Source organism: Diadema setosum, chromosome 21, assembly GCF_964275005.1.
Source record: "Diadema setosum chromosome 21, eeDiaSeto1, whole genome shotgun sequence".
Classification (NCBI taxonomy): Eukaryota; Metazoa; Echinodermata; class Echinoidea; order Diadematoida; family Diadematidae; genus Diadema; species Diadema setosum.
In genome coordinates this window covers 22,850,054-22,922,142 of record NC_092705.1, presented here as the reverse complement: position 1 = coordinate 22,922,142, position 72,089 = coordinate 22,850,054, and the positions used below count along the sequence as shown (strand labels likewise).

The following is a 72,089-nucleotide window of genomic DNA, read 5'->3' as shown; positions in this document are numbered from 1 at the left end:
ACTGTATATGATCCACCTGTTCTTCTCATTGCGATAGGGACAGTGTGGTAGCCCACAAAACCTCCAGTGGTAAGGGTGACCGAAGGAGGCCTGCTTTTGCAAAAACAACAAAGAAACAAATACATGTGAATGAAAAGTTCGAAGTTCAAAGATCAAAATAACATTCATCTAATTCGTTAGCGAATCATTACAATGAAAATTCATATACAATGACAATGTATGTATATTGAAGGAGGCGTGGCCCAAAAAAGTACAGCTTGTATATCGAGCACGCATTTCAATATTTGACACACGTACAAAATGTATACATCAACGACAAAACAGTGCAGGATTGCAGCGTGCACTGTATAGGGAAAATCACAAGCATACTAGTTACAAACTGGATCTATTGTGTAGAGTTATCAAAATTATCGACTGCAGTAAACAACTTTCATTATGAGAAAAGAAAATTTGATTGTAAGCAATTTCAATGACAGCATATTCTTTCTCTAGAAACTTGCGCAAGGATCCAGACAAGTAAATTTTACTTGTGAAATATTACGCGAAGTTGTCTCTGTTGACAGTGAGGCACTTCAGAGTGATTTGTAGCTCATTAGCACTGAGCATTGTTTCAAAAGTTGGTAAACTCTAACTGACTTTGAGTGACTAGAGACCCCCTTTTATGATATGCACCTGTTTTATCGTTCCCACTGAAAGGTAACAGAAAAGGGGGACACGCTTTTTGACTAGCTCCAATTTCTCCAACTCCCTGCCCCCCCCCCTTCGTCTCTCTTTCCATCTTTCTTCTCTGTCATTTTTTAGTAAGACTCACATGAATTAGAACCCGCTCTTGAACCCTATCCAAAAGTTAGGATAATGATGATGATGATGATGATGACGGCGATAATAATGATAATGATAATACATGATGATAATAATAATAATAATAATAATGATAACAATTATAATAATAATGATAATAATAATAATAATAATAATAATAATAATAATAATAATAATAATAATAATAATAATAATAATAATAATAGTAATAACAATGACCCTTAATACAATTTAATCTCTGATCTTGTTGACGCATTTTGGTAATTTAATAAAAACTCTTGCCAGCTCTTTATCGGTGATGATTGTTCTGCTCACAATGTGCTGTGGATGAATTGGTGAATAAGATGCAATTAAGTTATAAATGTCTTGGAAAAAGTTGTTGGACATGGAGGGGACTGCTAAAATGCCTGTCTTGTAGAATGCAGTCCACTCTTGAGCAGTAATAGTAGTAATGGGCAAACGACATGATATAGAAACAGAGGGAGCATAAAACAAATCATGCGCATACAACCACAGTCACAGACAAAAACAAAGCAGCTCTCTTGCATACGCATTGAAAGAATAAACGGGAGGTCAAAGTTCAACTCAATTCAATTCAATTCAATTCAATTCAATTCAATTCAATTCAATTCAATTCAATTCAATTCAATTCAATTCAATTCAATTCGTTCATTCATCTCATTTTCCGATAAAACAATACAACAGTATTGAATTTTACAATAAGGTACAAAGAAAAAGATAATCAATCATTTACATATTATATCTGAAAATGTAAAAAATACGACAAAATAATTGATTTAACTACAAAGTGTAGATATCGACAGAAAACAAACAAACACAACAAAACATAACGAAACAAAACAAAACCTAAGACTGATAGACTACAGTGTATGTGTGATTTGCTAAAAGGCATGTTTTCAAAAATCTCGTAAATGAAGACAGGCTATCACTGCGTGAACAAATATCTCTAGGAATCGAATACCAGATTAATAGTAAGTGGTGACGTACGGACTTTTGAACCATATTTGTTTTTACTACCCACATGTGGAATCTATCGCAATTTCGTGTGGTTTATATATGAAATTTCATTATTAGTGCAAAACATGATGAAATTTCATTAGGTATTATATCTTTGAAGCAATAAAATCCAAGAACAGCCATAAGTATACATATAAAAATATTCAAAGTATTAAATTTACGGAAAAGATGAGCCGAATGAGCAAGGTAATGACTACCAGTACATACCTAATGCTTTTTTCTGCAATTCATTTAAAACATCTAATTTTGTTTTATAATAATTACCTCATACAGTTATACAGTAATTAAAGGTTTTTATGACATACAAAATAATGCATGTTGATATGTGTTGATTCATGATACCCTCAACATCACTTTTGCGTTGAAACGAATATCTAGAAACAATCCATATATTATTGTTCTTCTATTTCTCTTCAGATTACTTGGATACGCCCACAAAAAAAAAAAACAACAACAACAACTTTCAAACCAAGATTCTGGTTGTGACCTCATCTGTCAGTCATTGCTAAAGTACTGAAATGGTTAATAAAAGACATTGGAATGTACTTTCCCCTCGACGCAGCATAACTTGCATGTTTCTGTGATTATGACTAACAAAAGACATGGTGAGGCAACATGCAAGTTATGCTTGGTCTCGGGGAGGGTGCATTCTTTTGCTAATCCTGTAGTAGTACTATTGATAGCAATGATTGATAGATGAGGTAAAACCAGAATCTTGGATTGGAAGGTTTTTCTTTTTGTGGACGTATCCAAGTAATCTGAAGAAAAATAGAAAAAAAAAATCGTTAGAAATAATATATGGAATGCTTCTAGATATTCGTTTTACCGCAAAAGTGATGATGAGGGTATCATGAATCAATATAAATCAATACTCATTTGTATGTCATAAAAACCTTTAAGATTAAGTTGACAGGAGGAAGAGGACAAGGAAAGGGGCAAAGGAGGAAGAGTTCAAAGGTTAAAGCCAAAGCACATGAGACCAGGCTTACCGAGATATACACTGTATGAAAAAGAACTATCTCGTATTAAATGAGTCAGGCAAAATTAATAACAATAAAACAATGAAATATATTTACGGCCTTCAAAAATGATAATATTCATTCATATCAAACACGTACCCGCAACAACATTCATTTCACAAACCCAAGAATCTTATTGGCTCACAAATCCTTAGAACCTTTTTGTAAAGAAAAAATAAAAAGAAACGATTATAGATAATCATTCTCTTTGAAACAAAAAGAAACACAAGCCCACAAATGATAATGAAATGGAGTGTATTACTGACAACAACTACAATAAAAACTCACAGCTCTTTCAGTTCATTATCACTTGAAGCATAACCACACTAATCATTAATTACTTTTCAAAGTAAAATCAAACAAGGTCATTCTCTAGTAAGTATTCTCTAGACCCCCAACCCTTCACTTGCACTTCTTCTTTTTTAATCTTTGTGTTCAAATTCTATAGCGAACAGTATTTGTTGTCGTTTTTTCATTCATTCATTCATTCTTTCATGCATTCATTCATTCATTCATTCATTTTTCCTTTTCCAACAGAAGCATAAAAATACAGAAGCTGAAAGCATGAATTACATCACATTACATTACATTACTGTAGCTCCATGAATAAACGAAATGTATCAATTTTCCAAGTATTAGTAAATACGTAATGAGGGAAAACGGTTGTCATCTCATCAAGCATCACGTGATGTTTATTGTGACTATGCCCACGGTTATTCTTAAAAGACGTAGGCCGTGATACATATTGATAAGTTACTGCTTTTATTGTTTTTGGCTTATCTTATCTTCGACTGACGTCAAGTAAAAGAAATTCAATCTTTATCTTAATGTCTGCTTGTCTGCTTACCCCATGTTGTATCCACGTAACTGATATTCACAGCAACATGTTTAAAAAAAGCTGTGAGAGACTCTTCATACGGATGTTCAAAGAAAGATAAGACAAAGACAGAGAAAGAGAGATAACATAACATAACATATCATTCTCTTTTTTCGTTTTGTTGTTCATTTGTTTTGCTTAGGTGGTGATTCGCTTTTAAACTGACCAAAGCGGCGGCTCAACTTAAAGGGAATGGCTAGTAACTGATTAGTGGGAATCAGTGGGAATGCAGGGGGATAATTTTTCCAATTCTTGTGGGGTTCATTAAAGAGTACATTATATATCTATCGTTGTGTGAAAATTATTTGCTTCAGAACGGTCTCATATTCAAGTAATGTGCAGTTTAATGCCCCGTCACTGCTACATGCATTCTAACCTGGAAACATTAAACTGCACATTACTTGAATATGAGACCATTCTGAAGCAAATGATTTCCACAGAACAATAGATATATAATGTAGGCTTACTCTTAAATGAATCCCACAAGGATGGGAACAATCATCCCCCAGCATTCCCACTGATTCCCACTGATCAGTTACTAGTAATCCCCTTTAAGATAGTTTGATTGAAGTTACCATCTTGACCTGAAATATGGCTACAAAAAATAAGCAGAGTAACTAATTATTGATCCTAAAATGACATAAAAATGTCTTTAGAAAATCAGTGAATAGATATTTCAACGACACATGATGATCGTAGAGCGTTTGTGGAAAAGCAAAGATTCGATGTGTGAACAGAGCGGTCTTGAAGCGAGAATAATTCGTCTGTCGTCATAGATCTCCCATATCACACATCCTACATGTGCGGGTGTCAAGGTATCACCATTGGCTTGTCAAACTCTTTCCGTTTACTGTTAGTTGTGAGGCAAAAAATCATACGCGTCGCGGCACAATTCATAATACAATGTACAGTCGCAAAGTCAAGTATCTTTCTTGGGTAAAATGGTAACTTATGTGAGAACTTTGACGGAGTGAGCTGATTATATTATTCCTGTAAAACTGTAGCATTCCAGGTGCAGGGAAGGGTCTGGTATGATCATGTTTGAAATTCAAGCACGCTGTTTGATAGAATATTCCGTTGAGGACGAGTCCCCATATTCTAGGGCAGGGGTCTATGGGAAATGCGTGTTGTAGCAAAATCAGCCCGTCCTCATCAGGTTAACATACACACACACGCAAACATATTATACACACTCATCATGTCTTTTTTCTTTTAAGTCACATTTTGATAATACATGAATAATCATTACAAACACATACATTGATAATATATTTGTCATGCACGCCGACACGGGATTCGTCTAAATCACAAAGGGTAGCCTCTACAGCACTTTGTTCAAATCAAACAGATGCTGTATGAATAATTCACTGAAGACAGCTTAAAGATAACATGTGCAGTTACTTCGTTAATCAATGTCCACTCATCAATTAAGGATTTTATCACTAGCACATTCCGTTTCTGATTAACAATGCACTGTGAAACAACTTGAAATATTCCTTCTGTTAATTCGTTCTGTGCCAGAGTCTTTGGACAGTGCATACAACGCTATAGATTCTTTATTTCCGCAAATCGGCACTAAAGCACACAAAAGGTTAAAAAGAAGGCCCCCATCTCCATCACCCGCCCCATCCCTCACTCACCCCCTCCCCCTGCCCCCAGGAAAACGGGAAAGAAAATAGGAAAATTCCCACATCACCGGACGGAACTTTCAAATGAACACTTAAAGAGTTGACATTTAACGCAATCTTTTATGCAAGTGATATCAATCGGAAGATGACGCAGATAATGGTGAGTTACGAGCAATCACCAGTGTTCGCTTGTACCAGTGTACGGGGCCGCCGCCGCACTATCAAAATGTCAGCGGCCTGTTTGCGGATATAGCGAGTAGCAGGCACGAAATTAAATGTTTCCAGAAATATCTATTCTGAGTGTCATAGGGTATAGCAGAAGATACTAATAGTTCGCTCGACAAATTACTTTGTTGCTTCAGAACCTGATATGGAAATAGCGACATTATTAGACTGTTGAATTTTATTTGAATGTTTCATACCCTGAAGTGGGTTCCGGTCAGGTATAAATGGCCATTAAATTCACGGAAAATGTCTTTGTTCCGTTTCCAACACACGGCATGCTTTAGCGAATCCCCAAAATATATATCGAGAAAAAGACAAAAAAGATTAGAAAGTGGTAAATCTTCAAGTATGGCTTCTAGCTTATTAAGCATTCTAGGGCTGCTTAAAGTTGATAGGAAATCCACATCCATTATGCGTGAAGACAAACGAACAAAATCATAATGTAAAACTTGAATTAATTTTAAAGATAGGATGAAAACATCGTGCAATCCTATAAATTAAGTATCTTTTAATAAAACAGATGTGTGTCAAACACGGTGCAGATTAGACAATTAAAGCTCCTCACAACCCTCCCACATTATTCATAACATACATTTTTAACCAAATGTATGTAAAATGTATGTAAACGAATCTATGATCATGAAGCCTTTCCCATTTAATCAACAAAATCATCAGTGCTAAAGCGCTACAACTTGATACTTGATATACAATAAAAGCATTAATGATTTTCTTCTTCAAAAATTTGTCTAAAACCCAACCCTTTGCATTTCTTTCAACCTTGCATAGTGATATAACATGAGATTTTGCGTGTCTTTCAGTTATGTCAAAGATTTATGCAATGAAGAATATTAATAAACACCAAACTTATTAAAATGATAAGATAACCTTGTGGCATTTTATTCGTGTGAAACAAATAGGCATGCTTTGTGATCGATTTGGTCTGAGTGTTCATATATCTATTTATTTTTCTTTTTATCGAATCTGTATTTCAGGCAGTAAGGGTGTCAAAGCGTAAACATGCATCATAATACGAGTCAACACCATTCTCTCGTACCATGGATTTGCTGACAGCACTGTACCAAAAAGGTTAGATTTGCGCCGGTAGCTTCTCATTTGCTGTCAATTAGTCGACTCGTAATACTTAAAATATCTTGTCCGCCCCGTGTTGCTATTTTCCCGCGCAATTTGACCCGATTTTTCCAAGCCGTCCCAAAGATGTTGTCTGATTACTGAGGCTCCCAGGGATAATCTACTTATGCAAAACATCACACCCAAACACACCAACGATACATCTCTGATGGACGCGTATCCCATAATGGATTATGACAAAATAGGCGATCAAACTTGGTGGGCGTTTTATTTTAGATTTCCTCGCAGATGGTGAGGCGGTAAGAGGGATCACAACACTTCTTTGTAAAACACCCAACAAAACACAGGGAGCTCACCTAAACATAATAGGATCAAAGCATGCATTTCACAGAGTTTGTTGATGCATATGCATCGGTCATGCATCCAAAATATCTATGAGATTGCCAACGCTATACGGCGGATTTTATTTAGAGACCTGTGCAGTCTTGACCACTGCCAGCATTCAACTTCATTAAACAGGATATGATTACATAAAGCTTCACAAGCCTAATTTGTCCGAAAGAGGCATGAAATTATTGTTTGATGTATTCAAGACGAATCATGATACCGTCAGCAGGTGTTTAGTGTGAGGTCCTACTAGAAATGTGAAAAGAATGAATGTTTAGTTTGATTTTTTTTTTCATTTGTTTCTTCTCAGTAGTGTTATTTTGGACAACAGGGTTAAATGTATGGGCCATTAGGAAAGTTAAGTCAGTTTCATGTACCGTACATAATAATACACTAATACTAAAAAACACTGGCGTTAGGCTACAACCAACACTGTCAAGTCAAGGTTGCTCATGAGTGCCCGACATCATTAATTCCCCCAAGACGAAGACGAAGCGGCTTGCTTCTTTTTCAATTCGTCTACGATCAGTAATCGTCACACTTCGTCATGGAGATTGAATTGTGACAATAGCAGTAAGTGTCAGCATCTACATCGTACAGCTGCAAGTGGTTTAGCAATTATTATAATGAAGGTGTTGTTCATGGGGTCTATATAAGGAAGAATGCTGGTGAGGGTTCCCCACAGCCTGAAGATGACAACAAAAGGTATGTTTGTTGTTGTGAAACAAGTAATACATGTCTGTCTCATCGACCCTTATTCTTCCTATTCGTATGCAGCAAGTTAACGGGATTGGATGGAAAACCGTGTAAATCGTAAATATGCTTATAGGGCACGTCTATTAGAAAATCAGATGTGAATTGCCCTTGCGTGAAACATGCAACGATCGTTAACGTTGAGGGCTCCCTGACAGTAATGTACGATGGCGGGCACGCGCACCAACGTGGAACTAGTCTCGTGTGTTTAAAAGTGAGGAAACAAATGTGATTAACACTCAGTCACCCATGTAAATTACATGTTTACAATATATAGATTCAACATTTACCGCGAACATCAAGCCCGCATGTTTCACTGGAATCTCCGCCGACGTTAAGGGTTCATAATATTTTTCTGTATGAGCTCCACACAGGCAGTTTAAAGGCAGCCGGTCGTCGCAGGCGATTCGCAGCTCAGTAGAAAAGCACGACAAGCTGCTCCTCCCGTTATTGTACCCCCGTACGTACCGAATGCCGAACACGACGCTACGCAGCGCACCAGCGAAAACCTGATGGGGCACGAGCGCCGTGCGAGCTGTCCACTGTAATTTCAACATGGACGCCCGAATACCTACCGAATGGGGCCGAATGGGTGCATGCACAAAACCGCACAACAGCCATGCGCATGAAAATCTCTCCCGGTCCGCGACACAAGAAGTAGTGAGAGCTGTCGGGTGTATGTACGTACGTATCTGGCTCCAGTCTCTGTTTGGATTTGCACTATGGTGCCAATTTCAGCAATCTAAGCAATAATATTTCAAAATGTCTGAAAATATTATATAACAATATCATAAATTATTCATATATTACGTTGTTTAATATTTGGTATTCATAGATATGCTTTGATGAAGAAATATTAAAACTCTAAGCTTCATGTATAGCAAGTTGCAATGCATATGGCCATATGGCAGGTTGTTATGATCTCATCGTGCAATGTTGTCTGCTGCGTCAGCTGCATGTGTTATACGTAACAGCTTACAGTACGTTGGGCCGGATCGTAACATATCGAAAGTCGTCGGTACCGGTATGTCAATTGCGTGTGGTATGCGTGTACTGTTTGCAATAAAAAGTGCTGTACTGTTTCGGCTTAGCCTTGGCTTTGGTTTAGTAATGAAACCTCACAATGGAGATCAAACAGCCGTCCAACTCGAGGCAACGTATCTACTTGTTTGACGCTATCGACGAGTGGAGAACGCAGAGAGACGTGTTCTTAGCTAGAGGACAAGTAAGAGACCAGAGGGGGAGGCTTCAGCGTCAGCGTGCCGATGAAAAATTTGCTTTCCACTTGCTGGAGTTGCATGAACAGTTTTGCAGGAATTTTTATTTAGAATGTGCAAATTCGTGTTACGACATGCACGGTGGAATTGTGTTGCCACGGCTTACGCCAATCAAGCAACCCCAGCTGGCCAAGTCAACAACTTCAAGGAATCCAGATCCAGATGATGTGTAAGTAGAAGTCTACACATGAATCAATGATTGAAGAGGAACGACTTTTTCTAATCTAGTATCAGTAACTTTAGGGCATTTGCGTTTGATCGACAAGTAGGCCTATTTTTCTATGTATAATTCCGCGAAAAACTTCTCTAAGTTCTCATTTATGTCAAATTATGATAATGCCGTAATTGAAATGACATTTGCTGGGTCAGTTTAATGTCATTAGTCCCATTAAATGAGAAGTTTTTCATATCAATCATGTTATGCAAATTCCCCAAGAATATGATTTAGGATTTGCAAATAAATTTTTAAAAAATGAATAGATCTATCGCAAGCTCCATCATGTGGTAGTCTAACCCAGTAGATCTGGTAGAACTCTAACGTTTAAACAGGGGAACTATAGGTTCAAAGATAATAGATCTAACAATAATAGATTCTAGTTTAGGCCCTACTTCGACTTGAAGGTATGTCGGTTGGTGCACGGCCCCCTTCTACCACGGCCACAGGTACACTGTGCAGTGCAACTGTGGCCGTTGGCCCTGCACGGGCACAGTCCCTTCCCCGTCCTGAATTTACACACGCCAGGGCAAGTATGGTTGGACCTACTACTAATCGACCGCCTAATGTTTATCTGCTTGATAAGAATATTTAACACTGAAATTCACGTAAAAAAACTTGACCTACGTGATTGAGAAAATCCAGCTCTATCAAATGCCGTTGTTCCGTTTTCGATTCGAAGTTTCAGTGCAAAAATATCGCCGACGAACTTGCGTGGCCTCGTTTCAGCTCCCCGCGGTAAATCGCGTTATTAGGATCGACCGCTGTTTTTGCATTGACAATGCACGCAAACCGAGTTGTATTGAACACCGTGTTGTACGAAGCTTTTTAGAAGCCTTTTAGAAACTTCCATAGACATTACATTGTGCTGTCATTACGATTCGGTGAAAATATTCATTCGAAATTTTGTCCTTGATTAAAACCATTAATGAACAATGAATTATCGCGTTTTCCCACACCATCCTCATCTACATTCAAAGCCAATCCATTTTTATGTGCTTTGCGCGCAGAGAAGTGCGTACTAAGTGTTCAGTGCGCGAATTATACGCGGTCGGTTTCAATAAGGGTAGGCCTAGTCGATATTGTAGTAGGGCTACCATACAAGACACAGGGTCTCCGACCCAATCGTCCGCGTTCAGAATGGACAACTCGGCGGTAATATCCGCTACCCATGACGATGTGTCATCGTCCATGATGGCCACCCTACCTATATATATAAATCTGATCTGCACGATCGACGGTGCGATGAAGAGAAGGCGTACACTGTAGTCGTATGAAGTATAGGCAGCTAGCTACTATAACTCATGCGAACATTAGCATCACACAGTATAGTAAGGGTACTAGGTCTCGCGCAGGGACCTAATGATCGCGCATAGCGTAACTGCGTATAGCAAGCGATATTACGCGTAGGACTAAGCGCAAAATTTGCCGATACGCCCATGGAATAAACATACCTGACTTACCGCTCAACATGAGAAGGAAGCAGGTAAGAAATTTTGATTTCCAACAAATTTTCCACTAAATTTCCAATTTTTTACCTTGTACAAACCTACCTTCCCTTAAAATCTGTTCTAAGGATGTTGTAGCCTAGACGTGTCGTCTCGCTTGTCTCGTTCGGAGTCGACAGAATTCGTAATTTGTTCGATCGATCGTTTACCACGTGACGTCATCATACACAAGAACAATGTATGCTGCCAGCTACGCTGAAATACTGTTAATAAATGGTGTTTTAAGTCAAATTTTAACACAACGATTATAATATTACAAAGGAATAAATATTTCAGTCTATCGAAGTTGAAGTGTGATTTCAATTTGAATTTGCTTGTGATTTCTTGCGCTAACTTGTGATATATTTGTGACAGGGGAGGGCCATAATGATACTGAAGAAAACAAATTAGATGAGAGTGTATGGGTGACGAAAATGAGAGGGTGACGAATGGGTAAGCACACACACAAACACACACACACACACACACAAAGTATATGTTCATATTTTACTTTTTTCCATTTTATATTACGTGTATATTATTGGTTAAAGTGATTAGAAATATTGTAAGAAAACTTTATAAATGAAAATTATTAACGATTATGAAAATATCAATGATAAAAATAATGATAATAAGAATGATAAAATGATGATGGTGGTGGAAGTGATAATAATGAAAATGATAATGATTATGATGATTATGATGATCGATGATGGTGGTGGTGATAATAGTAATAATGATGATAATAATAATAACAATAATAATAATAATAATAATGATAATAATAATAACACATAAAATAATAATAATAACAATAATATACACAAGTTAGGTAAAACTGCTGTTGCTTATAACAGGGACAAATTTAATATCAAGTGAAAAAATATTCTACGAAAGCCGGAGCACGTTACAGCCGCAGAGGGGCAGACACTTTCACGCATGAAACTACAGAGGGCAGCTGCGCGATCTTTACATACCCCGAGAAATTGAACGCATAAAAAAAAGTCCGACATACAAACGGCGACAGCGCACTACTCCGTCATCGTATCATCAGGAGATTCTGGGAGGTGATTTTTCTGCTTTTTCGTGATATTCATTGAAAAATTCAGGTACGATTATAGAATAACTTCTATTATAAGAGCATTTCAAATTTACGTGCGCGATATCTAGACCCCTCAACCATACATACAGTATACCATACATTCAATTCACATTACACAAAACGTACTCCCCGCGCTCAGATCAATCAAGCGAGCAAACGAGATACTATAGCGCGATACATTGCTTTAGGGATGTCTTGCGCACACACACATTTCGCTTCGTAGCAACTTCGGAAGCGAGTTTACGTGCTGCCGCCCGCGGCTGAAATATGTCCATGTATCCTCGCGACTGGGTGTCTTTAAGATTGGGACATAAAAGACAGGTAAAAGACCTCATGTCGGCGTCTTGGGGTAGGTAGGTCTGTTATGAAGAAGTTTGGAAAAATATGATTTTTCCCCCATCCTTGATACAGATCGGAGGATATCAAGGAGAATTCATTGGTAATTCAATAAATAACGTTGATCGTGTCTATGGCATATCGTAATGACGAGTTTTGATATCGAATGTAATTACAGTTGATATCGAGGATGACTAGACTAGGGTGTATCACAGCAAAGAAAAAAATTACAGCGCTAAAGTCTTAACGTGCAAGATTATATTGGAATATATATGAAGATTAGAAGAACTCACCCCTTATGTTTTCTGTCGCCATGGTAACAGTGGTTACGACCTAATTAATGTCCCACCTCATCCTGCCACGACTTACCCCGACCAAACGATCTGGGAGCTGCAAACTTCCGACCAATCATGGACCGAGATATTGCGGCTTCCTTTGCACACATCCCCCTCACCCAAATAAAATGAAACCAACCAAACAAAGCACACACACACACACACACACACACACAAACACACGTGCAAACAATAGAACAATTTGTCGTAGATGAAAAAAAGTGGGAGTATAGCTTGAATGATAGATTATGTATTACATGTACTTTAATAGGCCTAGGTAGGACGGCAACAAAAAGCAAACAAGTAAACAAACATGAGTAAAAAAAAAAATAAAAAAAATGAGGGAATCTACTTCTTCCAGCAATAACACTGACGTGGGTTACTATAATTATGTGATTTGATGACGTCATCGCCCGACAAGATAGTCTCTAGACCTCTTAAAATGCACACAAACTCCATCAAATTTCCGTTAACTGAGCCATGGGAATGGTTACAGGATCTTCACTGAGCGACGCAGCAGAAGTAAGAATAAAGATGTATTCATGGTAATTCTTTCAGCCTCACCTTTTATTTGTTTTCATTTTTTTTGATCAAGCTGTTATTGATCTTCAGCTCTGATCTTATCAATTTTATTAAAAATCCATAGGCTCCTTGAATGCGAATTCTCCATTTACGGTCTTTTTATGTCTGTGTGCATAATGTGCTATGATAGGGATTTACATAAAGAAGAAAAACATCACAGTAGCTTGGGTGAAATATAAAAATTTATACCCGCGTAAATACATCAATATCATTTTGTAGAAGGTCCATGGTCCTATTGGCCTTAATTGACTAGTTGTCTGAGGTACAAAGACCCGGAATATCTGAAAGCAGATCTTCATTATCATGATTATACTTGAATGATAGAATAGCTCAGACAAACTTATGTTTTACTTGTGTAATAGGTATAATTATATTAAGGAAGAAGAGCTGACAGAGAGGATAGAGAGAGAGAGAGAGAGAGAGAGAGAGAGCTTGCTTACTTGCAAACCAGGAATGATATGCATTTAAGCGTTCGATGTGCCTTCAATAGAGGCCGCAAACCTGAAAATAAAATGAGCCATCCTTACATACATGTAGCCCCATCACTTTCTTGTTCTATAAGACAGGGAGCTTCCTTGTTAGCTGATGAAACCCGGAAGTGGCACCAGAAGTTGCGCTGAAGGACTTTTTTGTTTGTTTGTTTGTTTCTTGCTTGTCAGCTGATTAAACCCGGAAGTGGCACCAAAAGTATAAAATGCCCCCCCCCCCCCCCCCACACACACACTTTGAAAACGTGGCGCCGGCATGATACTAAAAGAAGGCGGGCATTATAGATGGATTTAGTAAAACATTGAAAATAGCAACCTGCTAACTCATTACATTTGGTTGATTCTTTTTCTTAAATAAATCTAACTTTGAGGCGGGGCAGACTGTCTTTTAAATTTACTTTTTTTTTCAATTTACGTCAAAACTTAGCCATAATAAGACGGTTTATGTTCTGCCGCAGTTTGAGACATAGAGAGAGACTTGAGAGAAAAGAAGAAGAAGAAGAAGATAGAAGAAAACACTTGCTATTTTTCAGAGTTGAAATCGTAGTATCCCTTTAAAGGAATGGTAGAGTATTGGTTAAGGTGAGGATTCAGCTTTTGAATTTTTGCAAGATACATGTACTTAGAAACCAATTTATGAAATGTTTAAGAGCATGCAATACTAAGAGAAGTTCAAAGTTCATTTGTTGAAAATCGGTTCTTTCATGTATTGCTTCATATTTGATAAAAAGGTTTCTCATTATCTCAAAAAATTATCATCAAAATATGTTGAAAACCTGAAGTCCCATCCCAACAGAAACAGTCTACTGTACCATCCCTTTAAAGACCTTTGAGAGGTGTTTTGAGCAGGTGTTATGAAAGGAAAGAAATACTTGAAAATACTAAGGACTGATGGTGTGAACAAAAAAAAAAAAAACAAAGCAAAAAAACAAACAAACAACCAGCCATTAAATCTTAACACGTGTGTCTATGGAAAGTTGCTTGTTTGTTCAACTGTTGTTTTTTTTTTTTTAACATAATTAATTGACGTGCGAGACCCAGACTTTCCCAGTGAAGTGTAAAGCGCCCTCTAGAAGGAAAGTATACTCCATACAAAGAGTGTCCGTGAGCATTCAAGACATGACACCTGGAAAAGTGGCCCAGCCCGAGCTCACCACTTGTCGGTATACATCAATTAAAGACACTAGAATAAATCCGGAAAGAAATATATTAATAAAACCAGAAAATATCCCACTGCAGGTTGTTACAAAGTAATTTATGATTATTGGAGCTTAATCAATTAATACAAAACACATGGGACTACAGTTTGTTTCAGCGTAATACGTGAAATTTATGTGTGAAGAAACCGCTCTCTGTCTTCCTTTTTAAGGACCTCTGGGCGGAGTTTGAGCAACCAAATTTCAGGACTGTCGTGAAATAACTTGATCTATTAGAATAATGATACAGCAACTTTTGTGTGCATTTTATTTGATTCATTTTAACTTTTTGATACTTAACACGCGTGTTACAATGAAGAACATTATACATATTATTTTAGTCCTCTAATTCTAAGACTTGTTAGCATACCCCTCCACGAGCAGAGGGGCCATCCTGAGAAGCCCCGATCCTCTTTCCGGAGTTCACCCGTCTTGGGTGAACCACCTGTCTGTCGAGGGAGAAACGCGGCTCGCTAAACAACTGACGGCGGAACCAAGCCGAAGACATCTGCTGAGATGATGACTTGCCCACCGATCTTAAAGGTGCCATTAGCCTCCTTTTGTTAATACTATTGCTTTAGGCATTTTGCATTGTAGAGTTCTGATTGATTAATATCTTTGGATGGTTGCTGAATGATATGCGTTCGACAGGATATTAATGTTGGTCTATTAGTAATACTTGTTTTTTGTGATGATTGTTAACTGTTATTAGGCCCCATCCATTTCAAGCTTAATCACTCACGATGGCGGTCCCCTGCATATTATTATTATTATCTCTGTTATTTACTGAAAATACTATATCATTGTATGTTTCTGTTTATCATTATGTATTCTGCTCGATACACTTATGTGTATAATGTTATAATTATCGTTTTAAATCACTGCACTTGTCATTTTTGTCTTTGTGCTTTTAAAATTTGTATTCAATTCGTAATTGATTGAATCCAGAAATAAATCAAATCAAATCAAATCAAATCAAAATCAAAATCAAATCAAAACTCCCACCCACACTTACATGATTTGATCAACATACAGATTGATGGATTGATTACGTGATTTGATGTCGTTTCTGTACTTTCCTCGGAGTCAGTATCCAGTATGATAGCCTGTGCCATTATTATCAAAGGAAATCAAAACCCAAATACAATAATAGATGTTGATTGAGTTAAAGCAGCAATATCACTCAAATACATCTGCGAAAATATAGTTTTAAACTGCACGCTACTGTATAATCACCTCTGAAATGTAAGCAATAAAATAGGTTATATAAGTTGATCTCCCTATCTCTCTCTCTCTCTCTCTCTCCCTCTCCTTCCCTTTCCCTTCTCTAATGATATATATATCTCTCTCTCTCTAGATCTCTCCCTGTCCCTAATTTTCATTAAGTATATTCGGAAGGTTATCTTCTGTTCCATTCATATGCACACTGTAAACACTTTGTACATAAACCTGTACTTTGTAACATTACATGACTTATTGTACATCCATAGCACGGTTATCATTGTGCCCTTGTAAATAATGTATGGTGTTTTCGTTATTCCACTTCGCCTTATCTTTGATATTATTGTGTCTATATTCTGTAGGGGGACTACATCTAACAAGCAGTGCTTCTAGGTAGTCCCCTCCACTTTGTACATGATGTAATTTTATCTAAGAATATAACGATATTTGTATATATCATATTCTGTATAGTTATGATACAATGTTCACTATGTGTTATACCCTGTATATTTATGAAATAATGTCCACTATGTGGAATATGAATAAATTTCATTTCATTTCCCTCCCTCTGTTCCTTTCGCTCTCTCCCTCTCATAACAATAGCATTTTTCTGTCTATTTTATTTCTTTTTCAAAAGTACTAACTTTTTTTGTCAGTCTGTCTATTATATCCCCTTCTCCTTTTCCTTATCAACCGATTTTCTTGTCTCCGTCGAAGGTGAAAGCACAGATTATGATAAGCTGCTTATTTTCAAAAGACCCTTTATCATTTTGAAGGCTGCATTGCCGAATTCGCTGTCCGATTTACTTGACTAATCTTAACAGAAAGAGGGATGATTCTCCTTTTAAAATGATAAAATGGCGTCTACACCCAAACCTTGATTTCGGTCTATCGAATGAAGCGTCAAACAGGCGAGATAACTCTACTCGTGTATATGTGTGCGTGTGTGTGTGTGAGTGTGTGTGTGTAAGTGTGTATGTGTGTGTGTGTTTTGCTCTCTTCACGTAATGTCATTTCGATGTTTATTTTGTCAAAAGTGTACGACCTCGTAGCCACGCACTACAAAGGGAGGAGTTTATTACTTTTTACCATTGTTTTCTTTTCCACTTTAAGTATACATGTCGCAGGTTTGATACTGAAAATAACACACAGGTAAAGCGTTACAGTGATCTTCAACGCAGCTAGCTAATGTTACAACTTTGTTTTTGTTTTTTAATGTTGTGATACCAAGTAAAACATTATCTTTACTTTGTTCACACTGAAGAGAAGTGTTCGTACTGTCCGTACAAACACACTCGCTTGCAGTGTTACTAGTGTGTCGGAGCATTCTTTTTACCAATTATTATATTATTAGTTAACACTAACTCAATGAAATATAAAAAGATATTCGAACCAGATGTGTGCGTTGTTATACCATTATATTATTAACTATAACACTAACTACACTGTAAAAAATGCGACATGCGACATGTTTATGAACTAAACACAGTGTTGAAAATCTAAACACTTTGTTTAACATCTAAACACCCGGTGTGTATAGCACGTGTAAAGTATTGAGAGTTAAAGTGTTTAGCTTGGAGTGTTTAGTTGGAGTGCTTATTCCGGCTATGTCCATATATATGAAGAAGTGTTGGAAATGGTGTGTAAATTGCAATTTCTAGTTTCCTTTTATCACGAGAAAGTGTAAACTGTTACGACATCAAGATGCACTATGAAATAATTCATGTTTTAGGCCTTTCATGGAAATGCCTAATCAATAAGGAAAAAGGATAACCTAAAAATATGTAATACAACTGTGATAAATTTATACTGTATTTTGGTTTCGCATGTACAGTTCTATATTTTAACTGCTAGAAAAAAATGGGAGTTGCCTTTGTTAATAATTTCGTTCATGGTTTAGGGCATTACCCAAATGTTTGTTGGTTAGGCCTAAACACTTCTACTGTCAGGGTAAACAGACGCGTTTACATTTAGAACACCTCGTAAACACGTTCTAAACAACGCACGTGTTTAACATAAACACTGTGCTACTCAGTACTCTACAAGTCAGCAGCGCATGTGACATGACGGCCGCGGCCACAACGCACGCAGTAATGCCCTGTGCGTGCGCTTCTAGCGCACACTCGTGCTATGCATAATTATGACCATAATCAATGCACAATAATTGGCGGGAAAGGAGATGTGCGCGTACGTCCTGGCTGACGCTGCCCTAGTAGCAGCGTGATGTGCGTAGGCCTACAGTACGTGCGCATTCGTTCGAGGCTGGCTTGGTATCGTCCACTACACTGTCCTTACGACTCGATCGCCAATACCGACTGCGCTGCAGCACTGACTGTAGGCCTAACTGTCGTACCTATACTGCACTACTAGAGCGGATCCAGCTACAATGTAAGATGGCGTCGAAGCGATAAAGTTCTAGCCTGGCCGGCCTGCATGAAAGCGGTAAGTCTGCTAAGTCTGCTAAGTTGGTGAATAACAAGATTTATTGCAAAATTGCCCTCGTTTAATGTAAAACTGTAGTAGGCGTAGAAATAGGCTACGCCCTGAAAGATTTTGCTCGTTTGTTTTAGTTTTCTATTTCTAAATCTAACGTTAGAACGGGGAACGCTCTAACGGTTAACTGTAACGTGTTAGTGTTGTTAACGTTACAATATTCCTACACTCTACAGATTACCGGTACCGTTGATGGGTAAACTCGGCCTAGCGGGTAAACTCACTGTATCTTTATTGACTTTAATTTTACGAAGTTATGAAGTATCTTTCATGTGAATGACGATGGGTTAGTGACTATATTTTTAGTGAAATTCAGTTTTATTCCCTGTAAATTCTTCATAACTCAACAGGTGGTGAAAATTGAATGTAAAGCCCATTAGGATGTCTTGGAAAGGGATGCCGATGGCACCAAAGTGGGTGACGCTGATGTCCTGACGACTGTTTAAATTCTGCAAGACATTACCTCTGCTGGCAGAGAACGAGGAATGGTGCAGTCAGCAGAGTAAATCAACTGGGGATAGTACATCACTGTATACTACCCATGTGGAAAGTGGAAATCAAGTAAGTACATGTACTCAAAATTGCAGAGCCAAATCAATGAATATTATATACTTAAAGGGCATGTAAATGAGTTTCTATAAAATGCAGATTTTAGATGCTTTAAGTTCTTTTGTTTGTTTGTTTGTTTGGTTGGTTGTTGTTGTTTTTTTTTTTTTTTTTTTTTTTTTTTGGGGGGGGGGGGGGAATTACCTACTCCAGACTCCCGAATCCAATCCATTAGCTAAAATAAATATGAAAAATTGATTTATTGCAAATATTGTTGAAAGTGTAAATTACAGATGTGAAAATCTTCACCCAAGAGACAAAGGATACAGTAATGGTCGTAACTCTGCTTGATAATGATGATGAATAAGAAAGAAGCAACAACAACAACAAAAAAGACTTGAATTATTTCCAGAAAATTCATCAAAGTAAGTAAAAACTGACGCAAGACACTAAGTGCTAATGTGATGAAGGAATTCTGTCATTCCTTTTAATTTGAACTTGCTTATGGATTCAGTCAACTTCTTTGCTATCCATTCATTTTCAGAATCTATGGGAGCAGTTAAGTCCATTGTATTGGAAAGCCAACTGATTTGTTTTCCTTGTGTAATCATTTCTTTTTACCAGCACCAGTACGTCACGGAAGAATTGATCAGGGATCACGCCAAACCTGTCTGGATTAGAATGAAAGATGCATGCGCTTACTTCTATACAACCCGTCTGAAAGTGCAAACATCTGAGGATTACAAGGACATCGCAAGATATACTGATATACTAGTACAGTATATCTATAGGCCTACATGCCATATGAAGGAAATGAACCATGGATAATAATTTTGAATGTTACTAATCTTTTTCCCGCTAGCCATGTGATGTCTCACATCGTCATGATGCACTACAGACCTATTAGGAGGCATCCCACCTGTTAGAGCAACCTTTCTATTGCTTTTTTTTTGTTTGTTTTTTTGTCTTCACTGACAGTGTGCATCTAAACTTGTATACTAGAATAAAGTAAATCATATGGGGAATGATAGGGTTTTGTATGCCATGTATGCGATGGGGCTTCAGTTCTCCGTGTGTGTGTATGCGTGTGTGTATTATATAATGACGAACCTCTAAAGAAATATGAAGGTAGGGGGCCTGGATATAATTCGAAGAGGAATTCAATGCTTATTTGATGAAAATTGGTTTTGAAATGGCAGGGATATCCAAAACAAAGCGATTCTATTGTCCTCTGTGCTTACGACAATGGTCACCTGCATTCTTATTGCTCATGTGTAATTGTCTTTTTTAACAGCTGGTACGTAAAATTGTAATTTTATCTAACATGTAAAGACACTTGCTCGAAATCGTTTTGCACTATTAAGAAAAACAATTTTATTCACTTCATTTTATTCATCGACCAATGTCCTTGTAATTCACTGTTAAGGTATTCCTCAAGAACTTTGTTCGATTGGCTTTCTGTTATATTCTAGTGCAAAAAGGAATATAGAAATCAAATCAAATCAAAATAACAGCCATTTCATTTTTTTCCCTCAAGTGCTTCCAACCAATCAGCAGATATTGGACGCAAATAAGAGGCCAGTAGTTGCATTTGTTTGGAATTCTTTGCAATTTTCTTGTAGACCTGATAGGAAATGCAGTATTCGGTAGTTAATATTTTCTTTCTGAGATATTCTTGAAATCGGTCACATTGAGAGAGGTATTAGAAATGTATTACAACATGTATGGAAAATAGGGAGGAGTCTTCCAACTGAATGACAAATTGACAAGGGAGGAGTCTTGCTGATCACATCGCGTGTTCATGACAGCCTTGCATACCCTCCCGCCTCCAGTAGCAATGCATTATTTTTTCTTTGTTCATATCCTCTTGTCTTTACCAAAAACTCTGCTGTGTCGAGATTGAAAGTAGCCCTCCATACCATGATTATGTGGAGTATGATGAGACTGATTAGACTCTAATAGACTATTCATGTATACCCATTGGGTTTGACTTCTTTCTCCAAGGTTCTAGCAAGGTAGACGTCTTTTCTCACTCACCCCTTGAAATCCGCTAACATTCTGATATTTCTCTCAAAATAGCAAAAGTGAAAAATCCATACAGTACTGTTAGCATACATGTATGCTTTCAGTGATCGTCGCAGTGAAAAGAACAATATCATGTATGTATTTAAGTTCCATTATTGGTAGTGATCAGGGAGTGCAGATGTTCACCACAGGCTAAATACAGTGAAAACATTTTTTTTTTTTTTTTTTTTTTGGTCTCCTTATGATGGAGTGCATCATCTACACTCCCTGATCAGTACCAATACGACCATAGTGTTGTGCATGGTATAATTTGCCTTGAGCTAATCTGGTTCGGGTACACCCCAAAGCACTTTGCCAATAATTGATGCAATCTTCAAGGTCGGCATGGATTTGTTCACAGACTGCAGTTATGTTCCTGGAGGTGTTACATACATGTCAAGCTTCCGAAGCGTTGAGTTGCAATTCACAATCAGCAAGTTTATTAGTTTGTTTTACAATACTATTAAGAATTAGTTCTGAATATAGTAGAAAGACGGCAATTCTTGAAAGTAGGCCAAGAATTACATGTGACTGAAAATTAATTGTTAAATGCAATATTTTTTTTTCTCCAAAATGAGTTGTGTGCCATTTCCTGCATATACAAACTTTATTGTGTGTATAGGAGAGAATTTCATTTACGTCTTCGTGTACAGGCCAGTGACTCCCAGGTATCTTGCATTTAACTCAGTATTGTGTCGTATAGCAAAACATGGCAATATTTAAAGGGGAAATCCAGTCCAAATACAAGTTAGTCTGATAAGAAAGAGTAAAATATTAAGAGTTCATTTTGATCGAAATCGGATGTAAAATAACGAAGTTATGACATTTTGAAGTTTCGCTAATTTTTGAGGAAACAGTTCTTGAATGGTTGATATGAATATGCAAATGGCAACGTGGGCATGTCATTCCCTCACAACTTACTTAATTTCAAGTTTTTCATTCAAACGCAATTATTCCCGAGGCTCAAGTCCTGATATATCTAACTGATCACTTTTCTGAAGTTATTCAACCAGCAATACCATAATGTTTCACATTTCATTAACATAAACATTGCATTTCATCATTTTTTGTACACGATCAACGGAAAATTGTGAGGTTATGGCATGGTCAACCCACTCATTTGCATATTCATATCCACTTTTAACTGCTTTGCAGAAATTAACAAAACTTCAAAATTTTATAACTTCCTTATTTTTCATCCAATTTCATTAAAAATTTTTACTGTTAAACTTGTAAGATTTTGCTCTTTTTTATCAGACTATCTTATTTATTGGACTCGATTTCCCCTTTAAAGGATTTTAACTTATTATTCATCAGATATTGCCCAAGCTTTGACTGATGTTTTGATAACTTGCATTCAGAGAATTGCCTTTGACTCTTGTAGCCAAAATGTTTGTGAAAGCTAACCCAGGTCTTCCCTGGTATTATGCGATGTAAGTGTGCTGATGATTTGGTACATACTGGGTAAATTTAATTCTATATAATGTTATGCGTTTATCTCATTCCATGCATAAAAAGTGGAAACAATTCACTTTACATTAATAAATACATGGGAATTAACATGCATGATAATATGTCTCATTTAAACACGTAGAAATTAGCATGTATGAATGTATGATGTGTAAACATGTCTCATATAAACACGTGGAAATTACCATGTATGATGTGTAAACATGTCTCATATAAACACTCAGCATGTATAAGGTGTAAACATGTATCATATAAACACTGAGAAATTGCGATGTTTAATATGTAAACATCGCATGTTTACATATTATGATGTTCACATATTATGATGTGTAAACATGTCTCATATAAACATGTCTCATATAAACACGTGGAAATTACCATGTATGATGTGTAAACATGTCTCATATAAACACTCAGCATGTATAAGGTGTAAACATGTATCATATAAACACTGAGAAATTGCGATGTTTAACATGTCACATGTTTAGTGTATGCAATTTTGTGATCGATCTAAAAATCAGACATGTGTTCTGAGAATAAACACTAAAATGGCAAATAAACATGTCGCAGTGTTTTTAATCTGTCACAGCGAATAAACATGTCGCAGTGTTTACATTGTAAACAGTGCGTCATGTTTATTTTTTGGTTCAGTGTTTAGATCTTAAACATTGTGGGTGATTATGTGACTGTGCGGTGTTTAGTATTTAAACACTGTGAGTGATTATGGTGTAAACGTTTGGTGTTTAGGCTATAAACAGAGCAGGTGTTTAGTTTTTAAACATCAGAACCGTTTAAAACATAAACATGTGTGTGTGATAAACACCTCGGGTGTGCTGAAAATAAACACAGCATGTGTTTAGTTCCTAAACATGTTTAATAAATAAACGCGTCGCAGTGTTTTTAAACTGTCACAGAAAAGTGTTTAGTTAGGTGTTTAGAAACTAAACAATTTTTTTACAGTGTAAATGAAATAAAAAAATATATTCGTTTTATACTCTCTTATTTAGTAGAAAATGGAATAAATCACAAGAGGGTACGATAAAACGGGACTAACTGCACTAAAAAAAAAAAGAAGAACAGAAATATTATTAACACTCACAAAAATACATATAACCAACTATGCTCAATTAAACTCTCTTATCTAGTAGAAAATCGAATAAAATCAAAAGAAGGTACGATACCGAGACTAACTGCACTAAATGAAGGAGAAGAAGAAGAAGAAGAAGAAGAAGAAGATCAAAGAAGAAGAAGAAGAAGAAGAAGAAGAAGAAGAAGAAGAAGAAGAAGAAGAAGAAGAAGTAGAAAAGAAAGCACTAACGGCAGTTTTCGGACTTACATGAAAGATATTGCTGTAGCACAGCAGCAGCTTTTGAGAGGGGATCCTTTGAGAGAATAATACATGTATTATTGCCTGTGGAATCATTGAACGTGGAGGGCAGCATACTATACACAATAAAGTTTGTTGACCCATCGATTGAGTACTCCAGTACATACGGAAACATGGCTGCGATGATTGTGAGCGAGAACTGAGAATCACGACCACAACATCCTACTTCACATTTCCTTTGATAGCATCAAAAAGGTAAGATCGATGCTCATTATTTTGGCAGAAGCAAGGTAGGCTACACTGGGATGGTTTTAAATGATCTTGCATGGGTGTTGAGGGATATTTTCAGGCATTCAGTAGCAGGCGATTATTACAGCCCTGTGCAGAGTGCTGCAGCTGCCGAGTCGAGGGAACACAGTACACAGTTCAGTACATGTTAGATTGTACAGTACAGTTGTACAATGTATGTTCGGTGAATGATTGTTTAAATGCCACGGACCCATGCCATGGCCAGGGTTGAGTTGGGCGCTCAGCTGGGTCCACTCTATACACCTGATACAGACGACACGCAATGACTCTACGTTGTAAATTTAGTCTACTAGTAGGCCGTAGGCCTGAGCTATTCTATTTACATAACAATCGACAATTGGAGAGGTCTATGTAGGGTCTACAAGTAACGTTAGATCTAGAGTCTACACACTAACACTAACATGTTACACAGTGCCAATAAAAACAGTCCTGGGACCACTGCCTTCCGTCGGTCCATGGCGGAATGAAAGCCTCCTTCCAGGGATGGTGCAGTTACACAGTGCTCAGTGGGAGGATGTTCCATGTTCAATCTTTGATTTTTAGTGTTCTGACTTCTGAGGAAGAAAAATATTTTGTGGTGTTCTGTTTTGGAGCGTGGTATGACACATCCTTGTGCATGGAATTTATTGGAAAGCAGTCTTACAGTACTTGCGGCAACCTTCTTCCTCTTATTCTGGCTACGGCAAACAAGACTCCACAGCTGGGATTTTATTCAGTTGCAGGCGCAAGGTGGCTAGCAGTGCATTAAAATGGGCCCCTGGAATGAGAGTTGAAATATCCACATCACCTAAACCTTGCCATACTGTTGTAAATACACTGTACATCAACAGTCGGGGTGTCCCTAACATTTGTTGGTAGCTAAGATTCCACTCTGCCATTGTCTTCTGGAGGGCAGAATATCTGTAACAGTCCGTCTTAGTCAGCAGGTAAAGGAAGGAAATCGAAGAAGATTTCCTACACTGTAGCTTGGATTCCATCAGAAGATACTTTTGATTGATACCGGTCAATGTCTACAGCGGCAATATGTAATAAATAGATTCATACAGAAGTGTAAGTCTGGAAGTAGCCCGGCAGTCTTCAAGGTGTTTTCACCCCAGTTCTGCTAAGCATGGAAGATAAACTGCAGGGGTGTGTTTAGGGCTGTTTATACAGTGATGGTCTGTTGCTACATTGTATCTTGTATTCTTGCATCTTCTGCAGTGTCACTTGTAGCTGGATCAACATGTACATTGTAGATCTAGTACTTAGTAGAATTGTGTGTGTACTACAGTACAGTACACTATCAGTGTAGGCCTATTCTACTTGTAAATTGTATAGGTCTACACATTGTACTACTGAAGCCTACTACAGCTGCAGTGTACAGCATGTACATGTACATTGTAGGTCCTAGTGTCATTTTTAATACATGTCATGGTGGGCCAATTTGTAGGTGTAATATTACAGATTACACACAACACCATACAAAACAACAGTTCACAAGAAGAATCTGGCTAGACAAGATTGCTTGTACACTTAATGTACAACTACAAGGTGTAGGTTGCCTATAAGTTAGAACATGTCTAGCATTTGTTAGAGAGAAGCTGATAACAGTAGTCTTCCATCTCAACCTTTTTTTAACCTGAGGCCCGCTGTAGCTCATGACTACAATGTAATTTTTTTTTTCAAGGCCCTGTTTAAGATTTGTACATGTAGATCAAATGCATATTCTTGTTTATTATTATTATTATTATTATTATTGATCAACATCGCTGCCCACCTGTGAGAGCTTTGCAGCCCACTGGTTGAGAAGCATGTGCAGAGACACATCACAGTAACCTTACATCTGACACTACATAGTAACACAGTAGTAGCAGGGTCCAATGATGTGCAAGGGGAGGAAAAACATTGGACAGACTGTCCATATCTGCCTGCCTGTGTGCCTATGAAGGCGTCTTTGTTCTCTTACAGTTGTATTTTGAGTGAAACATCAATCAAGGCCTATTTCACTATTTTAAAGCAACTTGTTTTATGTTGCAGAATCTGCTGAAAGTACAACTTCATCTCAGGATCTGTAAAGTTTCAAGAAAAGTAGCTCCATGTGTGCCCTGCACTAAATCTGACCTACAAATGTACATGTACATTGTACATGTACATGTACACGTAGAACTACATGTGTAGTGTGTCTTTTGTGACCTTCTCTAAAACTAGTATTTTAGGGTGACTTTTTTGATACAAGGGTAGAGTAAAGTATGGAACCTGGAATTTATTGATTAGATCTAATGTTTTTTTTTTTTTTTTTGGGGGGGGGGGGGCAATTCTAAAAGAAGTAAAGAAATATGAAAATGATGATGAAACTTTCTTACTCTATTCCCTAACCCCTAAAGTACTACTGTGAAAAGACTCTGTGTACCCTGAATAGTCCCTCGTATTATTATTATTATTATACAATTACAGGGTTTCAAAATTATAGGTGTTAGGTGTCATACTGTACATGTGTACATACTGCTACATGAAATGGAATATTCCCACCAGGACTTCTTTAAAAGAAATGCCCATGTATGGTGTACTAAGTACTATAAAAGTGCACATTGTCTTGAAACTGCATAACAATCAACTTTGGCTCAATGAACAAACTACACATTAGATGTGCAGACAAATTGGTTCATACCAAGTGCCACCTTCTACCTTCCAGTCATTTACTTGCTTTTCCAATTTGCTTCCCAGTAGACCTACTTGTACAATGTACATATTGTAAAACACAATATTTTCGCGGCATGAAATTTTCACGAATTGGAGCCGACGGCCTTCTTCGCGGCATGAAATGTTCGCGAGTTGCCTGTAACATTCAATGGGTATAGTGTAGACAAGAACTTTCACATGCGTTTTAATTTTGCGAATCTTGGCTCACGCGAAATTCACGAAATTAAAATGCACACAAACATTCCTCGTTTTACAGTAGTTTCCAGTCGTCAGTGCAGAAGCTGTGAGTCTAGTGTTGAACATCACAGCTATTTTGAAGGACTAGGAGAGCTACATTTACTAAGTAACAGGCCAACACATCATAATTCATATGGAAGGCTGGATGTACAAGGAGAAAAACCACACAAGGTACAGATCTATAATAGTACAAAGTTCCAAATGTATGGTGTTTGATGATATATTATACAAAAATGATTTCTGAAAAGGTAAGAAAAACCAGGGAATGTGGTCGTGCAAAATGCCATTAAATTTCTGAAAATAGGAGTTCTAGGGAAAAAAAGCTGCCCAGAATTCACTGTGATCATCTGTACCAGGAGAGTTTTGCCAGTTAAAGTACAATCTAATTCGGAAGAGCTGAGGCCTTGAAGTCATTTTGTATTCTCTAAAATATTTGTTTATGAGCATGCCTTGTAAAATGTGTGATTTGCCATTATATGTTTGTCATCTTACATCAAGAGGGCTGATGGCAAAGCATTTGGATTCAAAAGCATGTACAGAGAGATCTTGCATCCGGTATTTACATAGGTGTTCAACTTTCAAAGAATAAAGTTGCCAAAATAATTTATAACCTTTCAAAGCCATCATTCAGTTGAAGAGGATTGTTTTGTTTTGTTTGTTGTTTTTTTTTCCACCACAACTTTTCATAGTCGAAACTTGCATGCAATGTACGCATGTATATTTTCTTTTCATACTTGTGTGTCCATATTTCTTTGCCACAGATCTGACCCGATGAATCCTGTTTATCCAGCTGGCTTACCACCGGGCTACCCAGGTGAAGTGTTGAACAAACTAGCATGATGAGGTTTTATAATCTTTCTTATGGTGTATATGCCATATATTAAATGTCGTGAGGGCCATTTTGTTGCCTATTGGGACTTGTGAGCCATTTTCACAAGTGGTTGAATTCATGATCAGGAACCACAGCAACAGAATGAGAAATAAGTGTTATCCCTATTGAAGGGAAAAACTCAAGGAATCCAATACCCCCCCCCCCCCCACCACCACCACCACCACCACCCTTACATTGCATTTCTCCTATGGAGGAATATTTGTGAGTTGTTAATTTCACAAATTTCTATTAAAAAATGCAACATTTGCAAAGATAAAATCACCTTAAAATGTATGGTGTGTAATACTAGTGAAGGTGAGAGGTGTATTTCTTACTTTGTTTAAATCCATTTTTTTTCATATTTGTTTGTTTTTTTTCCATTTTTTTTTTCACTAGAATGTTGAGTAAAAGTCTCATTCTCTCATCTGTTATTTATGGTGCTCTGTGGTACATGTATATCAAAGAACTCTGTATACATATGCATGTACACGTACACTTATGTCATTGTCTCATGTATTACGTCTTTACATTCTGTTGGTTTCTACAATAATTGTTTAGCTTTTTTACTCTCTATAAACCATGTGTCATTATGTCTTTTATGTATTTAAAGTTAGTATTGCTGAATTGTCAAGTGCCTCTTATTATTATACGTTTCTTTCTCTTCCTCTGATGTTCATCTGCAAATGCCTGCAGGTGTGGCCAGTATCACCACGGGCATAGGGGCAGTTCCTGGAGTGATGCCCCCACTAGCCTACACCCATGGCGTATACTCACAAGTCAGCCCGACATACAGTGTTCCCAGCTCGCTGAGTATGTACAGTGTTACCAGCTCGCTGAGTATGTACTGTAGTACTTAGCAAGGGGCTCAGAGTAGCTAGCCAATGATGGAACAGTTGCTATGGCAACAAACAAACTTCCTAAGTTTCTTTGGCTCTTTTTTTTTTTTTTTTTTTCGCTGTAGAGTTATTTCCCGCATTTATCATGTCTTCATTTAAATATTAAAATGTAACATCCTTGAGGAACATTCATTCTGATAACCACAAACACTTAGGTAATACCACAGGCTTTTTAAGTTTTCCTTTGGCCCGGGGGTGGGGGGATATGGGAGATGTGGAAAGGATGTGTGGAGCTGGACAGAGTGAAGGAGGCTAGACTAGTCTTAACTCAAGACTTCAATACTTGCACACAACATATAAATAGTGTGCTACTTCCTACCCATCACAAAATCTGGCCAACTCACAATGAAATTGTCTTTTTCCCAATCTCTCGGACTGCAATACTGCCAACACCTTGTTTATGGCGAGTCAATGCCAGTGTGACAACAGCCTTCTGAAATAGTGGGCGAAAGCTAACAAAGGTATTAAAATCAAACTGTGATTGTGAACTAAGGAAATTCGCTTCTTACACAATAATTAGTAGTAATGTTTGAAAGATTGTCGGGCATTGGCCAGGGTTGATAGTTTAGTTTAAAGGGTGTGTACAGTTCTGGTCGAGGTGAGGATTTAGCTTTTATCGTTTTGCGAGATATTCAGAAACCACTCTATGAGATGTCAAAGAGCATGCAGTTCTAAGGGGTATCAAAAGTTTATTCGATGAAAATCGGTTTTGAAATGGCTGAGATATCCAAAAACAAGGTGAAACAAAGAGATCCTAATAAAGTTGTGGCATGTCGCCTTTTATTATTAGCACTTTTTTGGATATCTCAGCCATTTGAAAACTAATTTTCATCAAATAAACGTTGAATCCTTCTTGAAATAACATGCTCTTTCATATTTCATAAGAGGCTTTTCATTATCTCACATAGAAATGTTCAAAACATGAATCGCCACCTCAACCAGTACTGTACAGTCCCTTTAATGTCCCAGCAAAAATACCAGCCGCTTTTGATGTTCTCACCTGCGTATGATCATGTATTACCAAGCCCTGTATTAGTCATGTGTTTTGCTATGCTTTTCTCTCCCCTAACCAGCTGCCAATGGCCAGGTGGCAGCAGCGCCCCCAGGTGGTGGGCTGCTGTATGAAGGATCAGCTTCCCCACTCATTAGACCTTATGGCAAATCAAGTGAGTGCCCGTCCTCCTCTGACTGCACAGGGCCAAGGCTTGTAGCATTGATGCTTGCTTGTTTATAGCCAGTTATTCTTTATTACCTCTGCCAAGGAGATTGTGTTTTTGTCGCTGTTGGTATGTCTGTCTGTTTGTTTGCAAAATAACTAAAAAGTTATGAATAGATTGGATGAAATTTTTGGAAAAAAAAAGTTGATAATGATACAAGGACAGATGATTGAATTTTGTTAGTGATCCAGATCGCCGTCTGGATCCAGGATTTTCTTTTTTAATGTTTTTGAAGGATCCTTTATCGTTGGGAAATAGGGCCAAGAAATGAGGGAACTCAAGGGATGGGAAGAACCTAAGGTAGAGTTACTAGAATGAAGTATTTTATCATTTGGAAATAAGGTTACTTTTAGCATATGTTTGAATATTATGGATGGAAATGACCTGCTTGGCAGAGGTATGCTCTCTCTGAGTGATACATTATACAAGTTTAGTTTTTGTATGTTTGTTTGCTTGTTTACTTTTACGGGCTGTGAGAATCTATCATCATGTTGCATTTCCATCTTACCAGTGGGATCAACAAGTGAATTAAAACAATAAACGACTACTATATAGGTATAACAGGCCCTTTGGAAGAAAAGCTCTTAAATTGATTGAAGCTACCCTGTGTGTAAAAAACTTAGTTTTCATGTTTGTTTGTTTGTTTTTTTTTTTTGAATTCGTGCTTCTGTTTCCTCTTGCTTTATATTGTGCTCTTGTTTTAAAAGTGGTCATGATTACAATTTCTTTCCAGCAGGTCCGTATGCCGTACCAGTTACCCACAGCCCGGCACATGCATACCAGCCGTCAATAAGCTCAGCTCCATCTCACAGCCAGACGGCGTACACACATTCTCTGTCACAAGTAAGTTTCCATGACGACCAACATTGCCTCTTCCTCCTCTCTGTAACCCCCCCCCCCAAAAAAAAAAATAAATAAATAAAATAAAAAAACATGTTGAAGACCCCTGTCTATAGTGGTCACCTGTTCATAACAGCACATTTTTTTGTCTCCCTTGGGTGCCCGCTATCGACAGGTTTGACTGTAAAAAAAAAAAAAAATCAGAATCCTAAACAACACTTCTTTTTGCCACATCTCATTCCACAGCAGAATGGAACCACGTTATACAACGCCCAGACTGCCTATCCACCAGGACTTCACCCTGCAGTCATGACACCTTCCACTCTGTACCAGCCTCAAGCTCGGCAACTTTTTATACCCAGTGGAACACAGGTAATTTACCCCATCAGGATTTCTAGGGCCAGGGCTCAGGTTAAGTAATTCTTTTTTTTTTTTTTTTTTTTGCCATTCAAAGAGATGTGTCCATTATTAAAGCTGTTTGCAATATATTGTGTAAGTAAATGTGTTCAATTGACAGTAATGCTGGGATGTATGCAGTTGAATTGCAAGTGCATAATAATTCTCTCTATCATACATGTAAGTTTTGCACGTCTATTAACGGTCCCCCACTCACTGTAACATGGCAGTGGATATTGTACAATTGTAAGTCTTTCATGTGAATCAATAATCATTATCATGCCATGTATCTGACAAGCAGGGCATTTAATTGTCACTACAAGGGTAACATGTCTATCTTCATGGTCAGTAGTCAAGATCGATGAACTTGCATCCAAATGCAAGTGAAGGGCCGTACTTGTCCAGAATACTAGTGAATAGAAATCAGAAGCTGTCCAGTCAATCCAGCTCTGCAGTGCAATGAAGCTGTTGCTCTCGGTATTGCCTGTTGTGGAAACATTTCCTTTGTTATGTTTAGCTCAGGTATGCTTGAATTTCATTCTTATGCACTACGCGTATATAACATTATTTCTGCCCAAGTGTTTTTGGAAACTTGATTTGCTGCTTTCACTCTTATGAATATTTACAGTAATAATTGTAAAGAAAAATTTCCAAATGTGGACAGTGATTATTTGCCGATCAATTCAATTTTATTCTATCATGTGCCATCTAACCTGTCCCCCATCTTTTACTCATGTGAATCACAGCAACCACCGGTCAATCCAGCTCTCGGCCTGTCCCCAGGTCTGACCGCCCGGGGCTCTCCGATGCACACCATCCCCGTCACCCTTCCCCAGAGCTACTTCCCGACCATGATGACGCCCCAGCCCCCTTCCGGCGGGGGTGCCATGTACCCCTCACCGGCCTTCTACCCCACTTACCACCCGGGCTTCCAGTCTCTGCCGTAGGACACATGAGCGCTGGACAGGTCGGGCTGGATTAGCCGGGTAGTGAGAGCAGAGTGTAAGACTACATAAAATTACCGTAGTACGTACGTACATCCATCTGTCGGGGCATTGGATAGTAGAGCTCTATTTTCTGTGGTATTATTTATTCTTGTTTTATTCCAGTGCCGCTGGCCTAAGGATGCCAGAAATATATTGTTTTGGGGGTTATAGCAAGTTGACGGAACAATGTGACCATACATATTCAGGACAGTCAAAGAAGTGCATTGATAGGTAGCTGACAGACAGAAAATGAATACATAAAGTCCAGTGTTTTTCTTTTTCTTATTAATCAGATTTTTTTGAAGATAGAAAGATGATATTCTGTTCATCCCCATATTCCTATATGTGTACAGAGCCTGGAAAAAAAAAAATGTTTTCCTTTCTTTTTTTAAAATTGAAAATAGAAGTATCTTGGATGGGAATCCTGCATATTGTTCGTCTTGTGAACAGTTGTGACAATTTCAAATATGTCTGGTTTTAGGTCCATATGATTAAGGGCAGACTTCAAGCTAGAATGGATGAGACAGTGAACATACAACAATTGACAATGCAGAAGGTTACCACAAGAACCATGGTGGATCTGATGATGCTGTAGCAGATTCAGAAATGATGAATAGTTCTTGCCCAAAATTCAATGTACGCAGAGCTACATGACCGGGTAGACTGCAAATAAACCAGTGGCAGAGTAATATCCCCCTCCATACATGTATCATAAGTTTCATTTGATCCTCAAGAACACAACAGTTATTAGTTTTATGGGAGGTTACTTGGACCATATTTTCCCCACCGCACATTCAATCTGGCAAACATACAGCTAGGTAAGAACAGAATGCAACATAATAGATTGATATTGAATCAGTTACTGTAAGCACGTATTATACTCAAATTGTGACAAGTATTCATACTGCCAAGTCAACAGTAACAGTGAAAAGACAACAAAAAAAGATCATTTTAATTGGATCGCAATTATTTTCCTCTCACCTGTATCTAGAATAGGAAAAAACTTTAGAAGGGTACAGAAGATTATGTTTACTTCCCCCTTCTTTCTTGAATTACCCCTTGGATGTTTTTGTACAATTCTATACTTGTAAGTCGTTTTATAGCTGTATGTTGTCATTATGAAAAATGTACAATTGTATGTACATGTGCATTGTATGCCATATGCCAAAGGCAAGGAAGGTATGATGAGATAAACATTACTAGTACTCCATGGATCATTCTATCATGGTTTATGAATCGAACCAGCTTAATCTCGAATGATGCATATTTTGAATGTTGCAGCGGAGTTAATTCTGTTGGGTGTCGGTGACATGGGTGAATAAGTGATTAAATACTGGTACATGTGTATGACATTTAATGGCAGGGCATTAGTCTGTGTTGTTCTCGTGTTGGCATGGTTCAAAGAATCGCCTGGACAACCCTGGTTTATTTTTGTTGATAATCAGTGCTTTATTCCTTATTGATGTTGAGATGCTCAAGTCAGCTGGTAATACAAATCTGAATGCAGCTCGTGGAGACATCTAAACAAGAAATATGGACACCTTTTGTTACTGTTTTTATGCCTCCGCCACGAAGTGGTGCCGGAGGCATTATGTTTTCGGGTTGTCCGTCCGTCCGTACGTACGTCCGTACGTACGTCCGTACGTCCGTACGTCTGTACGTCCGTACGTCCGTCCGCTTTCGTTTACGCGATAACTTGAGTAATATTTACTGGAATTTTACCAAACTTGGTCCAAGTATGAAGTATGATGGGGCAACGATTTGATAAGATTTTGGGTGAAATCGGCTAAAGGTCAAAGGTCAAAGGTCAAGGTCAAATCATGAAATTGTATCCGTTCACGCGATAACTCAAGACTGTATGGAGCAAATTTCACCAAACTTTGTTGGAGGATGATGTATGATGGGACAATTACTTGATTAGTTTTTCAGTGAAATCGGACAGAGGTCAAAGGTCAAAGATCAAGGTCAAATCCTAAAATTTATCTGTTTATGTGATAACTCAAAAACTGGATGAAGCAGCTTTCACCAAACTTGGTCCAAGGATGATGTATGATGGGACAATTAGTTGAGTAGATTCTAGTGACATTGACAAGAGGTCAAAGGTCAAAAGGTCAAGGTCAAATGCTAAAAATGTTGCTATTTCCCCCATATCTATGCAATGCCCGCAGTTATTTTCTTGAAACTTAGTGTAGACATGTACTACTGCGTAAGGATTCTCCAGAGAGAGTTTCATGTCATAAGGTCAAAGGTCAAAAGGTCAAAGGTTAGGTAAAATGTTGCAATATCACTTTTCTCGCAGATGGTTCAATGTATCTTCATGGAACATGGTACATATGCATGTACTGACTGGCAGGGATTATCTAGGGAATTTAGGGGTCATGGGTCAATAGTCAGGGGTTCAAAGGTCAAGGTCAACTCCTCAAAATGTTACTACTGTATTTCCCTCATACATGTATACTAGTATATGCAATGATTGCATTATTAGTTTTAAAAGTGTTTAATATATGTACATGTATTACTTGATGGAGATTCTCTTGGAAATTTCCAGCCAGAAGGTCAAAGGTTAAGGGTCAAAGGTCAGGTTTAAATGAAAAAAAAATATTTTGTACTGTAATTACACTCTTTCTTCATACCTTGAAAATTATACTCAATGCATTATAAACTTATAATAAGGTCAGTCAGAAGTCAAGTAAAAATTTTCAATTCCCCAAATATGTGTACCTGCACTCTTTAATAGACAATTATAGCAAACCCAGTTCGTGGAAAGTGAACATTCAAGATATTTCTGACAAACCTGTTATTTCGATATTTTGCCAGTTATGTGAAACTGTCATCACACATTGTCAAGACATTGTACTATACACCTATTGGGAGAATCATGCATTATGGCGGAGGCATCAGTCGCTGTAGCGACATTTCTAGTTTTTTTTCTTCAGTGGTTTTAAATGTTAATAGGGTTGCTAGGTGATTGATTCCCCCCCCCCAAAAAAAAAAAAAAAAAAAAAAAAAATCTTTCCGTGTTCAGAAAAAATGATATACAAGCATCTCTTCGTTCCTAGTACATTGTGTCACTGCCGGCAACCAGGGATAGCCTGGTGGTAGTGTCGCTGCCTGGAAAGCAGTAGATGACGGGTTCGAGTCCTGTGGTTCCTTTTTCCCGACATGCTTGTTAAAACAGACATCAGCAGTTGTGATTTTCCAATGTTATTTTTTTTAGAGGGAGTCAAAAATTTGAAGAAAACTTACACCTCAAGAAACCCTAATATAAGAATTGCTTCTACCTATTTAGGGGCATGAAGTGCTTGAATATCTCCTCGATTGCACTTGGAACCGCTGTGATTTTGGTGTCTGACTGTTGGTAGTCCTGTATCAAATTTATAATGGCGTGAAACTGCCCCATGTATGGAGCATGAACAACGTTTCGAGCAGAAATAATTAATGGTAGGATTACTCCAGCCAAACTTTTGGTGTAAGCTTAGTATGATGTGATTGGGGTGAAGCAATGTTTGGGAAAGTAGATGCATTTTAATACCATCCCTTTAACTACCCAAATTTGTATCTACCATCTCAGTGAGTGAACGACAGTGAGTAGGACGTGCTGAAAGTCCAAACAAATACTGTGGTCTAAATTTCTACATCCTGCTGTTATTCTGCTGACAGTATTCAGTAATACATCTCCTTAGATTTTTAAAAATGTTTGTATTACTGATGTTTATGTTAGTCAGTATGATTATAAGCATTCATTGTCCTAATTATCATTTTGTTTTTTTCATTATCATCATCATCACTGTGAACAACAAGCTGATCATTATTGACACAGGCATCATTACAGATCTTATTACACTGCACTCTATAACAAAGTCTTCAGGAGCGGTGGTTTCTTTTCATTATATTGGAATTTCATTAAAGCTGAACAGCAAAGTACATGAAGATGTATAGATGACTATTTTGGGACCTTATTTTTTTTTTTATTGTGTTGTAACGAGAATTTTGTTTTAACCATGTTCGTTATAACGGAAGTGCACTGAACAGTTTGTTGATTGTTGACATGAGGTGTTGCAAACATCCTCTGAACAAACGTAAAAGTTTGCTTCAATGTGAATCTCTACGGATGAAAGTAATGATGTCATAAATGAGGATTTTCAACTCTAGTTTGTAGAAAGATGCACATTTGATGATGAAAACAGGGGAAACGATTCCTGGTGGCGATCTTTTACCCAAGATGCCATAATTATTTCCTTAATTTTTGCCGTCTAGAGTGGTCGCTCTGGGTTTTCAGTGGTTTTCGTCACAGGGTTGATGCAATAATACGGCTTTGACCATCTGGCTTCTCTGTATTGTTCTTGATCTCTCAGTTATTTTTAAAAATCTCAACACCACTGATCTAGTGTACCACGTGCATAGTAAACAGTGGCAATCTGTAGCACTCTTTATACATATATATTAAACAATTTTCATGTACCATGAAAGCTTGAAATTATTGTTTGTATGGCTTACTAATGACTAAAATCCCGCAGATGATGATACACGTTCACTGACATTAGTTACTGAATACTATTGTAAATGCTACTGTCAGTGGCCTGACCATTACTGCTAAAACGGATGAAAAAACAAAACACATCATAGATGAGCACCAACAGCTTTGTGATGTTAAATACAGCTGTACGCTGTTACGCCCTAATGTTAGTTGTTAAAAACTCTGCATTTTTCAACATTGTTCTAATATCTCCCTTCCTCTCTGCCAGTATTCAGTGGTAATGTGTTGGAGAAACTGTGAACATTTTCTCTAGCGTTATGTCCCAGCAACTCAGTTGGCGGTGATTGTATGTAGACAGTGTCTTTAGTACTTGTTTTATATGTTTATACTATTTATACATTTCTTGACTGTAGGTTTCTGAGCAACTCGTTTTGTGTCATCACAAACTAGCAGCATATGCCGAGAAGGAGAATCAATTTTACAGCTCAAAAGTGGTACTTGCCCTCCTTAATACCTGTAAAAGCAGGAGTAATTTACATTAAAAAAAAATAAAAATGACAAGGTTGCTGATATGTTGTGAATGCATGATGCCTCATTTGCTATGCTTTTCAACATGCAGAACTTAGACACATTATTTCTGAATTATACAATTATAGAATCCAAGAAGGACATGCCGAGGGTTTAGCTTTTCTTTGAGACTTAAGAATTCTAGAAGTAAAATAGTCTCGTGAATTTCCTTTGATACAGGGGGATTATTTGGACATCTTCCTCGGGCTACAGGAAAGTAAAAATTACATGCAACTCGGTCAATTTTATGATGCGACTGCGAATGGTTCTCCATGGCATGTTGGGAATACAAATCACCAGTGCACATGAGGTATAGAACCTTTACAGTGGTAGAACTTAAGCTGTAGATCAGTGAAAATATGATTTTTGTTTGCTTGTGCAAGACATGACTGTGAAATGATTTTGCAAAACACAATTTCTTTTTTTCCCCAAATACAGGCACGTAAACCCCCCCCCCCCAAAAAAAAAGCATGATATCTCCAAATTTAGATTATCTTATTTTGTATTAAAGTACTGAATGTCATTATCCTTGAGGATGTGAAGTAGTGTATTGAATTTGATGATTTGAACATGGTCACCAATAGAAAATGGTTTGGATGTCTTTTTATATGAAAATATGAATATTCAGGTCATGAATTCATAAAGCAAATGAGGATTGTGCATTCGTTTGATAGCTCTGTCCGTCTGCATTTTGCTGTCAGCGGAGCAGTATATTTGCAGGCTCTGCATGGCTCTTTAAGCGTCTTAGCATTTGCCTCATTACACTTAAGATTTTCTTTGATCCTAAGCTTGCACTTCAAACTTTGTTGATCACTTAATAGATGTTTATATTTTGCTTTTAGAGGGCACTTAATGAATTTACTGGTCTTATACTCTGAAGGGTAATTTGAGCTCATTTATTTTTTTCTTTTTCAACATCAGCTTCCGGCTCTTACAGGATTTAAGTGTAGACTACCTTAAATACATGAGGAACTCCAATTAACAACTTCTTGTTGTTTTCCATGTAATCTGCTTCCTTATATCATTCTTTACATGGCTGTGTCAATCAATCATGTTCATGATGTGACTGCTCCAGAGCTTCATATATTTTTTTTCTAATTTTTTTTTTTAATTGTTCTTTATTGTTTGTTTGTGGTTTTATTATTAGAAAGAAGCTAATCCTACAAAGAGAATCTAGGAGCATAACATAGATATCTCAAGAAAATAGTTTTGGTGCCCTCAGCTGTGATGTCAGCAAAGCTAATTACAATCCTCCTTTGTTCTGTCAAAGTTTTATCTCTGTTAAAATAAATTCTCATGCAGGGTTTTCCTTCTTTCTTTCAATTGCTTTGTTTAAAAAAACTTATTTGCTGATTTTACCCAGGATATTAAATCAGGACTTGACAAACCAGTCAAAAGAAATTGGACATATCTTGAAGGCCAAATAGATTGAATTGCAGATGTATTCTTCCTTTGCTAGTGGGGTTTCTTGCAATAACTTTTTGATAGGTTTCCTAAGACAGCCTTGTGTATGTTTGTGTGTTTTTTTCTTTGTGTGTTTTACCTGTGCTTTAGAAAATTCCACCCATGTAGGTTGGACCTTCCATATTAAACTTTGAGGACCTGCTTCTAAAAGATGTATGGCATTTAAACAAGTCCCTAAAGCTGTGGATTGATAGTATGGCTGCCTGTGTTTCACAATTAGGACAGTCCATATAAATTGACCTCTTGACCAACGATGCCAGTAATTTAAAATGCGCACAGGATGTGACTGTCATCAGCTGTCTTCAACTCACCTTACATCTCTAGTGTACCTGTGTGTTTGTAGCCATTGAAAACAGGGTTGAATAGTATTCTTGAAGTTCAGTATTCTGTGTGTATGTAGTAGCAGTACTTCATTTGCTTTGTTGGTGTACTGTCATTTTTAGGTGCTACTTTTCTGTTTTACAATACTCTCAGAGGCTTATTTGAGTTTATTCTTTAAATGTAGTTTCTGCTTTAATTTCCATCTCATATAACTTTACTATTAAAATGCAGGATGGGGTTTATTATACATTGATCTGTATTCTGTTGGGGACTTGGGGATATAAAAGGTTATGAGCAAGATGTATTATTTGATGGATGTTTGTGTGTTGCAAACATGAGAACTTCATCCCTTGAATATTAATCATTATCATTATTTTTTTTTTAACCCGTTGAGGATGGGCTGTTTTGCTACAACATGCATTTCCCATAGACACCTGCCTGAGTATACTTGGGACTCATCTTCAATGGGTAAATGTTGTCGCTGAACCAGGCAGGCTTAACTCTCTCGCGTGTAATTCTTAAATGCATCCAAAGCAATTTAATGGCACCATAACTAGAGGTTAAATCTTACGCAGTTCTTTTCCAGATCATGATTGCATGCAGTGTATGAGCCACATTCTAAAACTTTATTGTCTTCATGGTTTCCATAGATACCAATCAGTTTATAATTTTAGTAATGTGGATGGACTTACATATGGATCGCTGACTATTTTAGTCGCGACAAACCCACATTGTAACAAGCCATCCTGTAGAAATTTGAAGTTGCTATAAAGTCTTGAAAGACACCCCGCATTCAAACGAAAGATGCATTACGTGGAATTGCGTATATTGTGGTCTGTGGCTGCCATGGAAATACCCTCTATGTATACTCTACCTGCAAATGGTAAAGTGCTGGTATTTGTGCTAAAAAATGAATTAATGAATAAATAAACACAAGGGTAGACTCTTTATGATCGTAAATGTAGGATGACGAACTGTGTTCTGAAACCATGTTTTTATTTGTGTCCTGTAAGATCAAGATTCATGGTTTCACGTGACAAGGCTGCTTATGAAATATCTGCTGTAGTATCTGAATACTAGGGGAAAACAAGTACAAGATCACCACAATAGCATCATTAAAAAAGAGAATTTACGCTGTGCTGGTATTCTATAGAAAATGTAGGTTGCTTTTTCCATGTGCTTATCAGTGTATGTAGATTAGAGTCGGGCGGTTTCTTAAGTTCAGTGAAAGGCAAAGTGTCATCTTTGTGTTATTTGTACCACCAGATTTAACCATCCCCACTTGTGCTACAAGTCCTTGCTAACATTTGATCAGTATGGATGTGCGGTGCACTGGTGGAAGTACATTATATTTTCCTTAAATCAGCTAAAGAGGATAATGTTGATAGAACTTTGCCCTACCCAGTGGTGTTGGATTGTGCAAAAATGAGTCTTTTAGTGACACAATGACACAAGTTTGTGAAAATGTTCACCCATAATTGCAAAGTGTCAGAACTTGTGATTGATTGAATGTCAGTGTATTAAGCAGCATGTAAATTCCGAGGAAGGGGGGTTGTTGCATTGTGTCCACCAGTATTTAACTGTGATGTTACCTAGATAAGACACAGAACCAAGTCACCCTAGATGTTATAACAATGATAGACCTGGGCCGTTTGTACACGAGTATGCTCATGTACCATGCACTGATCATTATTATGTTAAGAGGAATAAGAGGAGATTTCCATTCTTCCCCATCAAATTTCCATGGAGCACAGAATTTTGTTATTTCATGCAAGCAATGCATGGATGGTCAAATACTATGTGTGCACAAAGACTGCTATATAATGTTCTTGACGGGAATCAAGTTTACTACAGTGTATGTAGCCAATACATACGTGTATGATATGGTTACAATAAGCCACCATACCCTTAAAGTTTGATCATGTGTTTGTACATGAAAACCATTTGAACATTGGAACTTTTGTTTGTTTGTTTGTTTGTTATGATTGAGAAATCATGGCATGTTTATTTTATGTTGTTTTTTCCAAGATGCAACACAATTTCATGACTACGAGTAGTTGGTGAAAATGATTCTATGACTATCAACTCTGCTGAAGTCGGGTCAGTCTAGACTTCAGAATAAGCTTCAGCTTGGACAGTGTTCGATTTAGACAATGAAATGAATACACAGTTTTCGCATGATGGTTCTGAGAATTTACACATGTACTTTGAATGAGGCAGAAGTTTGACTCTTGTGGAGTTGAATGTGCTTTAGTGCAGTCATATCAAGCTGAAGCAGAATTATTCATAAACTGACTGATTTGATGATATACTGTATGTACATGTAGGTCTCGCAGAGTGAGAGCATAATAGTTGATATCAATGACATCGTACTCTATTAAACAGAGATTGATGGGCATTTTGAGTTCTGTCATGTTTGTAGACGTCATTCTCATTCCGTTGCCTCCAAAGAGCGGGTCAGTGTAAGCATATACCTACATACATAGTCCATACAGATAAATGCCATTTATTGAAGCATACGTACATGTAGTAACAGCAAGGGCATTCTCTATTCAGAATTGCCTCACATGATGTAGTTTGCACATGTTTCATACAGTGGACTCCCTTTATAATGAAGTCCTTGGAACCGGCAGTTTTCTTTCGTTATATTGAAATTTCGTTATAACTGAACAAATAAACAATAAAAGACATAGAGCCAATAATGTTGCAGCCTGAATTTTTACTTCTTTGTAACCGGAATTTTGTTTTAACCGTGTTCGTTATAATGGGAGTGCACTGTACATCAATTTAGTTTAAAGATGAGAAGAGTTCTTGTGCATAACTTCAAAGAGAAAAACAGTGAGCATATGTAATTTCCATTTGTGTGATCATTAGCTACCTTAGACGTGATGATCTTTAAGTTAAACTAGTACTATCATATTGATGCCAAATGATAATGACAGGAAATAATTTGTAGACATTTTAACGGTCTCGGAATCAAGTATTTTAACTTTACAAGGACCATGTACCTTTACAGTAGCTGGGCCTGTTTGGCATGATGTATTCAAATTTGTTGATGTTACGGAGGCCAAATGTGTTAGAATTTCATTTGTTATCTCGTACTTGCGCTTTTACAGCTGGAAGTGCTCTTTGCAAACACTGAGTTTTTGCTATGTCTGGCAATCCACGGGATATCTTAGACGGGTTTGGTGAATTGCCAAGAACAATCTTTTGAGATGGAACACATAAAATTTGAATACATCATGATATTCGATATGTAAGCACGTACAGCATTCTTCATGTGTAATTCTTTAAAACTGAAATACACAATTACAGCACAGGGAAACCCTATTATAACAAGCTCACTTTTGAGGAGGTACTGCTTTTAGCAAGGTGATTTGGCAGTGCCGAGTTTCCATTATTGTACTTCACTGGTTTCTTTTTTACTATGTTTGCAAGAAGGCAAATTGTGATAACAGGGCAAAAGAGGCAGTTCCAGCGACCTCGTTATACCAGGGTTTCCCTTTACCCTCCGAGTGATTCTTGATAAATTTTTGAGTTAAGGAGTAGGGATGGGGGAGGGTGATGAATTTGTCCATATTTTATGAGAAATTTTATGTGCTCACATTTTAGGTCATTTTCCAGTGTGTAAAATCAACGTCAATATAATAGACATACATTTGTATTTAATAAATCAAGTAGGCATCATCCCTCTTGTGGTCAACTTTAAGAGCATCAAGAACAAAGACATTTTTGTAGCACGTTTTGATACCCTCCTTTGTAGTGTTAATTTTGTGAAATCTTCCTCTTCCTGGGAGGTCGTTTCTTACTCTGTTTCTTACCGATGTGTGTTGATTATGTGTTTACAATTTCTCGATCATAGTGTACTATAGAAGAACTATCTTAATTCTATTATTGATTATCTGTACATCTATGTATGCATTGTAAGTATGTATGATAATGATTGGATTAGAAATTACAAAAAACACACGAGAAATTAGTGTGTTTCCATATTCAATGTCCTGTCGTACGATTCTGATATTTTCATTTAATAAGAGAAGTGAGTGTGGTGTTTGTTGTGGTGTGTCTGCTAAAGTGATACTGTTTTTCAGTCAAGACTCAAGACTCTGATACATGTCGTTGTCATCAAAATAGTTTTCCTTGATACCAAATGCCGACTCGACAACTGTATACAAGATTGTGGAAGTACCTCCTCAATGCTGCTATTATCAACTTCAATTGATTTTCTCTAGTGGTGGCACCACATTATGTTTATCCCATAATTGACGCAAGATAGGCAAAACGAATAAGGAATTTTCAATGTTATACATAAAATATGTGGACTTGGAACATGATTGAAGATGGTCAAAAAGTCAGTCGACAGCCAAAGCATATACAATGCCTACAGAAGGCAGGGCTCGACACTAACCTTTTTGTCTGGTGGCCTGTTTGGGCCACTAAAATCTTTAAATGTGAAATTTTAGTGACCAAAAAAGATACCTTGTGTAGTGGCCCGAAATAAAAGCAAAAGAAACAGTCTATTTTGAATCTTAGTTGCCCTATTTAGCCACTTAAAGATAGATTTGGTGGCCTGACACCAATTTTAGTGGCTCTGCCTTGGCAACCAGGCCACTTTGTCACCACGAATGTCAAGCCCTGCAGAAGGTCAAACGATACGACACCCAAACCACACATGAAGGCTACACAAAGATGTAAATATTCATTTAAAGTTTACCCGATCCGATAGCCACATGAAGGAAACGCAATGGCCAGGGGTGGATCCAGGAATTCTGTGAAGGGGAGGCGCCTTTGCAAAATTAAGGGGGGGGGGGGGGGGCGCACGCACCCCCCTCCCATTTTTTCCTTGTTAAAATCTTTTGTTTTAGCCAAAAATAAAGAGAGGGCGCGTGCCCGGTGTACCCCCCCCCCCCCCCCCCCCCACCTAGATTCGTCACTGATGGCTTGACAAAGATTTTGCCGCCACTCACAAAGTCATTGATATCTAAAGATGCCCTCATGAATGACCCAATGTTTCTACAATCAGAGCCGAATATGAGCATTTTCTTTATCATGTGTGCAACTTTGCTCAGTTTTGGGACGGTGTGACACCTGCATTTAATAATGTAGTTGGTCTTATACTGCGATGGGTATCTGTTTTCTCTTCATACAGTACCAATGGCTGATGAATGTGTGTTCAGAGGGAATTTTACCCAAGTATAAAATTTAGTTTTACAAAGAGAGTGCTGCCATTAATGGTTCCATGGCATTTGCTCCAGCTACAATTAATTGCTCCCATGGAAAATCTGAATGCTAAGCTAAACAAAAATTCTACCCATACATAACCCTAACCCTAATCCTCATATCAATCTAAACCTAAAACCCTATCACAACCCTAACCCTAAGTCCTTGGAGAAAATGATCGAGACCAAAGCTGATGTCGCAGAAGCAAATGTCCCATCACCTGCCATTATAATATGCACACACACACACACACACGTACACACGCACGTACACACGCACGCACACACACACGTCTATGGTGCAAACCGAGGACCTGTTTTACCCATAAGAATTTTACCACATAACCGAGGACCTGTGTGTAAGTAGGACTCTTGTCAACCGAGGACTCATTCGTATATTACCATACATCCGAGGACTTACAATACATCCGAGGATTACAGAAATGCTAATAGAGGACCTACATACAAACATGTACCCCTACATGCAAAAGCAGACCGTTTGGAATGGTCTGCGAACCGAGGACGTCCTCGGTTCTCTGTGTGTCCTCAGTTGAAATGTAAAGTTTATGTGTGTGTCCTCGTTTTCCACCATGGGTAAGTGCACACACATGTACAATATGCATACACAATGATACAAAAGAAAAGACCAAAATATTCATGGTGGTCATGGTATAGAATATGGTTTACTCATAATTTGTGTGTTCAGATGAAAGTACCCTACTGACAGTAGATTCATATAGTTTAGTACCCTGAAAATATACGACATAAAAATGATCCACAAACTTGTTCAAAAGATATGTGAAATACATTGTAGAAAAAAGTACCAGATAAGAAGGTACAACTGTAGTCTTGGAAAAGAAAATGCATATGAAGTAGTTAATTACATTAAAGTTCACGTTGCGAAAGAATGTACTCGCTACACACACATTTGCTATTATACATATACATTGTTCTTGTCATGGAAAGTTTGTTTTCTTGTCTGTTTTTTAGTAATTGCCATTTACAGGCAATTATCTGTTAAAACTTGTGGTCAGATTCACTTGAGATGGATTCAGTCATCAACTTGCTCCTGTCTGAACTGTATGCTCATCTTTTCTTACCTTCATGATTTTCCCTTCTTTTTCTGGTCTTTTCTCCTCATTTTCTTTTTTCTGTTATCGATGAAAAAAAGGGTAGTTCTTCTTGCAGGATCATCTGTACTTGTTGGTTCAAAGAAAGATTGTTCATTAGTTAAGAAATACGGTGTGAAGGGAGGTAGGTCATCCAGTATAAAACTATATAATAATATCCACATATAAATACTACTCAGCCAAAGTGATGATACCTGCAAAATATATACCTGTATACATTTTTCAACAAAGAAACGTCATGTCAGCTATTTATCAGAGAAAATCATGCTGCTGTGCACAAAAACACTAGCATCCAATATAAGTACGACAACATGGTATCAATAGACCCGTCACTAGTAAAAAAAAACCAAAAAAAAAAAAAACAAAAAAAAAAAACAAAAAAAAACTCGGGTAAGTATTATGTATTTATGATTCAAAAGATATTTTTCAAAAAACTGTGTTTACATAATTATACACTTCTGATTGTCCACTGGGGATATGAAAGGATGATTTTCTCAAATTATTAATTTTTCTATAACATGTTACTATAATGATTTTAAAGTAGTGCAAGTGTACACTGTAGGCACAAAAGGTCATATATTTCGTTTGATTAAAAATATTTTATTTCACAGAAGCCACAGAAACTATGACCAATTACATTAGCACTGATAAACTACAAATTTCCGGCAACATACCAAATATTACTTGGTTATAAAAACATATTTTTAAGCTGTCTAAACATAATGTTACAGTGGTTGTTTTTCAGGAAAGCATTTGCATCAGACCTTACAGTATTTTGAATAGGTTTTGACTAATAGAAGGTAACAGCGAGAGAGAGAGAGAAAAAAAAAAGAAATATCAGTTCTTCACTATCACTGAAACAGAATAGATATTTTGTAACAAATTTTACTATATTCCATTATGCTACCAATTTGATACATTCTCTCCAGGCGTTCTGGCCATGTGCAGTCATGACCTCAAAATGACACTACACAGACTACAGCCACATGGATGTGGTTCTTTTCTGTTTAGTGTCACTTCAAGATTTAAGAAAAATATATTCTGTGTGTTTTGACATCTGTCTATTGCATGACAATAATTATGATTATTTTTGTGGCGACAGGTTTGTCTGTTCTTATCACCTATCTCCCTCACTCATCGATCAGGGGCCATGATGCATTCTCCTGGTATCGTTTCCCTGTACGTGTAAATCTGTTTCAACTTCAACACCACTGGCCACTGAATAGATGAGATGCTAGAATCATGCTCTGCAATGTCTATGTGTAAGCAAAATAGTCAGAATTGCTGAAATTTCAGAATTGCTCTGAGATAGAGGCTTTGACCCTCTGTATATTTCCCTTCTGTCCAGTCGTCATCATTCTCGAGAGCATTACTTGCTATAACTGATCTTTGAAAGGAGAAAGAGAGGTAGCAACGAAAAGAGAGTGAAGCTGCGGAAGACCCAGGCGTAGCCGAGGTGATCAACAGCGAGACCTGCCAGCGAGGTAAAGACGACCTTCCCTACGACCTCTGCAGTGGCCATGGTGGTGTGATGAAGGGCCTGTGTGGTGGGGTCCTCCGCCCTTTGGGAGTACAGCATCATCATGGTGAATGTTGCCGTGGTGATGGCCCCGCCCAGCAGCAGCAGGAGGTACACTGGAACACACATGTCTAGTCAGAAAGGACAGAGAGAGAGAGAGAAGGTAAAGAAAAAAAAAAATATGTGAGACCGAACCTCCCTATGCTTTCATCCTTAAAACTCAAGCTAATGACAGATACAATTTCTTGGCCCAAATTCACGACGGTGGTTTAAATTTGCCTTTTGCAAAGGCAGCTCGCAATGGACTCACACACAGCTAGTGAGCGGTGGATTCGCACACAGCGAGCGGTGGACTCGCACAGCTCTGCTCGCAGGTCGCTACACTCGCTGTGACTGTGCACGTCCACAAATTATTGCGAGCTGCCTTTGCAAAAGGCTAGGTTTAGATTCAAACCATGGTCTACAGTGTAAGATACGCGTGAAATAATAATACGCCGTACCTTTGACATGCACGCATCAATGCGTGTTTGTTACTGGATGTCTGTTGGTGTATGCAATCTGTCAATCGTATTCATGCAGAAGAAATTTGCATAAACCATACATGGTCTAAATTTAAACCACCTTGTTCATGAATTCAAGCCATTGTGTCTGATTTGATGTAGTACATGGAGATGTCATGCCAAAATCATGTTGCCTCAAAGTTCTCATTTTACCCATTAAAGGTGAATAAAAAGGAATTTGCTCAGAAATTGACATGCACTTTGATCGATGTGCCATCAACCAGACGCCAGCTGGTATAATAGCAAAAGGCACTAATCCTTCAGAATCAAAGCCAAAGCAATACACAATAAGTTGAAATGTTAATAGGGTGTCAAATGAAGCCACAGCTTCAACAGGCAACCTACAAAGTCTTAACTTCACTGTAATCAACAAAGAAAACAAAAATGAAGATACAGCTGTATCTAAATGACCTTATGACTACGTATTAAACTGTAATCTAAGCTGCCAACGTTCGTGGACCAAATTTTGAATTTCTCTCCTCTTTTTTCCCCATTATTCTCTCTTCTTATCACTTCCACTAATTGTACTGGAGTGTACAGTATGAAATCACAGTCATGTAGATATAATATTCCCTAATGAAAAAGTTGTTCCATTAGAAATAGCAAAACACCATGTTGCAACACTGACATATTCAATCCAGGAGCGGAAAGAAGGGTGACACGACATTTGCTCCAGCGACAAATGCTGCAGTCTTATTTTCTCCAAAGACTTACTCGTAGGGTTAAGGTTAGGTTGTGATAGGGTTTTAGGTTTAGTTTGATGTGAGAATTATATTTAGGGTTATGGTTATGTTTGTGGGCAGAATTATACGTACGTATTTAGCTTAATTAGCATGCAGATATTTCATGGGAGCAATTGTGGCAGGAGAAAATGTCACTGATCCTGAACGAAGAGATACTTACAAATCAGTTTGAGCCGCATGTAATGGTTGTTACATTCTACAACAGTCGACAGCAAAAATATTGCTATGACACGCAGCACACACAGCACTGCCAGCCACTGGGGTAGAGTCCTTTATTAAAATGGAAAATAAAGTGAAGAAAGAAAGATACAATTAGGCAACTATAACTGGCGGATAACACTTGCTCTTTTTTTAACCATGGTCAATAGACAAGACATACCGGTAATTGTTTTGTGACTTTCAGTCTTTTTTTCAGGCCTTCATGTTTTGCATTCATCCTATCATATTTCAACCCGTTGAGAAACAACGAGGGAACAATTAATTATATGAAGTTATCCCACATTACCCAAAGGTTTTCATGTTTTGTATTCATCCTATATATTTTAACTCATTGAGGATGGGTTGATTTCGCTTTAACACATATTTCCCATTGACACCTGCTCAAGTTCAGAGTACATTTGAAAACCACGACTAGCGCAGTCTTGGTAGGGAAGAATCGCTCAGTCAGCGAATGTCTGCACCAAAACGTTAAGATTCAGCCAAATGTGTGCTCATGCAGACAAAACTGTGCACATTTCACTGTGGGGGGTTTCTGAATTTATCAGAGTCCTGCCACAGAGTCTTGTGACTTGTGAAAGGTCAAAAAACTTTTCTGTGCTGTGTCAGTAAAACTCGACCAAAAAAATCCTGAATCACTTGTGCATGATAATGGAAGCTTCATACAGGCCACAAGGAAAAGGACAACCTGCTGTTGAATGTATCATATCTAATGATTAAGCATGGTGAAAATGTGTCACTGTTCTGTAACATGAACACTATTTTTAATAGTCAGAACTTTATAACATGTATGCTTCAAATGTTCACCATATTGTGGTGCTAAAAAAGCTTTGCAACATATCATTCTGGCAATCGTAAGATGTTTTCACTATGTTTAGAAGGGTGTCAGCATTTCATGTTATGTAACATATGGACTGGCGTCCATAAATGTCAAACTGGTGCACCTTATTCCGTCCATCCTGCTGACCAGCCGGGCACCCATCAGTGAACCGGCGATTGAGAGCCACTGGCTCAGCATACCGGTCCACACAGCTACCTGTCTTGAGGAAACACCGGTGTCCAGCAGGTAGAGGGGAAAGAGACTGGTTCCTCCCTGCTCTCCTGAAAGACAAGAGAAGTTTGCTTGTTTTGTTCATTTGTTTGCTTGTTAGGTAATTACCTCCACCAATTAGAGAGGAGGTTATGTTTTCATCAGTGTTTGTTCATTGGTTTGTTTGTTTGTGTGCAAAATAACTCAAAAAGTTGTGAACAGATTTGGATGAAACTTACAGGAAAGGTTGAGAATGACACAAGGAACAGATGATTAACTTTTGGTAGTCATCCGAGAAATGAAGGATGTTCAGTATTTTGGCAAGTAAGGTCAATGAACTTGGGAGTTCAAGCTGTGCATTTTTTAAAGGCTTTCCATATGCGCACTAAAGCGCATGCTCTAGTTTCTGCTAGGGTGAGGCGCACAGCGCAGCTGGAAGTTGATGGTGTAACAAAAGGCTTCTATATTGAAAAATCAGGTGATTTTCAGCATGCATGATACATATGGGTATCACTGATCTCTATAATGGAAGAACAAGAGCAGTGGTGGAAATGAGCTGCCTGACAGAGGTCTGCACTCTCAGAGTGCTTCTCTAGTTTGCTTGCTTTATTGCCTGCTTGTTGTCATGGTAACAAACAAAAGTGAATTTATTGATGTCACCTTAGCCTACAAGCAAGGCTGATTTCTTTGGAAGCAAGAGGGCCGGAGAAACTCATGGATTGTGTCATTCTCTTTAATACCTGTAAAAAGGAGCAGTATCAATATATCAACATTTTATGGATGAAGAGGTTGGGTAAACTTTCAAGTAGTAGCCACACTCAAGACTCAGATGATCTGACCAAAAAAACTGTATTCATCAATATCACAATAAAAAAAAAATGATACATTAACTATTAAAGTAAGTGCTACAAAGCATTTACTTGAAAATTATTGTAATGCATTCAATTCATAGGAGCCTTACCAAGCTTGTATGTCAGAAGGTATAGTATCAGCCATCCTGTATCCGGTACTGAGAAAATAGCAGCAAAGTTCTGTATGGTTGACAGCTTCCTTTCAGCCTTGTCGAGGTGTGTCTGGCACGTCGAAAAACATTCTGAATAGTGACTGTGGTCACCGTCTACATTTTGAGCACATGGCTGTAGAGTTTCCTTCGATCTCGCACATACGCGTGAAAATTCATTTTCGCAGTTCCTACTCTTACAGTTGGTTTGTTCTTTTGATGCCTTTTGTGGAAGACAATGACTGGATGTGTCCTTGGTTTCTAACTGATGTTCAGCTCCTATGCCCTTGTTAGTCTTAATGATGCTTGACTTTCTCAGATTGTATCTGTGTCTGAGAAAAACAGTATTTTCTTTGCAAGGTTGATCGGGTGATCTAAACTGCTCACAGGCACTTTCTTCATTTCCATCCTGTTTGGTTGAAGAGCGTTGCCTCTTTAGAACATATGCAGAGTCACTCTGCACTATTGCACTGTAATTCTGTGACCCCTCTTGTGAGTTGTGAGTTGACTTATGGTCATCAGCGAAAGTTTGTGGCAGGAAAAAATGCACGGAGAGGGTGACCACTGAGTACAGCGTCGCTATAAACAGCAACAAGGCACTCCAAGGGAAGAGCTCGCAGGCCAAGGTTAGAGCACCCCCACCCAGCATTGCTCCAAGCTTGTACCCAACAACCTGGATGGCGTTACCGGCGGCCAGCTGTCCGGGCGACAGTGACCGGATGGCAAAGGTGTCCACAGATATGTCCTGGAGAGACACTAGAATGTTGACAGCGAGCATCGCGACACTCAGTAAGCCTATTGACTGAATGCTGACGACTGACGTTAGTGCAAAGACCAGAGCCAGGCCACCCAGAGTGTAGGACAAAGGCCGCTGCACGGAGCCTGAGCTGGTCACCAAGGGAACCCACAGGAGCTTCAACATCCAAGGGAGGTTGAGGAACCTGAGGAGTGAGACTTCTGTCAGTGAAGTGCCCCCAGCATGCAGTAAGATGGGCAGGAAAGCAACCTAATAAAATCCATAGTGCAAATGCAAAGAGACAAGGAAAAGTACAATTCGCAGGTAACATTTTTACACTATTTGAAAAGTTCCATGGCAGCAAACAAATGGAATAATTTGCAAAGATTTCAACAAAGATAATAAACAGCAGGATTAAGAGAATAATTAATATCTGTGTCAAGAAAAAGTGGTAAAATGTTGTTTCTACATTGTACCTGTAGGAATATCATTTTCTAAAGTCATCATGTGGATGACAAATTGGGAAACTTACGTGTAGATGTTACAGAAGTTCCCTTTGAAAAGTGTGAACAAGTCACTTATCAAAATTTGATTTCTTCATTTCCCCATACAAGGTGAAAGAGAGAGAGAGAGAGAGTAACATGGTATTGTTTATACACACATTTCTATTGTTCATTATTTTGTTTATAAGAATTTATATTCTTTCATAAATACGACTATAAATAGAGACAAATCATACTAAATTCATGTTTACATGAGTCATTAATATTCCAAGAATATCATGCAATTCATATCGTCTCATAATTAAGCTTATGTTCATAACATTCCATGGGGTCACAGAGCTTTTCTCTAATTGTCTGCATCAACAATTTACAGTTAATATACTAATTAAGAAAAAAAAGTATTTTCCTTTTTCAAAAGATATCAGTGTCTCGTGTATTTAGACTTTATAACATTAATACATTACAACTCTTCTGTTGAAAAGTCAGAACACACACACTACCGGTACACATTACAATATGTGATGTGAATTATGACTACACTCCAATATCGGATGCATGAGCAGCAATTACCTGAAATCCATATGGTACCCCCTGAATACCATACAGCAGCATCAGCCAGTATAGCTCCTTTGAAATGTTTATCATCATGATCATAGTTAACTATACACAGTCCTGTCGCTGTACACAAGTGTAAGTCGCGCACAGGGTCTGGTCGGGCTAGATCATAGTAAGCTATCTGCTACATCCTGGAAAAAATTAAAGAAACAAACAAGCAAACAGAGAGAAAAGGATAAACACGTCAAGGGAACTAATTATATGCATTCAATCCAAAGAAATACTTCTAAAATACAGAATGCCGTCATATATAAATTCTCCATGTATAAATTATGGTTCAGTATGAACTTGCACTCTACAGTCTCATCTAATACACTTTTGTTGCAGGGTTAGGGCAAGTGTGTTATACATGACCATGTATTTAAAGTGTCATAATGAATCCCTTTCACAAAATAGATAATGAGTTGGAGGCTCTCTGCCTGACATGGTTGATATGCAAGTTATAGACTCTACATACATGTACTCTGTCTGTCTGTAGTCTATAAATAATCAAGCTGTAGAGGTCTAGTGTATGTAGATCTATATAGAACCCTATAGCAAATGTGAAAAAATAAAATTATAGGCCTCCCCTCCTGTAAATAAAATGTGTTATTGGTTATACTCAGATCACCTAGACCTAGTTATGATGTGATCATCCACGGTGATGACATGTGTATGATGACGTGAGCATCGTGAGATATATTATCAGATACAGAGCAGATTGTTGTTTTTTTATTTTAATAAAAGCTTGATAGAAATATAAATTACTACAAAACTAGACAGTTTTCTGATATTGCGGCCATTGCTTACCTAATCTGGAGAAAGTTGACTGGTCTTTGCCGTTTTTGGTGCCCGCAAAAGACTGATTACGAACAATAATGTTGATCGTGCACATCTCACTGCTTTTCTATATATGGGACTATTACAAATACTTCCTATCTTTTGAGCTGGGAGAATTTCCGGAAATCAAAGGAAGGTTCATTTACATCTACACAGAGAATTTGAGGCACACCTACATCACAGCCATCCAGCAACTCCCGTCATTGCCAACATCAGAATATAAAATGAAACACCTGCATTTCTGTTATTTGTTCATTCAGGATTTCTTCGTCACTTGGCAGCAGAACGTGGGTAGATCCTCTACTTGTACATACCGAACAGTACAGTATTGACGCCCTCAACGTCGAAAACTGGAGCAGGTTCAGGTGGTTGGTTCTGGAAGAGGAAATTTGCGCGGAGGGTTTTTTGTTTGTTTATTTGTTTTTTTACTTGCTTGTTATGAAACCCGGAAGTGACAACAGAAATATAAACTACCCCCCCCCCCCCCCACACACACACACAAACACACTTTTAAAAACGTGGCACCGGCCATGACATTGTATTACATTTTGCCAAGAAGATTCGTGTTATTAGATGAAATAGGTCAAAATCCAACTTTGATAATACGATTCCAAGAATCCCTGCTGGGATTAATCATGCATGATACATGTGTCTCGTGGGGATTTGCTCTCGTGATGACCATTTAGGCCTACAAAAAAAAAAAAGAAAAAAAAAAGAATGTGCGTTGTGTGAATAAAATCTGAATACAACTTTTGTATACACGTACACGTCTCCACTGGGTAACTATAGTATAGGTTTTCCCGGTCAATTTCATACTTTGTCATTCAAGTTCCTATTCCGAGCATTCGATTTCACGCATTCCACGCTCGCAGCACTGAATCAGCAATCAAATTCAAAATCCGGTCATTCGAATTCACTATCCGAGCATTCAAATTCACTGTCGGAGCATTCAAATTCACTATCGGAACATTTAAATTCACTATCGGAACATTCAAATTCACTATCGGAGCATTCAAATTTAAGAGAGTAGCACGCATTTCACCAATAAGCATTCAAATTCATGTCAAGCTGGCAACGGAATCTTGTCGGTCATTCAAATTCGTGAATAGGCAACCATGTTCCAAATAACTGCATTCAATTTAAAAGAAGTCCTGAATTTAGTTAGTTTGGGGCCGTGTATGCATGTGTTACTCATTTGGATTTGAATATATTGGGATTTATGATAATTATTTGATTTGCAGTAGAGGTCCACCTGTTCATTGACAATTTTGAACTCGCGCCAAGCAAAAAGGAATATACAGTCACATGTCCCTCGGATTGGACATAAAATGGAGGTCCCATGTGTGAGAGAGTCACAACTCATGTACGTAAAAGATCCCACTTCATTTATTCATCGCAGAGAGCAGAACATCCAACTGGACCCCATTTTAAGACCAGCTATTGCAGTTGAATATGGGTTATCCAGCCATCTTATTTGATGGAAAATGAAACAAACAAACATTAGGCACTGTATAGGCCTACAGACGAGCATCTGAGGGTTGGTTGACACTTCCGAAGGAAAAAAAAAGCAATTTCGACTATATTGACACTGATACATGAACATTTTATACGTCTTGTTTGTTGTATATTGCTGTCTTATTGATTTACTTTTGCGGGGCTATGTGAGATCATTGTGTGTCAGTTTGTTTTTGATGAATTGTCATTATGGGGTTGGTGTTGGAGCGTTTTCAGCATGCAGTATCATCAAGAGATATGATTAAATTGCCTTTGTGTTGTTTGGATGCACTGCTGATTGGACATTACAATTTGAAATTTATAGAGATGAAAAACAAAGAGTATATGAATAGAGAACAATGTAGAACCTGTACACAATCATAATTACACTGTATTGCAAGCCTTCACTGGTTGTGTTAGCCCTTTTTCCTTTCTTAATAGTCTACTCCATTTTACTCGTTAAATTGATTGCATGAAGTAGGAACTTGATCGCCTAAAAATGAATTTGAACGCTCCAAACAAGTTCATTAGGACTATCACGTGACTATCGCATGAATTTGAATGCCCGAGTAGGAAAGTCGGTGCTTGCATTTTGAAATTAAATGCCCAATCGTGAATTTGATTTCACGAAAACGAAACAGAACGCCCATAAATAAAATTGATCGCTCGGATTCTGAATTTGAATGCCCGAATATTTTCGCGTGCGTGCGCAGCGTGAATTTGAATGCACATTAATGAATTTGAGTGACAAAAGTATGAACTTGACCGGGAAAACCTATATAAGTGTTAACTATATAGAAGTGTTAACATTTCTACACCTCCCCTCTCAAACCCAGGCTCTGTACTTCTCCCCTTCACGGCGGTTTCCGAGAATCTGAAATAATCTTCCCAACTGAAGTAATTGCCGCCATCCTCATAGTGTGTCATCCCCGTCTTCCTTCCTTAGTTCACTGAAGCAATCATATTTGTGTGCTTAAAGGAAACCAAAACCAAAAGAAAATGTGGATTGAGTGAAAACAGCAACATTAGTAGAACACATCAGTGAAAGTTTGAGGAAAATGGGACGATCGATGCAAAGTTATGAATTGTAAAAGTTTCGTGTTGAAACCACTGGATAAGGAGACTACTGTAGTATTTGAGCTTATGACATTATGTGTGGACAACAAATAAAGAAAAAAGAAAATTCCACATGCTTTTACTTTTCTAACGTTATGAAAGAGCACTTCAATAACCGCGCTTTCAGAAAGCAGAGGGAATAATTACTAACCTTAACAATGTCTGAAGTTGATGGAATGTGTAATTTTCATGAAAAATAAATTTTGTGGAATTCTCTTCATAATAACAACGTGGGGAGTTCCCCAAGGAAGCCTTCTTGGTCCACTGTTATTCTCTATTGTTTTATTTAAATGACATCCATTGTTCTTCGAGTGTTCTCTCTTTTAACCGCCTTGCTGATTATTCAAATTTATTCTTTATACTCATAGTGATCCTAGTAAGTTAGTAAAAATTTTAAGTGCAGAACTTACACATGTAACTAATTGGATAAAAGCGAATAACATATCTTTAAATAAACAAAAAACCCATTACATGTTATTTAATTCGGTTAGCCGTTGCTGAAAACAAAAGACGCACGCTCACACACGACACCAACACACACACAACACACATGATGCATTCCACGATCGCCCCATCGCCCGCCACCATCACAATCACCATCACCGCCAGCAAGCAGCACTGACCAGTATACCACCTCAACCACCTTACAATTAATAAAGATCTTTGTGATACATCGTTCTTAAATTCTCTCATTATTACCTCGTTGTGTGCTAACTCCACAAAAAGGGTTTTCTGCATTCGACCTCATTCGCTTGACAGAATGGTTACCTGTAGGAACCTATCTATTTGGTAACTGGTTAATGAACACACATCCGCAAACAACGTAGAACACCCTCACATAGTCTTACACGAGCATGCATTCATCAATGCAAATCTTTGACAATAATTACTGTGATCATGGCTTCTTGTGTCGATTATACAGCGGAGTAATGTAGGCTACTAAGATTATGGTAATGGTATTCAATTCAATTCAATTCAATTCAATTCAGTTCAATTCAATTGTGTCCTACACTTAACAAAATTTAATCGTATCATTCACAATGGATTAATTAAACCATCAAGTTCTAGAATGCCTTCTGAAGCAGAGACGTAGGCCATACATAACTCTCCAAGGGTTGAACAGAAATGATTTCAAAAGTTTAGATTGATTTGTTTCATGTGTCTTTTCACCTTGCCATGCCTGCTTGGATTAACCCTTTTATCTGTTTGTGTGCTTATTAGCACATGAAATCACACAACATTTTTTAAACTGTCCACAGTCCCTGGCATAGAATGGGTTAAATGTCTTAAAAAAACACAGTTCCTGTCTCACCAAGATTTCAAGTTCTGTTATAGATAGAGACAGTGAGCTTAGAGAGAGAGAGAGAAAAAAAAAATACATGCGGAGGGTTAACCTAATATAAGGGATTTTAGAGTGTTACACGTTTTCGCCGGAAAAAAAAAATCGTATGAACCACTCGCACTAATAAGAAGATGCAATGAAGTCACCACCTCGATACGGCTCTCCAGTTGGTTTGTACAGAAACAAAATTAATAACAATTTTGGGCCAACAATTTAGCACCAGCTGCCAGCAACACCATTTCCTCTGGTCAGTCAACGTCGATTGGTCATCACAGGACTAAAATAGCTTGAAATACGAAGGATTCAACCTATCAGTCTTCTCATCGATTCTAACATGGATGAAACGAGGAATATTGATGATGATTTCTGCAGCGATTAAGGATGTATAACGGCATTATCTGCGCCAGGGATTGGTTTAAAATGGTTGGACCCACTGTCACTGTTTTGTGACTATGTGGAACTTTTAAAATCTCATAAGGTCTTCATTTTGGGTCCGTTTTTCACAAAGTCTCTAACATCAAGGAACTCGTTTGAAGCTCCTTGCTAACATATAAGATTCGCACTCAAGGCACAAAACGGTTCAGGATCGAGACTGTCCTTGATTTTTGATTCAGTACATATACACATCCAATATCTTGATGTGTTCTCCAGGCAAGGTAATGTTGCACAGATTGGTTGTAGTAGTAGTAGTAGTAGTAGTAGTAGTAGTAGTAGTAGTAGTAGTAGTTGTTGTTGTTGTTGTTGTTGTTGTTGTTGTTGTTGTTTATTCCACTGATTGTATTCGGGCGTGATATGTTCACACATGACAGATAGGATCGACGTTCTTCCTACGTCTGAAACTAAGGGGGCATAATTGCGTTTAAAGTAAGAGTTGGACCTCCGCGAATGGTAGTGAGGTCTGCATCCTGTCTACGCTGCTGATTACAAGATGCCGGCCAGAGCGCCTTGTAGAGATACGGTCGGAAAGTGGGCAGGTGTAAGGCGTAGATCAGGGGGTTGATACAGGTGTTGAAATAGACAACAAGTATGGCTGAATAGAGGAGGGAGTTGCCGAGCCTGGTGTAAGACTGGGCGCGCCTGTCGAAGGTTATCCATGAGGTTATTGAAATATAGTAGCCGTAGCTAATCGCATAGCACGCCACGACGATTGTGATTGTCTTGAGGACTTGCGTTCTTTGGTTCGACCGTCTGCTGCGTTCGCTGGCGGACAGACCAGACGTGGTCCGGTTGTCCCACACCGTCTTCAAAATGGCGGCGTAGCAGACGACAACGATCAGCAGTGGTAAGGCGTAGGACAGCGTCACAAATAAGATGGTGGCAACCTGTGTGTACGAACGTCCGTAACCGACCTCGAACACATTAGGACCCCGGCCGCTGAGAGCTACTGGTAGCAAATTTATTCCTGAAACTAGATCAGACAAGTGATATGATTAAATTATCACTTGCCAAATTTTGGTAAGTGATGGACATAACGATATGAAATAAAGAAAGAAGTGAGTGGTTTTAGAGGATATTTATAACAGTAACAATTTTGAAAAGCAGACATTATTGACATCGTACCGTTGAACAGTGAATTACAATGTGAAGTCGATGTCTTGGGATCGATTTACCTTTTGTGCTGGCTACTTCAAGATACTTTATAGGCTACGTCATTGTCTTGTAAAAATAGATAAGAACTAATTCATGACCCGTAGCCTATAGAACATCATGAATCACCGTAGACTCATTGCAAAATAAACACTATTCCCGTATTGCAATGAACTTAAATAAGTGAAAATGCTCAGAAGGGAGAACTAACATCCATAACCCTAACCCCCCAAAACAAACAAACAAACGAACAAACAAATAAACAAAACCAAAAACCAGTGCTATAGAAAGTTAATTAATCGCGTCAGAGAAAGCTCCTATAATGAACACTTAATTAATTTTTTTTTTTTTACTGGCTCCTTTTCTTTGTGTGCTGTGTATTGTGCCTATTTTATGTGTATGTGTGTGTGTGGTGCGTGTGTAAATGTGCTTTTGCGCTCTTGTGGCCTTGTTTAGTGTATTTCAATAAAAGGCGAAACTACTTTATGGCCGTACGCAGAAAATCTATTAATAAGGGAGAGGGGGCGGGGGGGGGGGGGGTATTCCCGTGCTCTCTTTCCCCAGTATTTTTTTTTTTTTTTTTTTTTTTTTTTTTACTATTCCCATACAGAATGAATCATAGTGTTTCATTTAAAAGCATAAGCCGGAGAAAAAAAAAAGAACAGAAATGAAAATAAAACGAGAAGACGACCTGTCAATCAATTGCTTCTCAACAGTAGATACAGCTTTGTGGGCTAACAGGCGAAACTATGTTATGGCCATACGCAGGAAAATCTATGGGAAGGGGGGGGGGGGGTAGTACCCCTTGCTCTCTTTCCCCATTTATCTTTAATGTAGTCTTATTGAGGATAAATAATACTGTCCATTTAAAGGCATGCGAGGAAAAAAAAATCTGTGAGTAGACAGGAGGACCTGCTGTTTCCTTGCAATATAGATAATGATAGAGTCCTGGCCGCATGACCTCTGACACCGCCACAAGTGATTGAATTATAGGAAATTTTACAACGGTATTAACCTTCATTAACGGCAAATTAAAATATAAACCAATTTCTTGAAATGATATATTGCAAGCTTTTACACAAAATGTAGATGATAATTATTATATGCAGATAAACATCAAGATCTGCACACTCTTGAACATTACTACAATATCGACACAGTTTCTGTTTTAACCTGAAATGTTATACATTTGATTCGACCTGCGTAAGCATGTATGCACTCGGGTGGTATAATTCTGAAAGGAAAATAACACAAAATGAGGGCAAATGGACCGACGATATAAGACTATAACCCACGCAGCCGATTCAGAGAGAGAGAGAGAGAGAGAGAAAAGTTCGACCTCAATATCTTCAAGACAAGAAAGATCTTTCATGGTTTAGCCTCTGTTTTCAGGGACATTCGGGATTAGTTCCGCTAGGGCTCACTCCCATTTTAAATCGTTTCACTCTGTGATGTAAAAGTCAGAGGTTAATACATCCTTAGTTGTCGCTGCTGCTGCTGCTGTTGAGAATAACAACACAAGGATGCATAATCAATTTCATACAATCCCACCTTGATGTGAATAATGCGAGGTTAAGAACTCTTTGTAAATAACTTTTTTTCCCTCAAGAATAACGCATGTCATTATTCTGAGTTGAAATCTTGTTATCAGGAGTTCCTAAAAAAAAAAAAAATGAATCCGATCAATCATATCACATAAAAATCAACTATCCGTTTACATGATTTCGCTATCATTAATTTTGTTTAATTTTGGGTTCTTATTCTTACTTTCGGTTGGAAAAAATGTTGTTTTTTTTTATTCATCAGCGTCAATAATCCATTAGACTGGAAAATAAAACAACAATTAACCAAAAATAAAAGTATGTATGTACTTACTTATCCAAACAATTCCACAGACAACAAAAGATCGCTCTTTCGTTCGCCAGGTCAACGATCGCAAAGGATGAACAATCGACAAGTATCTATCGATTGCAAGCACAACCAGCGTGTTAAACAATGCGATTGCAACAAACTGAATAGATAAGGGAAGAAATAAGAGGAGAAAGAGAAGAGAAAGATGAATATAAAGACAGGAAAAAGTCAAAAGGAAAATGGGACAAAACCGATTGAGCGAAGAGAAACTCCCTAAATATCTGCCTAAAATAATGTTGAATATAAACAAGCTAAAAAAAAAATGCGCATACTACCATCAGCTTGTTTTAGATAATCATTTCGTAAAAGGCAATAAATATGTTGGGAAATAATTGTTAATCAATTCAATTTGTTTCAATTCACCTTATTTCAGCAAAGATTGCTTAACCCTTTGCGACCTTTAAGTGCTAATTGTCACACTCTTGAGAAAGATACGTTGCTTCGGCCGTGTTATAGAGATTTGATTATTCATGTACACTTTAATGGAGAGAAAAATCCATTGAAAAACAAAGTTTGAGCTTTAGTTACATCCTTACACTGCAGTTGCTTAAAGGTCCTGCTTACCTTTTGGAGCAGTGATTTAAAACATGTTAAAGATATCACATTTAATGCAAATGTGTAGGTCTGTGGAATCACAAAACATCCTACCATATAAAATTTTCGCAATAAAGCGTAAAATACAAGGAGATATCAGTATTTTTCTCGATAAAAAAAAACCAGAACTGTTGACAGTATAGTCTGGAAACATAGTCTGGAAACATTTTTATCATAACTATTGTTCATATTTTGTGTATTTAACAATACTTAACATCGATTATACGGATTCAGTTTTTTTTACAGTGGTTGTTTCTACCCATAACGCACATTTTAGAAATATTTTGAAGCACTAAAGCTGGGTTTTTGTTTCATCTATGGTAAATTCGAATTTCATCTAATATTAATGTAAACATATTGGTATATCGAGCATTTTTTTTTTACCATTATTTCTCAAGAGAGGATTTATCTTGCCAAACTTTTAGGGGTTTATTCTTTGTGATCAATTAATTGTGCAATTGTTGATATTAAAATGAATTCGTGTAAATGAATCAAATCCGTTTTGTTATTAGATGGCTTTCCAGCCGCCGTACTTACCATCTGGAACAAAAATAGTGCAGTGGTGATGTTATCGTTTCTAAAGAATTGAACTTGAAACGCGACCTGCGAGAAGACGACTACGTTGACGCCCGCGACGATGACCAAGAAGAGAACACCCAGGAAAGCCATGTTGGCCACGAAGATGTTGGGAAGCGTCTTCGTCTGCTGGCCATTAGAGACAATGATGTAGATGAGAAGGACGTTGGTGAAGAGACCGAAAATTATCAGAACAACGCTGATGACGACAAAGCCCAAGGCGAGGTCCGATAAGAATTCACAATCTTCTGGCGCAATGACGGTTATCATAGAATTCACGCATGTGAAGTTGAAAGGGGGTACCGACTCCACCACTGAACTCACATCTGGTGTCGTGACGGACATCGTACATGTAACTTTGTCCAGCAGTGCTTAAAAGCTGTGCAAGGACTGTGGTTCCTTTATGGAAATATGATATGTATCCGTCCTGCCTGAAACAAACAAACAATACATTCATGCATAAAATAATTACAGGAATTATAGTAGAATACATTCTAGGCCTCCCTTTTTGGGAAAATCGACTTATTTCATATAAGAGCACACCTAAAATCAAAATCAGCCAGAGTTTAAAATACCAGAGTTCACGATTACTTCACAGCATATAGAAATCGGTATCAAGTTAATCTTTAAACTTTAGAACCCAGTTCAAATGGAATTCCTATCTTTTATCAAAGCCAATCTATCTTTTCCACTGGAGTGATGCCTACTTTGAAAGTGGGAGCAAAATAGTCATAGGAAAAAACATTGAGCCACTGATCGAGTGGACCCTTGTGAATGATCACGGACGCAAATATTGAGACAAGTACGGTGCACTTATCTACGTCTTCTATGTAAGCATATACAGAAAAACATAAAACAATAAAATTACAAACATTTTACCATTCATCTTGAAATGTTATGATGTGACATGACTTACCAATACGTGCACAAAATCCACGTCGTGCCCCCTGAGCTAAGCCCTCCACACACGTGTAACGCTTTTGACCCCAGTTCAAAACAAGGCGAGATGCAACGGAAAAACCGTGTTCCAATCTAAGCTGCGCGGGCTTCACATTGGTCATCTATCACTGATGGTCATGTCCCACTTCATTGAAAACTGTGATCATGGTCAGACAGATGAGTAGAAGGCATGTGCATTCATCCTGCCGAACACACAGGTACATCAGGAACAGCTCCGAATTCAAATTGTATCAAAGCAATGCAAAATGTGTAGTTGTAATCAGAACCGTGTACAGAGAAGCCGCACGCGAGGTACACTTTTAACAACCCGTTTTGGTGAACACTAATAGTATTCCGAGGATATGGGCATATATAGAGCGCTATTTCGGTGGCTGCTCCACATAGGCATAATTGATTCAACGCCATGGCTAAGTAGCACGACTTTAATCAAGAGTGCAGTGCACTCCCGTTATAACGAACACGTGTATAACGAAATTCCGGTTACAACGAAATAAAGTTTAGGGCCGCAACATTATCAACTCTATGTATTTTTATTGTTTATTCATTCGGTTATAACGAAAGAAAACTGCCGGTCCCGAGGACTTCGTTATAACGGGAGTCCACTGTACCATGTGCCACGGATGGACACACACAGTTATAACATTCTTTAAAAAAAAAATGGAAATCGCAGTAAGCAGAAGTGATTGTAAGCACAGGAGGGGCACAATGCAAAGACTTGCATGCCTGCTAAAATTTAAAGCGAATACTGGTAAAGATTAAAGGGATCGTATAGTTTTGGTTGAGACCTAATTTCAGGTTTCTAACATTTTTTGGTGAGATAATGAGAAACCTCCTAATATGAAAGAGCATGTAATTCCAAGAGGAATTCAACGTTTATTTGATGAAAATTGGTTTTGAAAATAATAATGGCTGAGATATCCAAAACAGTGTGATTGTGATAAAGTGTGGGACCCACCTTTTATTACCATCGCTTTGTTTTATTTTTTTTTTATGGATGTTTCAGTCATTCTAAACCCGATTTTCATCAAATAAACTTTGAATTCCTATTAAAATGGTATGCTCTGTACTATTTCATAAGTGTTTTCTTGGTATCTCGCAAAAAGTTAAAAGCCCAATTCTCATCTCCACCAGTACTGTTCATCCCTTTAAACTTTTTCAGTACCATCCACGCGGTGTCGACAGTGCTGATGATATAGGTTTTCCCGGTCAATTTCATACTTTTGTCATTCAAGTTCCTATTCCGAGCATTCAATTTCACGCATTCCACGCTCGCAGCACTGAATCAGCAATCAAATTCAAAATCCGGTCATTCGAATTCACTATCCGAGCATTCAAATTCACTCTGGGAGCATTCAAATTCACTATCGGAGCATTCAAATTCGCTATCGGAACATTCAAATTCACTATCGGAGCATTCAAATTTAAGAGAGGAGCACGCATTTCATCATTGAGCATTCAAATTCATGTCAAGCTGGCGACGGAATCTCGTCGGTCATTCAAATTCGTGAATAGGCAACCATGTTCCGAATAACTGCATTCAATTTAAAAGAAGTCTTGAATTTAGTTAGTTTGGGGAAGTGTATGCATGTGTTTCTCACTTGGCTTTGGATATATTGGGATTTATGATTATTATTTATTTTACAGTAGAGGTCCACCTGTTAATTGACAATTTTGAACTCGCGCTTAGCAAATAGGAATATACAGGCACATGTCCCTGGGATTGGACATAAAATGGAGGTCCCACGTGTAAAAGAGTCACAACTCATGCATGTAAAAGATCCCACTTCATTATTCATCGCAAAGAGCAAAACATCTAACTGGACCCCATATGGAAGACCAGCTTTTGCAGCTGAATATGGGTTATCCAGCCATCTTCTTTGATAGAAAATGAAACAAACAAAAATTAGGCACTGTATAGGTTTACAGACGAACATAATACGGAGGGTTGGTTGACACTGTCGAGGAAAAAAAAAACCATAATTTCGACTATTTTGAAAAGCATACATGAGTATTTTATACGTGTTGTTTGTTGTGTATTGCTGTCTTATTGATTTAATTTTGCGGGACTATGTGAGATCATTGTGTGTCAGTTTGTCTTAAATTGATGAATTGTCATTAATGTGGTTGGTGTTAGGGCGTTGCAGTATCATCAAGAAATATGATTACTCGTCGTTGTGTTGTTTGGATGCACTGCTTATTGGACATTGCACTATGAAATTTATTGAGATGAATAACAAAGAATACATGAACAGAGAACAATGTAGAACATGTTAACAATCCTAATTACACTATATGCAAGCATTCATTGGTTGTGTTGGCCCTTTTTCCTTTCTTAAAAGTCTCCTCCATTTTCCTCGTTAAATTGATTGCACGAAGTAGGAACTTGATCGCCTCAAAATGAATTTGAACGCTCCAAACAAGCTCATTGGGACTATCACGTGACTATCGCATGAATTTGAATGCACGAGTAGGAAAGTCGGTGCTCGCATTTTGAAATTGAATGCCCAATCGTGAAATTGATTTCACGAAAACGAAATAGAACGCTCATAAATGAAATTGATCGCTCGGATTCTGAATTTGAATGCCCCAATATTTTTGCGTGCGTGCGCTGCGTGAATTTGAATGCACATTAATGAATTTGAGTGACAAAAATATGAAATTGACCGGGAAAACCTATATTAATTTGAAAGGGGGTTATCTACAATAGAGCGCTTGGCATTGCAATGAAGCCGCCCAGTACAATTATGTCATGTGGGGGGGGGGGGGGGTATTTTTTCAGACACGATCTTCGGGGGGGGGGGGGGGTATTTTATTTTTCAGACACGATCTTCCGAAAGCATTGGTGGAATTTTAGTATCCTTGAATTCGAAGTGATGATGATGAAGGAAGATAGTCTGGTATCAAATCTATTCTCCTCAGAGAACTCAAGTGTAAAACATTGACAATGTACCCCGAGATTTCACGGCAGGCATTATACTCTCCGCAAATTTTACTGGTATATTTGCGGTCAATGAGAACCCGCTCTGGATTAAAGGGTGTGTACAGTTCTGGTCGAGGTGAGGATTTAGCTTTTAACGTTTTGCGAGATATTCAGAAACCACTCTCTGAGATGTCAAAGAGCATGCAATTCTAAGGGGTATCAAAAGTTGATTTGATGAAAATCGGTTTTGAAATGGCTGAGATATCCAAAAACAAGGTGAAACAAAGAGATCCTAATAAAGTTGTGGCCTGTCGCCTTTTATTATTATCATTTTTTTTTTGATATCTCGGCCATTTGAAAACCAATTTTCATCAAATAAACGTTGAATCCTTCTTAAAATTACATGCTCTTTCATATTTCATAAGAGGTTTCTCATTATCTCACTTAAGAATGTTCAAAACATGAATCCCCACCTCAACCTGTACTGTACAGTCCCTTTAAAGTGCACTCTATTATGCTACCAGCGAATAACATCACCGGATATTTTTTAGGTTGCTCACGGCTTTATTTTCAGAGAGTAACTTACAGGGATCTATTACGTCACACTATATTATCATTATTGAGTTCTCACAGTGACAAGCCTCTCTGTGGCCGTTTTATGATAACTGAATATTGCATGATAGTTATGACAATCATGAGTTTGTAACAACTGATTTGATAACGATATACATAAAGAGTAATATGATATATTACTATGATTATTGTTTGTAATAGTAGTAGTATTGCAGTAGTAGTAGTAGTATACATGTAGCTTCATAAATGGGACATTAGCTTTATTACGATGATGACCAAAGTATAAAAGACTTTGCAAAAATTTTGGAACCTATCGAAGGAGAATGGAATCCCAAAATATCGTTTGAGTGTAGGGTACGCAACAATTACTAGTAGAACAGCTCAACCAAGTTTTAGGAAAATCTTAGTTATGAGTATTGAACATTTTTGATGCAGCAGTCGTAGTCGAGGGATTTGGTGCTTTTCAAAAAAGAATAATTCTTATGTGACCGTGCATCACAAAACAAACAAAAAGTCGCACCACTTGATTTTATGCGAGGACTCGAGAAAGGTGAAACAGGCCACCTGAGTCAGTTTTGAATTTTCCATATTTTCTGAAAGAACTTTCTTCTACATTATCCCTAAGTTTGGGATCATAAACTGAATGGGAAAGTGGGTTTTCAGCAGTTTTTCTACAACCCCCTTTTTTGGTAAAGTAGTGTGATCAGGTTTTTCTTAGAGGCCCCTTTTAATTTCTTGAAAATCCTTTGCACACTCTTCACTTTCAACTCTAATAACTTTTGAAAAGATGATGCTGATACTGCTTTGAAAGTTGATATCTATTATAAACAGAATGTGTTAATCAAGCGCGCTCAATTTCAGCTTAGTCTGATAATCCCTTTCATTGTTGTTGCTACAATGGTTTTGGTTTTACATCAAGCTTTTTGTCCTATTCATGGCACGGGTAGCACGGCTTAGTAAAGATTAGGCACTTGAATAGACCCTGAACTTCACAGCCTTTTTTCTCAGTTCAAACTTTTCCAGAGTGTGCGCTTTCTTTCCAATATTTACATAGGTTAGGAGAATCTATTTGAATTGAGTTATACATCATTTTAAAGCGTAGTGTCTGCTCCTTCAGAATCTGCCCTTAACTAAAAATCCATATCTTTTTGTGTGCTTTGTGGTGCTGGGTCACACACATACACACACACACACACACACACACACACACACACACACACGCACACACACACACACATAATTATATATATATATATATATATATATATATATATATATATATATATATACAGTATATATACATACATTAAAACAATTTTATTTCTGTCTTTTTTAAATGTATATCTTTATACATGGCAACGCCACAAACTGCAGTGGTCTTCTAAACCAGGGATGGCTGCGCCAACACTTAATTTATTGATTACTAACTCTTCAACGTATTGCCAGATCTTCCTCACAATTCGCTGCTGTTTCCTTCAAGTGATGCTGCATTCAACCCATGTGTATAGTTTGGTTTCATCGTCATTTCATATTTCATTTCATGTATTTTTGAAAGGGTGCACCGTAAAGTGGCAGCTTTGATTAATGGGATAGGTTTTTTTTTTTCTTCGTCCATTTCCATCAGAATTGGATTCGAATTAATGAGAAAGCGATTAAATTCAAGCGTTCATGTTTTATTTTAATTGTTTAATCATTCAAAGTCGTTTCGTTTCATTCACCTAAGATTCTATTTCATGCAAATAAAAGAGAAATGCATTAACCTCACGACGCAAAGTTAACATTCAATTTTGAATCAGCTGCATTCAATTTTGCATCAATTTCGTCTCAAGTACCAATTTCAATATCATTGAATATAACTTATAAGCACATAACTTCGAACTGTAAACATTCGAATTCAATAAACATAAAACAAGTTCTGTTTGTGATTAATGCAGCATTTATATACGCGTCAATTTTCAATTTTCATTATAATGTGATACAATTTCATCTCTTTTTTTCAATGTTTTCATTCATTCAATCACTAATTTTATCATGTTTCATGTACTTCTCTTCATTCTTCTTCCAGTTTCACATTATTTATTACAAGTATCAACAATGACAGGATATAGAACTTCATATCTCTCATTTTTTCTCTTTTTTAAATTTTTAATTTCAATTTCAATTTCATTTTCGTATTTCTCGATGGAAAATACATAAAATATAACAAAATAATGATAATACATAATGTCCAACTTGGATATACAACAACAAAAAATACGAACATAAACGGTCGATGTATCAGTTTCAATCAAAGTAAAAGAATGCTATAGAGAAATACGAGGGAACCTGCTTAAAAGAAAAGCTTGTTGAGTGTAGGTTCCAACAAAAGCCTAGTGTGAAGAACAAGATGAGTATGGTCGATTTCTACCTTCCTCGTATCTATTATTCCCTATTTTGCTACTGGAAAGAAAGAAGTTTCCCACAGTGTGTTGAAAATGTGTTCACATTCTACTTGTCGACTACTATTTAATACGTGAAAACGCTCGAATTTATCAATGTGAAGATAATGCATACTGTGGTGTGGTTATTCATATACTGTTCATATGGTCATGTTCTGTTTCACACTGTGGATTGAGGATTCACGCTAATGTTTAACGCTTGAATTTAACAGTGTGAACAGATTTCACACTGCGATCACTATGTGTTCACACTGTGTTTTACATAGTGTTTAACACTGTAGTAGGACTCTTTCAAGCAGGGCATACTACACGTTGCTCGGCACTGCCGTAGTCATGTTCATTTTTTTCTTTCTCAAGAGTAAATATTGACAACTCCATTTGCTGGTCGCCAAACGCTTCAACTGCTATTCCTTTTTGTCCATATTCAAGATATTTATGTAATCTAATCCTCGAACAACCGCCCAAGTAGCGCATAAAATGTATATATGCACGCATTTATGAAAGGTTGTTGCATGTACTCGTATGGAAGATGTTGCGTCTGATGAAGGTTTGTCGGAGGAGTGAGATATTTCAGTATAGGTCAAAGGTCCCTTTCCAAAGTGCATGAAGTTTGCATTATTTGTTTAAACAGATAAGTTACTGTACAAAGAACATAAGCAGAGACAAAAATATGCTCAAATGCAGGAAATGCTTGCTTTTCCGCGAATTTGAATTCCTTGATGTTTAAATTGAATATAAAAAGGAGTGAAATGATCCTCAACTCTTTCCGTGCCATTGACGTTGTTTGTTTGATTGATTGATTTTTATTTCTGCATTTCTTTTTCATTAACATAAATGTAATACAAAGTCAATTGAACAAACTAAATGAGCACAATATTACTTGAATCTTTAACCCCATTCCACAGAGATTTTCTCTCATCGGTCACTCGTCGGAAGCAAAGTTTATCGCTTCTGGCCACCCACCGAAGTGTATCAGATCGCAGTCCGATGAATCCGACTTGTGTTGGTCGACTATCAGATGAGTGTCAGACATGTCGGGCAATGATCCGATGAGGCAAAATCGTCCAATGAAACAAACTTTGCTTCCGATGAGTGACCGATGAGAAAAAAAAAATCTTTGTGGAATAAGGGTATTACAGTTGAAACAGGGAGGTGTTACAGAGATGGAGTGGCAACTCTTCGTAATTCATGCAAACACATGTTTGGGTTCACGGCGTTACAATGGGATGTCTAGCATTCCACTACGCTTTGAAGTCATGCTCGGCACCACCCTAGTTGCAAGACGAAGTTCGGAGACGAAGAACGCATTTCACCTTTCGTTGAATTACAAGCTTTATTTCACCGTAAAATTTGAAATGAAATAATCTAATTGGTCTAGAATAGTTTAGGAAAGAATTCAGTATTATAAACATGTATTTCTAGTTTCTTTGTAATGCGTAAATAGAAATGAAATGAAAATTAGGTCCTCTTAAAAACCTAATATTTTTCTATAATGCGCACATTTCCGCATGTTGGTTTTAGCATCTTTTAATTTGGGATATTTTGATCTTTCAAATAAAGTACTCCGCTGAAGCGTGTTCCGGCGTGCTTTTAATTATTTGCTGTTAAAATTGTCAGTTTTACACTGCATTTTGATTCGCTGCTCCAATTAAAGGTACACGAATTCATTGTTGCCATCACATTGAAAGAGAGAGCGAATTGTAGTAGGGGCAAATATTTCTAGATGTGAGAGCGCTAGTCCCGATTATTGATGCTCTCTTTTGTCAAAGCAAGGAGCTTCAAGCTCCTTGGTCAAAGCACATGGGTAACACCTGTAGTTGAATGCATAACTTCTCGGCGGTGCCGCGCATGACTTCAAAGGAGAGCAGTAGTTGTCTCCTTCTCTAGCACCTCCCTGGTTGAAGCAAATGACTTTGAACAGTGTAATAACGCATTGACTGGTGTGTCTTTTTTTTCTTTTTCTTTTTTTAAATCGGCACTAAGACAAAAAGGATTAAGGTATATAAGGTATATAATATTATCTTTATTGTTGATACAATATTTATACACATTCAATATCTTGTGTGTCTCCTGTCAAGGAAATGTTTCACAGACAGGTTGTTGTTGTTGCTGTTCATTCCATTTATTGTATTGCTTGATGAATTCACACTTGAGAGATAGGATCGACAGTTCTTCCTACTCCTGAAACTAATGGACCATCGCAATCAGTAAGAGTTGGACCTCGGTGGATGGTAGTGAGGTCTGCCTCCTGTTTACGCTGCCGATTACAAGATGCCGGCCAGAGCGCCTTGTAGAGATACGGTCGGAAAGTGGGCAGGTACAAGGCGTAGATCAGGGGGTTGATACAGGTGTTGAGATAGACAACAAGTATGGCTGAATAGAGAAGGGCGTTGCCAAGCCTGGTATAGTGGGCGCGACTGTCGAAGTTTATCCACATGAGTACTGAAAAAAGGTATCCGTAGTTGATCGCATAGCACGCCACGACGATTGTGATTGTCTTGAGGATTTGCGTTCTTTGGTTCAACCGTCTACTGCGTTCGTTGACGGACAGAGCAGATGTGGTCCTGTTGCGATACACCGTCTTCAAAATGGCGGCGTAGCAGACGACAACGATCAGCAGTGGTAAGGCGTAGGACAGCGTCACAAATAAGATAGTGGCAACCTGTATGTACGAACGTCCATTACCGACCTCGAACACGTTTGGACCCTCGCCACTGAGAGCTACTGGTAGCACACTTAGTCCTGAAACTATAGAGGAAATAACTGGCATAACTTTAAGGTTCACGACAGATTTATGATAAAATCAGGGTAACTTGCTGGATATACAAAGAAGAAATCCGTTGATCGTCTGAATTATCAAAGTGTTGATTTTAACGATATGTAATGTTACAGACAGCCAATCCCTTTTGCATGCAAATTTTTGAAAAATTGGTGAGAGCACTTAGGTATTGAAGAAAACACTATTTGGCAACCTCCTGTAAATTTTGAACTCAAGAGGGTCTTTTGTTTAGTTAAATTGACCGTTAAGATTTGAATAATTTTTTCGTACTACGAAACAATTACAAATCTAAACTACTAGTCTAGTTTTACAGACCTGTCTGATGCACTTAGTTGCACATGTAGTTCATGTAAGTGGTGTGTTGTTATTTGCCGTCGATGACAAAGTAAGAGAAGCTATAGTGAATTCTTCTTTTCTGATAGCTTTAACATGCATATCTTTTGTTCGAAGTATAACCACAGGAGGATTAATGT

At 37.8% G+C, this 72,089-nt stretch overlaps 2 protein-coding genes across 2 annotated transcripts; one reads left to right on the top strand and one right to left on the bottom strand.

Annotated features, from left to right (window-relative positions):
* Positions 1 to 27,235: 27,235 nt before the first annotated feature.
* Positions 27,236 to 34,023, top strand: LOC140244294 (uncharacterized). The gene is made up of 7 exons (XM_072323937.1): positions 27,236 to 27,372; positions 27,963 to 28,015; positions 28,766 to 28,882; positions 30,042 to 30,134; positions 30,919 to 31,028; positions 31,272 to 31,397; positions 32,168 to 34,023. The coding sequence occupies exons 1-7, from the start codon at positions 27,335 to 27,337 to the stop codon at positions 32,366 to 32,368; spliced, it is 738 nt and encodes a 245-aa protein (XP_072180038.1). The 5' UTR covers positions 27,236 to 27,334; the 3' UTR covers positions 32,369 to 34,023.
* A 12,931-nt stretch (positions 34,024 to 46,954) lies between these two features.
* Positions 46,955 to 52,621, bottom strand: LOC140244411 (major facilitator superfamily domain-containing protein 3-like). The gene is made up of 5 exons (XM_072324049.1): positions 52,463 to 52,621; positions 50,615 to 51,659; positions 49,568 to 49,724; positions 48,568 to 48,677; positions 46,955 to 47,235 (listed from the first exon to the last, which is right to left on the bottom strand). The coding sequence occupies exons 1-5, from the start codon at positions 52,544 to 52,546 to the stop codon at positions 46,955 to 46,957; spliced, it is 1,677 nt and encodes a 558-aa protein (XP_072180150.1). The 5' UTR covers positions 52,547 to 52,621.
* Positions 52,622 to 72,089: the final 19,468 nt, after the last annotated feature.

What these genes read in the sequence shown, in the direction of transcription:
- LOC140244294 (XM_072323937.1), top strand. Translation starts at nt 27,335, where the DNA reads ATGGAAGGCTGGATGTACAAGGAGAAAAACCACACAAG. An exon ending in AAGGAGAAAAACCACACAAG is followed by an intron (nt 27,373 to 27,962) that starts GTACAGATCTAT and finishes TCTTTGCCACAG; the next exon opens with ATCTGACCCGATGAATCCTG. An exon ending in CTTACCACCGGGCTACCCAG is followed by an intron (nt 28,016 to 28,765) that starts GTGAAGTGTTGA and finishes AAATGCCTGCAG; the next exon opens with GTGTGGCCAGTATCACCACG.
- LOC140244411 (XM_072324049.1), bottom strand. Translation starts at nt 52,546, where the DNA reads ATGATCATGATGATAAACATTTCAAAGGAGCTATACTGGCTGATGCTG. An exon ending in GGGTACCATATGGATTTCAG is followed by an intron (nt 51,660 to 52,462) that starts GTAATTGCTGCT and finishes GGATTTTATTAG; the next exon opens with GTTGCTTTCCTGCCCATCTT. An exon ending in CATGCGGCTCAAACTGATTT is followed by an intron (nt 47,236 to 48,567) that starts GTAAGTATCTCT and finishes CTTTCTGACTAG; the next exon opens with ACATGTGTGTTCCAGTGTAC.